Genomic DNA, 72,089 nt, shown 5'->3' on the forward strand with positions numbered 1-72,089 from the left:
ATTAATTTCAATCAATGAAATCAAGATAAACAAAGCTTTTTGCAAAGTTACTGAGTATTTTGAATGAAGATCCAACTTTGGTTGGAGAACTGAGAAACTTCTGATAGAGGTTTGACTTGGCACTGCATGACATCTTCATTAACACATTACAGAAAAATAAGTCAACATCACACACATTACATTGATGGAAAACTGTTTATCTTCATACGGAATTGTAAATAAGAGTGCATCTGCATCTTGGTTAACTATGTTTTCCATGAGATACCAGAGGGGCTATTTTTGGCTGTATGTCATTGAGACATATGTCATTACCAATGACCGGCGCAAGGGCCATAACATTTTGACTGACAAAGTTTTGTGATGACGTATAGATAACAGGACTGAAAAATTAAGAAGAGACAGATCAGTGATAAAGAGTGCCTAGGGACACCAGGTAAGCAAGCACAGACAAACAAATGATGTTTCTGTACAGTTAAATAAAGGGTCTAACATATAGGAACAAAAATGTAAGCCATAAAAACAGGAGAGAGGACTTTCCTGTGAAGTAATTGTTCTGAAGAGGGCGTGTTATAATGCTTTATTGAGATCACATGGACAAAAAAAGGCAAATGCTATCCTTAGATGTATCCACTGTACAGGAGCGGAAGGTTAAGTTGTTGATGCATTTGGCAGACAAGCAATCGCTACTGGAATAGCGTGTCCAGTTCTAGTGCTGAGAATTCATGATGAATGTGAATAATTTGGATAAGGGTCAAAGAAAAGCCATGGGAATATTAAAGACCTGGAAATTCTCCAGGAGTTCAATCTACTTAGCTTATCAACGTGATGACTCGAGGATAACTGGTCACAGTACACAAAAGCAGGACAAATAGCAAAGAGCTGTTCAGTCCAGCAGTCAGAGGTCTGACAAGCTCCTCTGTCAACAAGGTGAAGCTAAAAAGTCAAACAAAATAAAAAGCACTTTTTTTTCTTAATAATCCATGAAATTAGTAGCTAAATTCACTTGCCAGAGAAGTGTGGCATCACTGGCAGTTTTTAAATCTAGATTGGACACATCTCTAAAGACAAGTTTTAATTTTCAAGAGCACTACTTATCCTGAAGTAGAAATAACCCTGTGAAAATCTGTGGTCTCTGTCATTGATGGGATCAGACCGGATAATGATATTTGAGCCCTTCTGCCCTCCATCTATGACTATATGGCTATGTCCATTCTTCACTGTGCTCTGAGAGAGCTGGTATCTGTATCTATACGGCATGACATAGGAATGATGCCACCTTAGATCTGATAAGCAATACAGCAGTGTTGTTCTGGTGATGAGCTCAGGCTAATCAACCATGTCAAGCACAAGGGCCAGTCAATCATCTGTGGTAACATGACAATGCTGCTTCCCTTTGTGGAGCTGGCTCTACACAAACCAGGGCTGTGCACTGTGTGATGTATGTACACTTCAATATAGACATTAAGCAAGTATGTTTTCGTGTACTAAAAAACCCCGCTGCAATAATGTGCTTCTCTCTTTAATGAAGGTAAAGTCATTGCTGCAAGTTGCCTTGTGGTGTTTCAAACTGTTTTATGTATCAGTGATAGCTGAGACATTACAGGGTGTCTGGTCTCGTTAATGTATTAGCCACACTGACACACTATTCCTGGTTTTCTTCGCTATATTTTTGGGCTCTGATGTTTCTTACTTGTGACGTTATTTATGCTGAGAAGAGGAAATAGGTGACAAGAAAATTGATAACTTCTGTGAAAAACTGTGAAACAATAAAAATCTAATTGAGATCTTTTCACAGTTGTTTGTAACTATTCTATCATCTCAGTAGGCAAGTCATTACACCAGAACCTCTCTCACTTTCACTCCAAATAATTATTTGCAACATGCAAGTAATTATATGCATTATTGGATCTCACCTGGGGAATTTTCCAGACATTTTCTCTCATCCCATGATACCTGTGTGGGTTAGGGGTGTATATTATATATTCCGCCTTAAACAAGGGTTTCCTAGATATTATAGCCACTTGGAACTTTACATCTTTCTAAAAAGCTTTACCAACTGAACAACCCCAATACATCAATATGCAATGAAAACTCAGAATTAAGATTACAGCTCCCCTGCTAAATGCAAGTGTAGAAAAACTTAAATAATCTGAAAAATAAAAAGGAATTACACAGAGAGTAGAGAGGAGAGAAAGCTGAGGATATGTATAAAAACAGTGAAAGCATATGTGGGTTAAAGCAAAGCAGGCTCAGGGTGTAATCTGTATCTAAATTTTAGGTGCCTCATGAATCAGTCTTCCAAAAGTGCATGCTTCAGTCCCTGTCTACAGCAGTTTAGTTCAGAGCAGTAGGGTGGGTTTTGAAATAACGCTCTCGATTTTCTTCACTTGCTGGGATTTGGTTTGGTTCTTAGAGCAATTTCAGTGGTTTCAAAGTAGATTAGTTTTGAAAGAAACTAAATCCATCTGCATTTGAAGTGTTCTCCAGGGTCTGATGGCGATATTAATGGGTGAACCTATGGAGTCCACACCATCACATAGTGCCCAATGTATATCTAACAGACATGTGGCAGTAGAATGCCACTGAGAAATCCTGTGGCACCCCAAAGTGTTTTTTTTGCTATATTAAGGGCCATGTGCCATGGCTGCAAGGGCTGCTGTGCCTTTTAAAGCCTGAGGACCATGAGCTGCAGGATATAATCTGCATAGCAACTAGCTGCATCAGAAACTGTTTCCTCTGTCTTTTTTGTTCAAGGAAGCCTTTCTGTTGTAGTTTCAGCATCTGACTGAGCTGCCCATGTGGCAGCCCTGAGAATAGATTTCCAAGGTCCTTCCCTTCCTTGAACAGAGCTCCTTTGAATGATACTCAGTTCTGCACTCGATCCTGTCCCTCACACACAAAGAAGCTATTTCTTCAGATCCAGAACCTCCAGTCAACTGTGTTCAAAGCAGTAGCCATGACAAGAACACCAGTTGTGCTCGTCTTTTCCTTCAGAGAAAGGGAGATTCCAAAGGACAGCTCTTTAAAAGAGGCACTGCAGCCATAGGATTAAGTTTCCATCCCACCCCTATTGTGTTTCACAATCCATGTTGTCCAAACTCAGAGTGGAAAGGTTTTTGGCAGAAGGCACCACAGTATCACTTGGAAACAGCATGAACAGGAACAGAAAGAAGGGTCTGTGCAAGAAATCTTGTATATGCAATGGTGGTTGCATCAATGATGTATTTCATTTACATGAGATGATAGAACTAAGGACTGACTAGCTTAGAGGTTAGACTTCGACTTTTCCAGGACTTCTAACCTTGTCTCACATGATGTCTTCGTGAACACCTTGAAGAAGATTTATCTAAAAAGTAATCACTATAAGGTTGTCCTAAACTCACATGGTTTTAAAACCATCCTTAAAAATAGGAGCTACCTCTGTCAAGCTCATAGATCATTTCAAGTAACACCTAGCAAGGATCATTTGTGGACATGATTCTGTTCAGTACTTTTATGATTGACTTGGACTGATTATAGATAGTGTACATTTAATGAGCTGCATATGAAACAGAATGTGGAAGCACACTGGAAGATGATACTGGAATTCAAAACTGACTTGATGAATTAAGAGATCAGTAAGGTGGTCTACAGTCAAGAGTGTGAAAATTTGAAAAGGCTAATTTATGCTGCTACAAGCAGGAAAGATCAGGGGGTGGTAATGGATCAATGCGTAAAGATTATTTAACATTTTTATCATTGTAAAAAGAGAAAAAACTCATTCTGGGACATACTGAAAGGAGAGTCATATGTATGATAAATATTTTTGAGAGATCCAGTGTGAGATAACTTGGATTTTAGTATCTTTCAAAGATTGTGTAATAGTTCGTCAGTGTCTGTTGTGTGCCTGTTACAATAAAGTAAGTCACAACCTTAGGTATGTAACTTTGCAGTGGCAGCTGCAAATCTGTAATCCTGTATTACATAGAAGCTTGGTGGTGTTTTTAATGTGGTGCATATTTTAAGGAATAATTTTAAAAGCATATTGCAAAATGATGTGAAGGAACTGACATGCCTTGTCAGGTAGGGAGCCTTGAAGAGAAAATTCTTAATCGAAGTGGACATTGTGTTCCCTCCTCTTGTTTAATTACTATTAAGGAATGCATCTGCTTATCTTCATTAACTATACTTGACATCTGTATATATATGATGTGTGTTTCACAACTTCCTTCCTGCTTTTCAAGAAGCCCAGCAAAATCAAAGGTTTCTGAACAACAGAATTACTAGTTCAAGGTCACTCTAAATGCATACAATTGTTAATGGGACAAAATGGAGGAAAGTATATACATTATCACTAGTGTCACCTTACAAATAAGGTATTCTTTTGCTTCTTACTCTCCAAAAGATGCGCTAGTTCATCTTATTTAATGAGGTTATAGAAAAAAATTATTCAGAAAAACAAAATCATGAGACATCATGGCTTCATATTTACTATCCAATGAGTTAATGCAATGAGAAACACAATCATAGGGTAGACAAACCCCAGATATGCTGAGTCTACAAAAAGAAGACATGCAGACTTAAATATTTATTAAACTAAAAAGTAAACATATCTACCTAGTATTTATTATTAGCACTATACCTGACATATATTTGTCCAAAATAAAATAAAATAAAATAAAGTAAAATACTCAGTGGAACTCAACTTGTTCATCTCATAAAATCAACATGTCAACTACAGCATAGCTCTCCTATGGTACCCTTAAAAAACTACAGCCCTGAAGGGCCTTTTCTGAGAAAGTTCTGTCAGTTCTCTTACACATCAACATATTTTTGCCTGGCAAACTTCCATTGACTTCAGTTGTCCAAGTGTCCTATAGGGAAGTCAGTTTTAGCACATTGTAAGACAAGCTTTCCAAAATGTCCACTGACCCTTGTTGTAAGTACACCTATTCTTACTCAGTGCTACATATCAAAACATCAGTTCTTTGTCTATAATCTCCCGGTATCTTTTTAGTCAAAGAAAAGTGACTAACAAAAAGACTTGACCAGCACTGAAATAGGAACAGGTAAGTGAAAAAATGGGATCTCTGCTTTTTTCTAATGCAGTAAACTGTCTGTCTGATCATATGCCCGTTGTTGGACAGTGGCAGCTTTTCTACATTCGGATAGGAATTACATACTTGATAGAATGGATTACATTTGAATCACAGAATTGTTGAAATTGGCAGAGACCTTTGGAGATCATCTACTCCAGTGCCCCACTCCAAGCAGGATCACCTACAGAGGAAGGTGCTCAGGGCTGTGCTCTGTCAGGTTTTAGGTATCTCCAAGCATTGAGGCTCCACAGCCTCTCTGGGCAACCTGTTCCAGTTTTTATCAAAGAATTTTTTAATTACAAATAAAATTTCCTGTGTTTCAATTTGTGCGCACTGCCTCTTGCTTGTTCACCAGGCACCACTGAGAGGTGTCTGGCTCTGTTTTCTTTACTCCTCCCAGTCATTTATACACATTGATGAGATCCTCCCTGAGCCTTCTCTTCTTCAGACTAGGCAGTCCCGGCCCTCTAAACCTTGTCTGATCTGTCAGATGCTCCAAAAGCACATTTCAGTAATAAAGTATCTTAAACCCAATATTGATGGTTCTTCACGGATTCTTTCAAACAAATACAATCCAATACAGTTCATTACCAAGCCATCTTTTACTTCACAAACGTCACCAGTTGGAAGACTTTGTTTTCCATTGGGAATTCTGAAATTTCTAAATATAAGCAAACAAGCATTTTTTTTTTTTTAAATAAAGCAAATAAATAGCGATGATCTTGTTATACTTGTACAGTCTAATGGTTCAAACACTTAGTCTTGCCTTAGTAAGTAGTTGCACAGCACCTAGGATTCATCTGCATGGATGGAAGCAGACTGACACTAGCTCACTCCACTCAAGATTTGAGTTAAATAGAAGTTTCTAGGCTTTCTACACTCAACCTTGTAGATATGCCTAATGCCTGTTCAAAGTATTTGAGTACTATTTAATGGATTCCAGATCATAATAAATCTTTCTAACTATACAAATAAAAGATACATGAAGATTTAAAAGCCTTTTACAATACATGTTTATAAAACTTCTTAACAGAGTCAGTAAAAAAAGGAGTGATTTAGATCCACTTAACATTGAGTTGACATATACTGAAAGAAACAGAGTGTTAAGATACTGATTTTACATTTAAATTCTGCTTTTCATTCTGAAACACCCCCAAATACTCTACAAACTGACAAAGGATTTGGAAGGCTCCCATTTTCTAGCACTGAAATGCAGTCACCTCCAGTGTGAGACAGAGCAGATGTCTCCACACAAAACTGCGGAAGAGAGCAGTATGCTCTTCTAAGCTACTGCTGCAGTTGATGGGGGGAGGAAAAGAGGAAGCAGATGGTAATTATTTAAACTGGCATTTGGGCATGAGCCCATGCTTGGCAATCCTATTTTTTTGTAAGAGTACAGTGAAACGTGATTGTACTCTGGGTTTCACAACTTATTGGAAAGCCTGGAGTAATCATGGTTAGACCTTGAATAGCTGGAAAACTTTGTTATTTCTATAAAGCTATAAGCTCTTGAGTAGGTGAAAGCACAGTGGAAGTCTTAGCAAATCATATACATGAGAAATTTCTAGTATTTTTACTCCCAACTATAACTTCTCTATTTTTTTCTGTGTCTTTTATTGTGACCAGCATTCTGGCTTATGTAATATATATGCATTTGTGTCTGTATGTACACACACAGGTAAAACCACATATATGAATAGGTATGTTTATAAACAAAGTATTTTAAATGCATTTGGATTGTATATTAAATATTATAATATCAATTTATTATTTTTCAGTGAACTAAAAAATAATTTATGTTGAATTCTCTTAAATAAACTACATACATGTGTAAACAAATATCAAATGACCTCACCTATTTGTGACATACTGTTTTTCCTATGAAGACATTTGTAAGTGAAATACCTCTGCTTAAGTATGAATATTGATAAAGATCAAACGCTTCCACGATACTAAATAATGACTTGCAAATATTAAGGAGTTTGCCATATTCTTTGTCCGTTTGTTCTTTAACATGAAATTTGAGTAAACAAATTTAACGATAATTTTAGTAATTAGTCCTACAGGAAGTATCTTCCTAACCTATGGAGATGGTTGAAACAAGAGTATCAATTTCATAGTTCATTTCACATTTCACAGTCTGTTTCCATCTCCTATCAAAATATAAAGTTGTAAAGTTTTTGGGGAAAAAATGGTAATAAAATTTACAAACGTCAAAGTTATGAAATATTTAAATTACCAAATATTAAAACATCAAAATAATACAATTATTTCATCGTTTCTCTTTGGAACTTCAGGTTTGTGAATACCACTTAATAAATGCTTTTTTTCACATTTCATAGTATTGTCACTGAGCGTGAATAGTGCATGATTTGTCAGTATTTCAAACTTTTATTATTATGAACAGATGTTCAGGTCAGAAAACAACAAAAATTTCTGTCAGTGCTCAGTGGCTTTTATTATTAATGCTTATGAACACAAAATTTAAAAATGCAATAGACTAGTCAAATAGTTAGGCAGGCACTCACAGTTTACATGTGACATACATAGTTTACGTGACTCATATTATGGCATGAACCAATATAAAATTGTTTCAAAATATATTCAAAACCCCTTAAAATTCAAAATATGAGATCAAAGATAGAACACATCAAATGCATTTTTAAAGAAGACAGTGGGCTAGGTTTTGTCCAGATTGATACTTTTTTTTCAAAAATGCTTGATCTTATTGAAACATTTTCAGACAATGAAAAATATTCTGTATATCATACAATTTATATTTCATAATATGTAATACATTTTATTTGTATATATAGTTGTATAAATATATAAATACACATATATACATATCTATGTATACATATAAATATGCATCAAATGTGTATGTCTCTGGTTGCTGCAGGTGTCAGGTATTCATATACAGCAGAAGTGAACCTTTCACACTACATCTGTGCTAGCCAGTTAAGAAGACCAATGGGGCCAAATCTGTAGAACGTGCTACCTGCTGTAGGTGCATTTCAGGGAGAAGCTTCCTATACCTTTGGCAAGCTCCAGTCTAGTCCTGTGAACACCCATTAGCAATTATGATGCTTTTCTCCAGTTTAGTTTCATTAAAAAAAAAAAAAAAATCCAGTTTGCATGAATTCTGCCATCTCACTTGCAGCTCCAACTAAAACTTACCAAGTCCACCAATTTCGTTTTATTAGCTTGACACATTTCTCTCCTGCCCGTGCAAAGCAATGGCCTGTGTTGAATCCATTCTTCTTGTAAACACGTGAGCATCCTGGGGATTTGTCATTATCCTTTTTGCTGGTTCCTTCAAATGAGAGCCATTGCCTGACTCCCTCATTTTCACCACTGAGCTGGTTTTTTACAGTCATCAAACTTGTGAGCCACTAATGCGAACTTTGGGAAATTAAGGTCATGAAAAGGTAAAAGGGCAACAAATGCTCCCCCTCATCTGCTCCCCCAAGAGCAAAACAAGTAGAAGCAAATTTTGGAGAATGTGGTTTGTGAAGAAGGTATAGCTACCCTAATTCCTTACCAGTGTTTCCTTTCCGCTTTCACTGGGGTTCAGGGTTTGACTCCCACTTTTTTCTATGGCAATCTTCTAGGGTGGCTACAGAGGATGATAAGTTTAATGGCAGCACTGAAGTTACAATTGTAGATATCCACTGACAGGCATCATCTAGATATTAATGTGCTGTCTTCCACATTATTGTTCTGAAAATTTTCATGCAGTATCACATCCCATAACATACATAGCCCTCTGCTGAGCTGTATGATCTAACTAGTTACCACATCACTACAGTAAAATTCCTTCCAGATACTACCTCCCATAATCAGGACATCTTTGGCTTGTCATGGAGATTTCATGGAGGTTTAGGCTACTGATTACTAAGATAAAATATCAATTTCTGAATTTACTTTTAATTATAGTAGAATTTTCTTTCTAAGTGATAGTTTTCTTTTTTAAGCAAAGGAAAGAGGACTGAGGGGCGTTGTGGTGGGTTGACCCTGGCTGGATGCCAGATGCCCACTGAAGATGCTCTATCACTCCCCTCCTCAGCTGGACAGGGGAGAGAAAAATATAACAAAAGGCTCATGGGTCAAGATAAGGACAGGGAGATCACTCAGCATTTACCATCACGGGCAAAAAAGACTCAACTTAGGGAAATCAGTTTAACTTATTACCAATCAAATCAGAAAAGGGTAATGAGAAATAAACCCAAAACTTAAAAACACCTTCCCCCCACCCCTCCCTCTTCCCGGGCTTAACTTTATGCCCCATTTCTCTTCCCCCCAAGCAGTGCAGGGGGACAGGGAATGGGGGTTGTGGTCAATTCATGACATGTTGTCTCTGACGCTCCTTCCTCCTCACAGTCTTCCTCTGGTCCAATGCGGGGTCTCTCCCATGGAAGACAGGCCTCCACGAACTTCTGCAACGTGAGTCCTTCCCACGGGCTGCAGTTCTCCACAAACTGCTTTAGCGTAGGCCCCTTCCACAGGGTGCAGTCCCTCAGGAACAGACTGTTCCAGCATGGGCTTCCCATGGGGTCACAGCCTCCTTTGGGCATCTGGCATGGGGTCCTCCACAGTGTGCAGGCAGACATCTACTCCATTGTGGACCTCCACGGGCTCAGGGGGACAGCCTGCTTCACCATGGTCTTCACCACAGGTTGCAGGGGAATTTCTACTCTGGTGCCTGGAGGACCTCCTCCCCTCCTTCTCACTCCTGTGTCTTGCTCCAATTGCTGCTGTGCAGCAACTTTTTTCCCTTTCTTAAATACACTATCCCAGAGGTGCTACCACTGTCACTGATTGGCTCAGCCTTGATCAGTATTTGGTCTGTCTTGGAGCCAGATGGCACTGGCTCTGTCGGACATAGGGGAAGCTTCTAGCAGCTTCTCACAGAACCCACTCCTGCAGCTCCCCCGCTGCCGAAACCTTGCCACACAACCCATTACAGGGCTGTGTGCCTTTTCACTGGTGAGGGTGAGCTTTGAGACCTCCTTCACAGTTAATGAGAGTACTTAGAAAGACTGACAAGACCAAATAGATGCCCTGGTTTTATTCCATGGTAGCACTTTTAAGTTAGCAATTGCATGCCAATAAACCACGTGACTACTGTTGCTATGTAATATGGTAATCTTAGCACTGCTGACTGAGAAGAAAGACGACCAGCAGAACACAGAAGACTAATTTTGAGTCCTTTTGTCTCCTTTGATCTGATGTGGACACTCGTTCAGCAACTTGGATCAGAAATTTGAACAGAAGTGCACAGCATGTACATTGAGAACTCTTGGGCCTTCTTGAGCAGACTACAAGAACATGATGGTCTGAGCAGCAGGCTGCAGGAAGGTGCAGTAGAAAGTGAACCCCTCTATAGACCAGATCCAGCTACAGGTTGCCAGTTGGATCACCTTGCTCCAACAACACCCGAGTGCCAAATCTACCCTTCTAAGAGTGGTTAGAATGAGTCAGTGTTTGAAGAATATAAGCTACATGTATATCCATGTTGCTGTGTAAATTCTAGTATGTTTGGAAAACTGACAAGCTGCAGCTAATCCCCTAAATGAAAGAGCCAAGACTACTGTAGATAAAACTGTGGATGACACCAATAGTTAGAAAAGTGAATTATGGCAAGGGAGTAAGTTAGCTGGGCTGTGAAAACTATGATCTACCTGGAGAAAGCTGTAGGATCTCAAAAGAAATATGCAAAAAATGCTTCTTTGTAATGAGCTGTTAGTGAAGACTTCAGACCATAGCATTACTGAGGACCAAAGATGAAGGGAAAGGAAGTTAAGAGGCCATGAGAGATATTGAGTAGAATATTTACTCACAAGGAATCTGGTCTCTACAGGTGCTTCTGTTGCAGGCATTGGAAACGTGAAACCAAGTGCTAAAGGTCCTAGGACCACGAAAAAAGACAAATCTATATGGATGCAGCAGGCCACCAACTAAGCAGAAGGAAACCTAACTATCTGGAATAAAATAGAAGTAGCAGTAAACACATTTTGGGATGTACAGATACTGCAAGCATATAAAGTTTTATGTTTGACCAGCTACAGCATATTTAGTCTGATAGTGTTTTCCACTGCTTTTAAAAAAGGTAAACTGAAATATGCACAAAATTACACTGTCAGTGTACAAAGGGGTGATGGTTTTCATGAGCATCGATGTTTCCAGCATTGAGTGCATGCACTTCTAAATTAATCAACTAAAAGTTTCATGCCTTTTATTTGTGATGTTCCTAACACAGGAGGATTTGTGACTATATATGGGTGTGTAGAGAAGAGATTGCAACTGACGTTTTAAGCAAAAACAAACAGAGCAAAGATAGGCATGACTGATTGTTCCAACAAACATCAGACAGTTTTGCAATGCATATGCAAGTCCGAACTCTCTCCAGTTTTCAGCTATATAAAACTGTCCCACTCAAAAACTTTGATTTTTAGTTCTGAAATGCTTATTTCTTTTTTACATCACTGTCACTAACAATTAAGTGGGACCCCCTAGAAGAAAAAAAGTCAGCCATCTTTCTGTAATGAATCAAAATTACAAGTATTTTATTGGTAATTTAGTATGTTTACACTGTCTGAACCACAGAAGTTGCGATTTTAAGTGACCGCAGAAAATGAAATATAGAATTATTTTACACAGTTATACAGAACAACTAAAAAAATCCTTTTAATATTATTTCAATACATACAGTATTTTCTTGCTAAGACAACTGTGTGTTAAGAGCTGTTCTGGACAGTGAAATTCCACAGCTCACAGCACATGCTCCATAACCTCAAATTGTGCATTTGATTCTCTGAGGTGTAGTACCAGTGTATCAGTTCAGTCCACCCAGTCTGAAATGCCCTCTCTTAACTCCGAGTGAGTTGTGTGCAGGCAGAATTCAGAGCAGCTGGGGAAGTAAAATCTAGCTACTACCTAAAGGCCAAAACACAGAGATGTGATGTAGCTTCTTACAAGTTTATTTTTTTCATCACAAGCCATTCTGCGTCAGCTCTTCAGGCCATTGGGACAGATGACTCTTACTCCATCACACCACTCTGGGCAAGCACATTGGACTCCTATAAAGATGCATGTGACTTTCTGCAGTTCTGCTACCTGGCACCCTGTTTGAGGCTTAGAGAGCCTTAGACTGGCTGTTTTACCCCATGAGCGGACTTTACCCTCTTTTCCTAAGTTTTCTAAACAACTCCTTTGTAAAAAAAAAAAAAAAAAAAAAGAGTATTTTGCTTTTAGCTTTTTTTATTCAAGGTAGCAAAAGTCAGCAGGTTTTTTAGAGTTGTTGCTGTGCCCTAATTCTGCTCCAACTGAATTGAATGGTTAAACTTTCATTGATTTCAGTGGATGCAGGAATAGACCTGTACCGAGGAGTTTAGAAAATGCCTGTCTTCAGTACTAAGAGATTTAATCTTAGCTAGAACACAGATGCACTGGAGCTTTCCTGTGTATTCTTTTACGTGTATGAGAACAGAAGTTTTAAAAATTTTTATTACAGGAAGTGAGAGCTTCAGTAAAAATACTGCTTGAAAAATACTGCAAAAAAGATAAGAAGTGTACTAATGCGTATATATATTAACTCCAAAACGTGGGCGGTATATACGGTCTTTATTTGCAAAACCTAAATGTCTTGCCCTAGCAGAACTCAACAAAGAATTAGTCCAGGAAAAAAATGAAAAATATGTTACACATTTGCCAATACAACAGCTATATTTTAAATAAAAATAACAATAATATACATGTACAATATTGTGATGATATATCTTGATGAAAGTAACACTGATCAGTATCAAACTTAGGATTTAACTGATTATCCACCCTTAACAGATGAAATGCATTTCACAGAAATAGATGCAGGCAGGGTGAAGTGAAGCGATATTCATGGCTTACCATGAGAAAGTCACCACGGAAGTTAAAGTAAAAATGCAAAGAACAAAACTTTAAATAGATTTATATTTATAAAAGTTCAGCATTCTAGCAGTTGCGTGCATGTGCTGCAGAAAGACAGTAACAGCAACCTAATGGTAGACAACATACACACTTGCACACATCCTCAGACACTCAAACACACATGTGCCCATGCTCAAATGCATGTGCATAGGTCCTCAGCTTGATTATACAAGCATACACTTACACAAGCTTTTGATGGGGCAACACCAGAAATGGGGTTCACCTCCCCTGCTTTTAGCTGTCTGCAAGGTAGCTGTAGCTACCTAAAGTCAGATGAGATGAAACCCATCTAAGGTAACATCAGCTGAACATTTTAATGAAAACTGTTGTCATCCTGAGCATATTTAAGGCACTTTATTAAAAAAATCCGAAGTTAATAAAGACTGGGAAAAAAGGGCCTTACACGGGAAATTTGCAAATTAAAAAAAAAAATTCCTGAGTTTTGATAAATATCTTTATTATAATAAAATAACATGCCTATTGAAAACATGTCTTCTATAAAAGCATGTTATGTGACATTTTTACTTGAAAAACTCATGCCTTAGTGCACGAAATATGTTAACAAGTCTTTGGGGACATCTGTAACAAATCAATAGGAAACGAAAAGCCAAAGAATGACCTGTCATGTATGTACAAAACGTATATTGCTCCTGGCAACACACATCATGTTTACTACAGGCATCTTTTATCTTTCTGTTTTCTCACAGGGTCCTGCCCATATTTTAATACTTTATAATTAATTACACTTCACTAAACTATTTACAGAAGCAGAAACTAATCACACATCTTCTTAAGCCCATAAATACAGAACTACAGAAGTAGAACATGTTTTAAAACAGTATGAAGACAAGTGTGCTACATGGTACTGCTCTCTAGAAGTACAGTTCGTGAATTATTTCTTTTATGAAGATTTAAATCTAAATTAAAAGAGAAGTTCAAATTCTCCCTGTTTTCCTTGGTTACATTTTTTCCACCTGCTATTTCTAAAGGATTTTGTCGCAAGACAGTGTCTGGATTGCAAAAATAGTTGTGAATTGTCATAAAAGTATCTCGAGTAAAGAACCGTCAGGCTTCTGAATGCCCACTGTTTATATGGGATACAATCAATTTGTTTGCAGTTAAAAATAGCTCGTTTCCAATACTAGCCATCATTTCTAAGTTTCCAGTAGAATTAATTTTTGCTTTAGGTGTGGTTTTCTCTCCTCTGCTATCATTAAACAAAAATAACATGGAAGCAGTGAAATGGACCGTACCCAAAGGGCTGCCAAATGCTCTGAACACACAAAGTGATTGCAAAATGGTATTTATAGAGGCCTTGGGAGTTTCCTTCTAACAATAATAGGTAAAAACAATCATCAGAGTGAAATGCACTTTCGACTTGACTGCATCCTTTAGTATTTTCATTAGCTACCTCTATAACACCCCTGGTAAAAATGCTACATTTTACATTTAAACTTCTATTACAAAGTATTTCATGTTTTATTTAAAAAAAAAACACAATAGTGATGGTGGTTAATCTGCTTAATAAAAGATAATATATTGAGTTATATATAATAATGGCTTTGATCCAATTAATGTTATATTATACTGCTTAGTAATTACTGTGACTTCAGTTCCTCCAACTGTTATAGCAAATACAAATGATCGTTAATGTACAGGAAGTGAGGATCATTTGGAAGTGCTGATTCAGAAGTATTCAAGTGCTAACAATGACTTGTTCTTTCAAAGATTTTCTTCATGCTCCATAAATGACGATTTTAAAAATGTCTGTGATTTTGAATATGACACAGTTTTGGGGCAATTATTCTTTTTTTTATCTTCTTTTTTTGTGCAAATACAAAACTAGATTTTTCCAAGTGTCAACCATCTTGTTAAAAGCAATTGCCACTTCTACTTAAAAAGGCACCAGCATTAATGTAAAAGAATATACCTTTTATGCTTGTTTTATGAAGAGCTGTACTTGTTACTGGAGCGGAAATTATCATATCCATGATCATTAGCTTTGAACTTTAAACAGGACTGCCTTTCCTCCAGGGACAACAGGTCTTTGGATTGGCACCAGCAACACAAGCATGACTGTTAAAATAAAAGGAATAAACATTTTACATCATTTTGTTTTGCACATGTGGCAAAATGCACTGAAACGCTGTCCTTCTTCAGCAGTACAGTAAGAAATGTCAAGTTTGCAAACTGCCATTTTGGCATTACAGCGTAAGCAAAGTAACAAGGTTAAGCTCTGCATTGCTCAAACAGCCACTAACTTCTGGGATGCCCCATGAGCAACCAACCTGAGCACTGGAGGGCAGAAAGAATTATACTGAGTTACATATAATTATGGCCACACACATACCACTTCAAGTCTGGTCTGTAATTCTAAATGCATCTGAAAATAAAATTAGACTCCCTGTTGTCCTTTGTCTGACAATCTTTCTTGGAAAAAAATGTACGCACAGTAATCTATACTTTCTAGGCAAGTTGCTGCTATTTAATTGATTTTTTTGAGGGGGAAAATAAAAGAACTAAGTAGAAGAATGGTGAAAGCCTACATACAGTTCAATCATTTACTAGATGTACTGCAGACCTTTTGCTGATGCTACTGACTGGCCTTTGGGTGCTGGAAGTCCATCTGGGATCCTGCACACCTGCTCGTTACCACACTCAGGATGCTACAGGTCTCTTAGGTGCTCTCAGCTCCAGTGACTCTTTCAGGGAGCCGCTAATGAAAATTGGGAAGATGAGACAGACACTAAAGTACCTCCAACGTGTGCTGTCACATGATGAGGGAAATATCCCAGCAATACTAGATGTAGAGCTGACTGGCTTCTGATGGAAAGACATATCCAGTAGGGAGTTTACACAATCAGGGAACAAACCTAGCAGTGGCCAATGGTTAAACACTTGGCAACTAAAGAAAAGTCTAAGAATTTGAGGTAGACTATGTAAGAACCCCAATACAGTGTCTGAAGACAGTAAGGGGCCACAAAAAAAAGCTCTAAGGACCAAATCTGGACATTTCTCCAAGCAGACATGAAGGACTGAGGGAGGGGCTGCAATCTACGTGCAATCCAGAGCCTCAAATCCTGCGTGAACAATTAGTCCCCAGGACTATTCACTCAAACCAAGGCAAAACCACGAACAGGTCTGTCTCATAAAATGTTGGCACTGGAAACGGATGAGTGGGTACTTGCACCCTCTGCCTTACCTAACTGCCTGCTGCTTTAAGCGCTTGGCCAGGATGGGGTGAACCTGGGGTCAGTGCCCTCCCCGTTGGGTTGCAGAGGATATGGCTACGTGAATCTCTGCAGCGTGGTCCGAGTCTGCTTTGTCAGTACTCTCGAAATGGCTGGGTGCCAGCTTCAGTCAGGAAGTGATGTAGCCCTGATTAGCATGGTGCCAAGAGGGTTTATTGTACACTCCTCTCTTTTGCTTTCTCTTTTTGTCCCTATGAATCCTTAATTCCTTTCTATGTCACTTCAGCAGGGGAGGGAGAGAACACCTACCATAACCCAGATGAAATTTAAAGTAAAACTTAATGATCATTTAAAACACTTTGTGCATGTTAAGGAAGGAATTTTACATCTTTTAACCAGAGGAGCAGTTCCCAGCAGCCTCTTACCTTAAAGCAGTTTTGGAATCTTTTGCTCACCAAATACAGAGCTATCGGATTGATGCAGGAATTCAGTGAAGCCATGTTAATACCAATGTAGTCCATCACAAGAAAAAAGCTGTGTGGAAATTAAAGTAAGTGAGACACTCCTCATTTCCTTTGAAAAGGCTTAATAGAGGTTTACAGCTATGAAAACTGGACTCTGCTTCACTCAACCAAGACTAACTATTAAACGTAATAGTAAAGGGGTTTATACCAACAGGATTAACTCATGGAGGTAACAATTGTCCTCAATAATAAAGTTTGAATCAGTAGACTATTCTCATTAAAGTAATTTCAGAAGATTCAACCACCTTAAGTTGTGGGAAGAAACATTCACGAGGTTTTCTTCACAGATTTAATCCTAGCTATCCTGTTGAAAGGGAAAAACGGGGACAGAAATTCCTGCTCCGCCCTTGTAATGACACAAAACAGTAAGATGGTCCCAAAAGGGATCAGGAGGAAGACAGGGCAAACAGGGGGATTCCTCATAATTTTCTGACTCTGCTACTGGAGTGAAACCAGAGCGTCCTGGATGAACAAGCAGGGGGAACTTCAGACACATCAAGTAAGCTAGTTCATTAGGAAATCCATGCTTATGAAGAAGGCCAGCAGTGCACAGGCATTTTATTTTTGCAGTCTCACCTTAAAAGTTCACATCTGTTGGGGTCCTTCTGATCATAAATAGTGAGTTTCAATATTCTGCTTAAGTGAAGTGGGAGCCAACACAAGGCAAAAACAAGTACTAGACAGAACACAGTTTTGGCTACCTCACGTCTCTGAAAAAGAAAATTGGACAGAACAAAGTTATAATTTCTGCCTCTCTCTCCACTGTTGCTGTCTTCTGATATCCAAATCTTTAATAAACAAAATAAAAACCCTATCAAAATAAGAGTTAGGAGAACATCAAATACCTTATTTTCTTGGAATATGTACTTAATCTTTTCTATTGTTTTAGATGTCTTGCACTGATTCTTTGTATCTCTGATTTTAAAAAGTATGAGAAATAATATGAAAAATCAAGGACAGGGAAACAGTCATTTAAACTAAAATGAAGAACATATTTGTCTCCTCAATCACTTTCAAATACCAGCTTGTTTCTAATTGCATTTTCTTGTGCTTTGATCTCAGGTCTTATTTTAAATGCCCCAAGAGATTTCAATTACAGCTTTAACAAGGTGAGAGGAAAGGAGCACAAATACACATTATAGTACAAACGTACTTTAGTTCTAGTGACGTATGATGTTTGTGTCTGGTGCACTACTAACTTGGAATGTATTTTGGAATGCATTTTGTTCTGCTAACATATACTGCTAACCTCGGTATAGTTCAGCACGGAATTGCTTCAAAATAATTAACAATTTTATAGCACCAGCTTCTAGATTATGGCATGACTTCAGGTTTCACTACAAAATATCCAGCTCTCATTATCACCAAACAAGAAAAAAACAGTTTTGTGATTGTCAGTTCAAATCTTATGTTTCTGAGGGCTCTGTTATATATACATTTATATATATATGAATTCAGCAGCAGCACCACTGCTAGGAAACTTCTCCTTACTAGTAATCTTGAAGTCGTCATACAAGAACAGAATAATGATGCGGCAGTAAAGTCAGCAAAAGTATTTTTGTCATGCTCTCTACAGTCAGCAGAGCTGTCAGGCATAAATTTTTACCTGTTTTAAGTGGTCATTTAATGCAATCTGCATCCCACTTTTCTTTCGTAACATCTCACAGGTCATGAGAGTATAGAAAAATGCTGTGATAGCCAATGGCAAACAGAAGTAAAAGCTAAACAGCCACCAGTCTTTAGCTTGCTTGTAAAACTAGAAGGAAAACAAAAGCAAAACCATTGTTAGGAGATTAATGTTGAGCATTTTGGAACATACGCTATAACTAATTGGTATGTCTGTCCTGAAAAGCATCTCTATAAGGTGTACATCACAGATGAGAAAACAGGACAAGACAGTAACATGCCCAAAGCCCACAAAAATACAAAAGTTTCTGGATGCTCTTCTTTTAACTGATACACTTCATAAATTTGTCAGCAGTTCATTTGAACATTATATTCACCTACATTTCACATACTTGTGTACATTACAATCCACACAACACTGAGAAGATGCGAGGAACTGTTCCAGAGAGCTGTGATTTTCTAAACGTCAGTGTCTTACCATCATAAAGGATGTCTTCTGTGTGGGGTGAAGCAGGCAGATTCTAAGATCCTTTCCTCTGTACTCCATTGTAATCATGTCAAATGCAATAGCTTCTGGAACAGCCAATATCACTGATATAACCCAGATCAGCACAATTTCAACAGCAGTCCACTTTGGCACTCCAATTCCTTTAATGCGACTCCATGAAGCAACTGCTCGGTACCTGAAGCAACAGCATACAATCACAAATTAAAAACTTAAAAACCCCCCCACCCGGTTTAACTGGCTTAAATCATCATCTTAGTATTATTATATCAGCTGAGTAGAAAGGTGAATTTGAGCCAAAGCTGAATTGAAATATTGAAAAGAAATTAGTTTGATGAAAAAAGGGTCTTACCTATCTATACTGAGGGCACACAAACTCAGCACTGTGATGCCCACTGATGCCTTTTGAATGAAGGGTACTAATTTGCACATTTCAACACCAAAGGGCCAGTCCTCTGCAAGCAGCTGTGAACGGAAAACAACAATTAGAAATGACCCATTTTTAAAAATAATTCTCCAACCTGCAACATGGACTTTTGTCTTGACTGTTTTTCTTTTCCATCATGTCAAACTTAGTCAAGATTAACCTTTTCACAAGGGCGTCTGCAAGGTGCACGGCCTAAAAACTACTCAGTAGCTTCACAGTCACTCCCTGGCTGGGCAAGGATATGCACAAAGACTTAGTCCTGACTTCTCAACCCCTGCCAGCTCCACTCATTTTGCTTCTAACTTCACCACCCCAGTGTTTATGATGAAAAATGACTGAGCAGGTGAGGATTTCCCTTGTCTTTGTATCGGCTTTATTTGTCTTGAGTGTTCATTGCTCTTCTTGCATGTTCCAAGTAACTCTCTATTTACTAGAAATACAGAAAATTACTTGAGGCTGATCAGAACAGGGCCAAAACCAACAACCGCACATCTGGGGTGGGGTTTATTTGAAGCTTGGTGCCTAGGCTCCCTCAGCTGAGAAGTCAGGCAACACTGGAGAGCAATTTATCCCACAGTTTTTAGCTGATCATCTGATAATGAAAGAAGGGATCCACTGGATACTCAGGGAGCCTAAACAGCTTGTTTGAACTAAGTGGTTCGCAGCAGGTAAAGACAGACCAGCTAAATCCCACACTGAAGATCTTTATTGTCCAGTTTTCCAATTATTCTGTATTACAGTACCAAAAGGACGAACTGCACATTCAGCATATCTACAGGTGCTAAGGAATAAACAAAGCAGCACAACGAATTTTAGCTTGGTTCAACTGCACTTTGGGACCTACACTTTAATGAAAATCTTCTGTTACATCCCCAGTGGTACATTTTAGCTTATTTAGGGGACAAGACTTACTGGACACAAAGAGCACCTTCCTCACAGCTGATGCTATGAACTGTTTGATTGTAGCTTCAGTTTAGAAACATTTAATCTTTGCACTCTGATGTGAGCTACTCTAATGGCTCAAATACACCACAGCAGCAGCCACATCTGCCAGTTCCTTATAAAAACAAGACTCTCCAGAAGAGAGGTTATGCCAAGAAATAGTTGCAATTGTTATATACAAAAGTAAACTTTCTGGGTTTCTGTAATTAGTTACATTATCGAAGTCCATCTCTGTTTTTCCTAACTTTCTTCAAATGAGGCCTTTTGGATCTGTTGCAGATAGAGGGCTATAAAACAGAAAAGGAGAGGAAAGAAGAACAGTAACTGCCCAAAAGAGATTGTAAATTCTTTCCCTGACCTCAGGTCTCCTCAGACATCTTATTTAACAGGGATGTAGGAAAAGAAGAAATAGATCATCATATTGTATGGATTCTGCTGGGGACCAAAATGATTGTAGATAGCCACAGACTTTCCTGCTCATGCTGGTTTGGTTCAGCAAAGTCCTTAAGCACATGTACATGTGCATCTATAGATAAACAGTTACATGGTCCAAGGCAGTTTCTGAAAAGCCTCGATATAAATTAAGTACAGCTTTATTTTACACGAAGTTAAGCACATTTCATGACCATGTGCTTTTGGAAATCCCTGTGAAGAGCCCACCAGTATTTTCAGTTACCAGAATACCTTCAGAAATCTGCTTTAGTGCTGTGCTGAAATGGGATGTCTGAAAGAAGAGCGGTAGGAAAACTGTAACATATCCCAGCTTTCATCTATTTCTTAAATTATCTACTTAAGTAAGACAAAGAGGACAATGCTTCTGCAGAAATTAAGCTGAAAAACAAATTCTAAGGATTTATATTTCTTGAGAATTTTATGGTAAGTAATAAAGCAGAGGAAGTAGGGAAGAGGCTGTAATAACCATACAGTATATTTTACTTATGTGATGTGGGAAAATAACTCAGTCTGTAATTAAAGTATTTTCAGTAATGCCTCTCCCTGAGATTTCTTCTGAATTGCTCTAAGGGATTGATAGTAACAAACTCCTATTAAAATTGCAGTGTGAATAATCACAGGTGTTCTACAGCATCAGGTGACACCTGGACCAATTTAACTTATATCCATCAGGCAGTGAGCCTCCAGCCTACCACAGCTAGTTGCTAGAGAAATCAAGGATTGGGTAGCAAGTACGTTGTATACTTTTTTGTAGTATTTGTTGTATATTTTACACGTGTATAAATGAAACCAGAAATGACTCATTAAAAAAGCGCTTCAAAATTAAAATATTTTGTTCTTCATTGAACTCAAATTCAGAACCTTGATCAAATTCCTGTTGGAAGATTCTGTTGAGACTTTAGCTACAACTAGTGTATGTGCAAGCCACTCCCTGTCTCTCTTCTCTGAAATCACAACTGCTCAGCCACACATTGGAGAGTTCCCTGAACTAATGCTTATCTCTCAGGTGTAGACAGTCACACCTGTGCTCCAAGCTGACTGGATTTGAGCCAGCTCCACTTTGGGAGCCATATGGCTGGATTATAATGGGGCCGCACACAAGTGAATGCAGTCTACTGAGAGAAAGGGTGCATTAGCTTGGGTTTAGCCTAACATCAAAATATTACTTGCATTCAGCCAGCTTAAATCAGGGGCAGAATGGACACACAGCTGTCTGAATTGGATTGGAAAAACATGTCCTTTATCTCTTGCAGCTGATGTATTGTGAAATTTGAGCATTTTAATGCATGAGTCATAAGTTTCTCTATCATAGTGTTGCAAGTGGTTAATGATATACTCTGCAGCAAAAGCTTGAAAACATTAAAAAAGTAAAAGGAAAAAAAGTAGAAAGTGTTAATTGCTGAACTACGCTTCCTTGTTGTTTCTGATTGTCCTCTGTATTGCCATCACCTCAAAACGCTGCCTTAAAGTACAGTGAAAATCCACTGTAAAGTATTCAGGAGCATCATATTTGTGGACAAGAGCAATGATTATTCTTACTGAAGTACAGATGTAGTCTAAGGCAATTCTGTATCGGTAAAACAATTTTCTTATGATTCATAATAGGGTATCTGTACAAAGACTGTCATTTTACAAATGATAAATGAATTAAGAGATACTGCCAAGTGGCAGCAAAGACAAAAATAATGTTGTGTTTTCAGCAGTAAAATGCCAAGAGAAGTCTATCACCAGCTGTATTCCGAGTGACATTTTCCAATGATTTATAGTCACTTATTTTCATGGGCAAACTTGTAACTGCTAAGCCACAGAAATGTGTTGAAGATGAAATGAAATTAAATAGAATGAAAGGAAACACAGTGCAGAATGAAGTGAAATAAATCATACTTAAAAGTACCAATACATCTGATGCACTCCTAGCCAACACTTTTCTCAGACCTGGCACAGATCTGAGCCTAAACTGATGTGAAAGCTGCACAGCTATGAAAGTAGCCCCAAGAGATGTTGTGACTCAGAAACACACCTGTGAATTGCAATTCCTGCCCTGCTTCCTCTTGGTTGTGTAGGAACAGAAAGATGTTTGTAATCTGCTGCTGGAATACGCCAGCATGCAAGCACAATACGAAGCTCTTGATGGCTCAGCAGCTGTGGCCACCAGCCAGAAGGCTGATGCCATGGCTCCAACCACTACTGTCAACTTCCTCCAGTTGGGCATGAAGAAGTAGCAAAGTGTGCACTTATTCACGTCAGTGTCCTAGTCCTGAGCAATGAATGCACACAGAAATGCAGAGCAGGAATATGTACTTCCTGCTAGCTGTGCATTCACAGCAGTCTAGTTCAGAGGACGACAGGACTGGATTTTCATCATGGTGAGTTACACGGGAAAACAGACACACAATTCACAAGCAACATTTTTGCAATACATCTGTGAAATGACTGGCAGAGATGGGGATATCAGGCAGATAAAGTATTTTTCAGTATTTCATAGGAGGAAGCATTTTTCAAAACAGGAAATTTGCCCAGGAAATTAAGCTTATGGTCAGGGATGTCAGACAACATTACAAAACTTATTAATATTTAACAATAATTATGATGTCAAGGTGGGGATCTTCCCTCTAGACAAGAAAATCTATTTCTCGCTTCTTAGTTAAGCCAAGTGTTTACTGCTTTACTGATCTGTCCAATAAACAGTGTAAATCACAATATGAGGCATGCAATTAGTGTCTTCTCCTGTGTCTTTAACTGTAACTTCTGCTTAGAAACTTCCTTTTTAAAAAAACCCACTTAATTAAGATCAAGTAATACCATACAGACATCTTGAAAATGACAGAAACCTCAGAGTCTTGTCAAGTCAAAAGTTTCTGCAGTCTCAGAATACCAGGGAAAGGACTGAGTCAAAATGAACTGTTAAAGCCATGCAGCTGTCACATTGGGAAGCATAAACACAGGGCAGAAGCAAAACAACAAATGAGAAGGTAAAAACTTGCTTTGATATCTGTCACATGCATCTTTTGAGTGAATGAATATTTAATAAATGTAAACATAATGAAAAAACTACATTTACAAATCTATACGGACGTTACCTATTTCAGTTTGGAGATACATCGTGAAAACTAGATGATGTGTACTTTGAACAACGTACAGACATTTCCACTACCCCATATGTTGGACTTCAGAATAGATTGCTCCCATCTAACAACAGAGCAAAGTCACCTCCCATTGCCTGTAGAGTCTAGACAGGTTCCTCCACTGGACAACACGGATCTTTCCTAAGTGCCTATAAGCTACATTTGTTGACCATAAAGGGCTCCTAAGCAAACTAGACTTCTAGCTTAATATGGTCAGAGATCAACAAACTTTGGATAAGAAATTCTGAGATGAACTTTGGAAGAACTCAAGTAAATGGTTCAAATGTTGAAAGCAAGCAAATAATGCCTTTCTCCCAATAAAATGGCTGTCATCTTTAACATCGGAAGGACCAGTGGCCAAGAGTTGTAATATGGAATAGTTACGATGTTTTCTAAAGACAAGCACCTTGACTTTTCTTGAAAGTTAGGAAAAGATTGGCTTTATCATGATGCATGCCCTGTAGCTACTTGCATTACAAGAGTTTACAGTAAGGTCATCACAAAGACATTTCCATGGAAATCCGGCCTTTTTCAGAGCAGGCTGGATTAACAAAGGGGCCTGTTTGCATCTGCATGGGCTATGCAGTCCCTAATCTGGTCTTTCTTAGCTTTCCAGTGCTTGACAATGCTGTATAATTTTAACTGTATTTTTTTATGCAATCTGTAAAATACATATTGAAAAAAAAGCTGACTTTGGCCTTTGGTCATTGACTTGGATAAAGACCAGTTTTTGTTCCTTCCCTGAAAATTTTTTTTCTCCACTCTTCCATTGAGCTCAGAGATAAAGGAACCTGTGATAGTATTTCCAGGTAGATCTTCATGTACAGTCATTTGTGTCACAGCAAATTGAGAGTCAAGAGTTCAAAAAGCCACACAAGAGTATGCAGAGGATAGGTTGTTCCTGCTCTTAAAAATCCATCGGAACATGACAATAAACTGGATTTAATGTAGGAGAATAAATATTATAAAATGAGGGATGTTGTCTATATATCAGAAGAGAAAGCATGTTATTATATTACCTCATTACAGCTCTTTTAAGTCTATGTTCCTATCACACTACACGTATGTGCATGAGAGGCAGAGCTAACTTAAGTTTGGAATTTCCAATCCTGATTTTGCGTTGGCGTCTTACATGTGGGAGTTACCACCTTTATCCATTTGGGAAACAGAGCATAACCCTTCCAGAATTGCAGATCCGTACTGTCAGGCGTACAAGCTGCCACGGTCTTGTCTTCCAAAGATTAAGTGCATGGGACATAAGAAGCTCACTGATCACCTACTCTATCCTTCTGCTCCTTATGTTCACACCTTTAATTGCTGTTTGGAGCCTCAAATTAACAAAGACATGCTTACTTAGTCTGTTTAGTGAAGCAGTTGATCAGGCATAGGACCACCTTCACATCCAATTAGTAGGAATTTTGCTAAGTATCTACATGCCACAACATTACGTACTGCAGAATGATTGTCTCAGACTTTCCTCTATGACCCATTCTGCAGTTCTGGGGGTATGGCCAAAGCCAGACTGTTTACCAGGACCCTGAACACCAAAAACATCTTCCAGGTACTGCATGCTGGAACTGAACACCTCTCGAGCCCTCATTTCATACCCAGTGTCCTGGCTGTGTGACAGACTCCAATACTTTCCATTTTCTACTGAACATATTGATCGATATTCAGATTTATCAAGTGCAATGGACTAATTACCATCTTACACATTGGACTGCATTTGCCTCATAATCTAGGTAACACCTCCTTTTCTTTAGATATCCTCAATTTAAGAGATGTAAATTTTCATTTGTGTATTTTTTCAGCTTCTTACGTATTCACTTATCTTAGATAGTCAGAGGAAACACCTTTTGCAGCTATCACTTTTAATACCTAACAAAAAGCTGCTCCTGGTGCGAATTCTGCATTCTCTCTTATGGGTCTGTCTGGAAAGCATTCGCAGACACTTTCACACTTTCTACTGCAAGCGTTGTCGAGTAAACTGCTGGCATTTTATTAACATGGGAAATTCTCTTACATTCTTTTTCGTGCAGCTGTCTAAATAAGGATCTGGTAGCAATTCTGAAGATCTGTTTCATCCAGTTTAAAATTATTTCAAATAGCAAGTTACAACTGTTAAGTACACTTGATTTACGAACCAAGCCTTTGGTAGCCTTTGTTTTTCCCATACTGCTGGGTTACTATAGCTAGCTTTTGACTGCATTGCTGTATTCTCCCTCATAACATTGCTCTGCCAGTGGAATTAAATGGGATGTAGAGCTGACAAAAAGTTATCACCAACTCAAACTCTTAATTTTGATTAAATAAACACAATGTCTAAGGTTTGTTGTTTGTTTTTTTTTTTTCCTTAAAAAAACACATTTATTCAAAAGTCCTGTTTCAAAACAGCAAATATCTCATTATTGTAAGAGATAATGTAAATTTATTATGGGCTCTTCATTAAGATGTGTATCAGGGTGGGACATCTAGCACCTGAGAGCTATTGCTTAGCTCCTAGCATTATCAATAGCACCATAAAAATCCTAACTTGCAGCTGGTATAATATTTATCGGATTGCAATCTGACCTTTTATTCCTCCCACTCTAGCCTACTCTTAATGATATACTTGATGACATCTAATCAAGGTAAGGACTTCTATATATGTGTGTGTATATATATATATATGTATATAAGGACATGCAGTATATTATTGCATGTTATTATTTATTTAACTTTGAAATAGTGTCATTAGGATTGCAAAGTCTTGTACTCAGCAGCTCTTATTGATTTAATCTTTTTTATTTTTTCTGAGAACAGATAAAATATACAAAAATACTTTTTTCAAAACAGCGTATTTTGTTTCATAAATTCCACTCTTACTCAGAAGAGTACATGCCTCTCATAAGAACTACAATAAATGTATAATATGAAAAATACAGAAACTCGTGTAATCCATATTATCTGGCTCATGAATTTAACACAGTTATGATGTTCCCTGCTTTGTAATACTTAAATACTTTAAAAGGATACCGATACATGGTTCTCCCATTTCAGCAGCTTCTGGGAGTAATCACTATGGATACTGATGACTAAACTCAAAACCTGTCTGCCCCTTCAGTGTCGTTTTCCAAAGCTAAAAGTTACAAACCCTAGAGTTTACAAACATGCATAGGAAGTGAGAAGAAGGAATAGATGGAGGCTCCCATGTTCACTTCATGCAGTAACTGACCACTACTCAGGAACCCAGACTGTAAACTCTCAAGGCAGAAGATGCCTTGTTATTTCCAGCATCCCTCCCAAGAGTGCTGCTCGAAATTAAGAGGCTGGATTCGACTGCCCAACGAATTCCTAAGGACAAACGGACTGTGCAAGCTGGGGTAGAGAAGGCAGAGGTTGTACTCTTTCCACGGCAAGTTTTATCACGTCAAAGGGCAGAATAAAGAAGGTGTAAGAGCAGCAGGTGGGGCTCATTCCCTGTCGGCTGCCCATCCTGCAACACTGGCCGAAAGGGTTCACTGCTCAGAAGGGCATCATGCCTCACAACCACTGGACGTATAAAACTCATCCAAATCGCTCCGTTTGAGTGAGCGTGGTTCTTCCTGACAAGTCCCCATACCACCAGTGACTACACAGACCCAAGGGAAGTACGTGACTAAGCCTGTCCTAGCAGCACAGGAGGGACCGAGTGGTATCCACCCCATAGGAAAGGGTCTTCTGTGCCTCCCCCTGGGTGGAAAGGAGGGAAGCCATGGACCCACTGCCCATTTATTTATTGCATTTATTTCCTTTATCCCTAGGACAGCACCTGTTTCCAGGCGACTTTCAGAGCCTGGCTGCCTCCAGCCGCACATTTCTGTCCCATTCCCAGCCCAGACCGCTGAAAGGGTTGGGGCTGAGGCACAGAGGGGGTGCCATGTAGGACAATAAGGACAACATCTGACCAGAATACCACCTTCCGGCAGGTTTTTGGCATGAGGTCCAGCCCCCGCGTGTCTCCCAGCCAGAAGGAGGGCACCTTTCCCCCCCAGCAGCCACGGGTATCCGCCGGGCACCGGCGAGGAGCCCCGAGGTGAGCCCGCCGCATCCCCGCGCCCGCTCCCGGACCCATCCCCGGCTCCCCCTCACCTTGTAGACGTTGATGGGGATGTCGATGATGATGTGAAGCAGGTCGCCCAGGGCCAGGCTGGCGATGAGGATGTTGGGGCCGTTCCTCATGCACTTGTTCTTGTAGATGATCCGCAGCAGCGTGGAGTTGCCGATGATGCCCAGGACGAAGACGAGGCAGGACACCACCGTGTTGATGTACTTGAACGTCTCCTTGATCTCCGTTTGCCCCGTGCACATGGGGGGCGAAGCCGAGCGCGGCCGCCCGCCAGCCGCCCCCCCGCCTTTGGGCAGCGCGGCCGGGCGGGAGGCGTTGGGCTCGGCGCCCCGCAGCGCGGGGGTCCCGGCCGTCAGGGGAACGGCGTCGGCCGCCGCCGGCGGGCCCTGCCTGCCCAGCCCCGGCGGGCGCAGGGAGCCGTCGCCCTCGGCGGCGGCGCGGCAGCTGAGGAGCAGGAGGAGGAGGGCGGGCAGCCGCCGTGGTAGGGTGGCGGGCATGGCGCTGCGGTACGGCCGATCCCCGCCGGGCGCCCGCCGCCGTCAGCGCCGACCTGCGCGGAGAGAGGGGACAGGGCGTCAGCTGCAGGGACACCGCGCCCCGCCGGGCGCCGCCGCCGCTCCCGCCGCCCGGGGACGGAGCCGGGGCGCTGCCTGCCACCGGCTGGGGCCGGGCGGCGGTGCCGGCGGCGCAGGCGGCAGAGCAGCGCCGGGGTGAAAACCTGCGCGGCGGCTGCGGAGAGAAGTCCCCTCCGCCCTGGACCTGCTCGGCGTCGCCCCGCTCCGCCCGCCCCGGCTCTTCTCACCCCTCACCTCGCCGAGCGGAGCCGAGCCAATCCCCCCCCCGCCTGCCGCCTGCGGGGCTCTGCCTGCCGAGCGAGGGAAACGCGCTCCGCCGGTTGCCGCGCTCGGCGCCCCGGCTGGCTGTCCCCGCCCGGGGCCGGCTGCCGCCGCTCGCCGGCGATGGGCCGCGGAGGCGAGAGGGACGGGCGCTTGCGGCAGGACTCGGCGGCCGTCAGCCGCGCACCAAACCCCGTGCCTAAAGCCGCGCCAGCGGGGCAGGCCCCCCCTCCTTTTCTAAAATATTCAACCGCATCTGGCCCATCAGTCACGGCCAGACCCCACCCGCGCCCTCCTCCCAACCCGGCCCGGCCCAGCCCCTCCGCCCGCCGGCCCTCCGGTGCCTCCCCCCAGCCGCGGTCGGGGCTGCCCCTCCCGGGGCCGCAGCGCTCCGTGCCTGGGTACCGACGGGGCGATCTGCCCTGCGACCCGCCCCTTTGGCAGTCCGCCCGCCTTGTCCAGTACCGGGTTCGCTGTGGCAGCCTAAAGAGGCAATGCTGGGGGTTTTGAAACAGTTTTCAGATCAGAAGGGTTGTTATAAGGGGCTTGAGCGTTGTTAGAGGGCGCCTGCGGGGAGGAACAGGGCTTTTCCCCGCTGTCCTCTCCGAGACTCATTCCCGCTAGCTAGGTACGGGGTCCTCCCTCCGCGTTTTGTCCCCCTCTGCAGACAGACCCCTTACACCTCCAGAGCCGTACACATGCTGGAGAAGCTGCTTGTGCAACGCCTTCGAGATTAGTGCCATGTCTTAAAGTACCGGGGTACTTTGTGTACTCTTTTTGTATCAAAAATAGTATTTTGACTGTTCTGAAGCTGCAGTGGTCCAGTTTGGTTGTCTGATTGCCGCTGTGGGCAGCCTTAGCAGTGCACCTGATCTCGGCGAGCTCGTTCCAGTGAAGTGTAAGGAAAGGAGCAATGAGATCTATACAGGATTATGTGAAGACTAAGAACAGCCTTCTGAAGGTTGGAAACAATTGCATGTCTAACTAAAAAGACTTGAATATAAAGCCGTTTTCCAGCCTCTCTATGTACATCTCCCTGATTTTTTTTTTTTTTTTTTTTTTTTAATCATGCTGGAAGCTAAATCATATGCAGAACATGAATGTATAAATTCTTCATTACAGAACTGATCCACTCACCTACATTACTGACATACCTCTAGGGGAAAACACTGAAAACCAAATGGTTCTTCCAAACCTCTCCCCAAATTTGCTGGTCTGATCTATCTAATCTTTCCAGCACCTCCTGCTAATATCTTCTTGAGCTACTGTAGCAGACAGCCTTTTCTTGCTTTCATTTAGCTTCCTTTACATATCTCCATCTTTTTTAAAAGTCTTCCGTATCAAGCATCTTTCCCATTTAATCATTCTTGATTCATTTCCTAATTTAGTCAGCATGCTCATTTTTCTTCTTCATTTTATATTGCAGTATTTGTGAAATAAAGGCACCAGAGTCACTTCTAAACTGTATGAGGGTAGCTGGAGGTTGATTGCACTCCGGCCAGAAGACTGATCTTTTCAGGTTCAGGCTTTTCAGATTGTGTTTTGCAGCAGGGTTCATTTTGCAGCACCAGGGCGATTCCTCTCCCAATGACGAAAGTGTGAACACTGAATCAACCCTATAGTACTCCGAGCCCTGGGGACTTAAACGGAGTCTTTTCAGTTTTCACTTCTGCATTCTCTTGATTTCCAGTTCAGCGATTGTAAGTGAACAATGTTTTGCTAAATGCAATATTGATTTTTATTAGAAACTTTTGCCAATTAACATGGGATTAACTTTTATCTTGAAATGCCTCTTAACTTGTAAGGTTCTTGCTAAGTGTCAAAGGCTTCTATGCTGATCCTGACCATCAAGAAATAGATGTGACAATACTGAGATATTTGCTAACATTTTTGTTAGAGCAACTCCACAAGTTATGTTTGCTACTGTTTGGCAGCAACACCATTGCTGCCAGTTATGTCAACCTCAGAAGATTTAGTAATAGCAACTTAGTTTCAGCAATTTTTAGTAACAGCAGTAGTATATACACAACTCTGGGCAGCTGCTGATACCTGAAGCACATTACTCTCTAGTATTGCACAAAATGGGTCTATGTGACAAAACATTTAAGCTTTTCTGGCTGTTTAAACATTTAAGTTTGTCTGGACCAGCTCTTTTCATAGGTGCTGTTGGTTATGATGAAAAATCAATAATGAAAAAATTGGCTATTCATCAGAAATGATGGTATAGTCCAGGAAATACAAATAGCTGTTTACCACCCTTTTTGTTTCTACTTTCTTTTCAGATATTAGAATGTTTCAGAAATTAAAAAGAGAATATGCTGTGGTACAAATCTGCTTTAATTAATGAAAAAGTAAAGAAAAAACACAGTTTCATGGAAATTTATGTGATGATTAAGATAACACTGTATTAAACACTGAGAGCATAGTGGATATCTTGGCAAATTAACTGTAGCTTAAATGAAGAAGCAACTAACAAGGTTAATCTAGATTGCAACAAGAGAAAACCATCTGTAAATATAATAGACTGGTGCCCCTTAAGTGGCCTCGGCTAATTAAGCTACAAAATAAATTCCTTACTGAACTGTATGGAATTCATTTTATAAGATTATGCAAACTGCTGCTAGTGTATCTGTCCTTTTTTTTTTTTTTTTCCCTAGAAATCAGAAAAAGTCCTTGTCCTACAGAAAGTTCAATTTTGTACAAAACAGGTAAAGCTGGACCACCATCTAAAAGAGCCTCCAGACTGTCTGATGCTCATATTACTGTACTCTGTGCTTCCACTGCATTCCAACCCACTGGCTACTAACAATTATATGAATTACAGCCAGGCACTTTTTAAATTACAAGTTAGATGCAACATTTCCATCAATGACTGATAATGCTCTGACTTTTTTTTTTTTTTTTTTTTTTTAATTTCACAGAGAAAGTAAGTAGACTGGAAAACCTGTAATCACCACCAGAATGATTTTTAACAACAGAAGGACTTTAAGATTATTCTGTTACATTAGTATAAATCATGAGAAGTGGCCATGATTGTGGCACCAGAAAACCCTTTCATTAACAAGCTTGTGAGACACACCGCAGGATTGTATGCATTAATTCATGCTATATTCATTGAATCAATGGGATTTTTGTCATGAGCTTGCAGGTACTTTTGCAAATTCATTTATTTTCTGTTTATGTTGTTCAGTAACTAAGTAGCCTCAGATATCTGCCCCGTCAGGCCTGCTTTTCTTTTATTGAGTCTGGGATGAATAGAGAGAATAGCTGTCTCAGCGTGCGCATTAAATGCATGAGGTGAACTGAAGTCAGAAAATAGTTTTCTGTGTTTCAGAAGCCACCACAGAAACATTACCAATGGCAGTTCTAAAGGAATAAACATAGTTTGAGAAATTGATAAATTATGATATTGCAGTTTTGTAATATATATGTTTATATACTGGACAGATGATACAGAAGAATGACATTATGTGTCTCATTCTTTTCCCTTAGTCTAAATTTATGCAAAAATATGAAGTACGTTTTAGTGTGATGTGTAGCTATGCTTTGTCTCTTCTTCTACAAAGCTAAGCAACTTCTATAAATTATAGTGTTGGCTGTCAGCTGCAGTGAATTGATGTTAGACCTGATTCTTGAAACAGTGGACAATATTTATTTCATCACAAAAACTTATAATATGCCCCATCCCTGGAAACATTCAATGTCAGGTTGGACTGGGCTCTGAGCAACCTGATCTAGTTGAAGACATCCCTGCTCACTGCACAGGGGAGTTGGACCAGATGAACTTTAAAGGTCCCTTCCAACCCAAACTATTCTATGATTCTGTGATTCTATGATAATAAAACAATCGCTGTAGATAACACAAATGAAACATGAAGTTTGCATGCAGATACCTGTTTTAATGTAGATTACATTGTAAATGATTCCATATTTTACCTTAAAATAGCAAGATGCAATAGCAAGTGAAAGACAATCAAATTTGAACTAAAAAGATGATATTTGTCTGTCTCCTATGGTCCTTATTTAGATGATTTCAAGGATTTTTATATGGAATAAAATTCAGGCCTTTAAGTCAGACTGGTTGCTAGCTGAAATTTTATTTTTCCATCTAACTCTGAGATTAAAAATAATACGCCACTTAGCAAAACTTATGCTTCTCATCCTTCCTGTTCAGCATCAGCCAAGGAAATCACAAGGTAAATTAAAGTTCTAGAATTAATACAGTAGCATGTAATTAACTTGAGGTACAAAATACGCTGAGTTGCTGCCTATTAAGGGAAAAGCTACCAAAATAGGTTTGGAAACTTAGCTGCAGTTTTGAATGAGCAGCATTTCTGAATTTTATGGAAATGATTTAAACATACTTTTTTGCATGCTACTTCAATAGAATAAAGGTGACCAAGTTTACTTTCAAATTCCAGTTGTAGTAGGAGTTCGGATCAGAATCTCCCAGGAAGCCTAGATAAGATCAGGCTGTTAAAAAAAAAAGGGCATTTTTCAGCTGCTGGGAAATATATGTGTTTGTACAAAGGAGGTGATAACTGACCATACATTGTTTATGTTGTTGCACAGAAATCACTCCAGGCGAGCCTTTCAAGTCTGGATTAAATTCATTTCCAGACAAAATGTCTGACCCCAACAGGAGATGCAGTGATTCACTCATCCATGCTTTTCTGCAAGTGTGGCCATGTAATACAAACACAGCATTTATCCGGATAGAATGAACCCGCCACCATGTACTGACTCTAAATTGTACTGATAAGCTGCACACCAATACAACCATTCAGTTAAAAATCGCTAGAATAAAGAAATCCATGCTGTGAAATAATAAAGGGCCCAGGAGAGATCTCAGGTGCTAGACAGCTGTCTGTCCACAGGCTCCTTGTTTGCTTCATGCTTGGCTCTGTTCAGGATGGTTCCAACTAGCTCCAAATCAAATCTATTACTGTGGGTTCTGCCCTAAGCAGTGGTGATGAACGCCAGTTCTTGCAATGAGGCAGTGAGGCTCCTGGATACTAACATGGCTGCACTTCCTAACAACTAAAATAATCCCTGGGATCCTCTGCTTGGGTTGAAGAGGGAAACACTTCCATTTCTAAGGCAAGAGTTATTCCCTTGAGGGGAACAATGATCTTAAGGGTCTTTTCCAACCTAAATGATTCTATGACTTTCATCAAACTACTGACAGAATGTAGTAATTATTTACCCAGGGAAATAAGCAAGAGATAGTGTTTAGATGCTGTATGCCCCAAGAGGTAGGAGTACTGTTTATGTAGATGACTGGAAGCTATTCAAATGCTTATAGATACCTAGAAAAGTCATTCTACAGATTTACATCATGTCCTCAGGCTCATAAGTTTTTCTGTTATAAGATGTAAAAAGATCTAATATCTGCAAATAGGTCCTGGCTGAATAGACCTTTGAAGAAGCTCTTTACTTTTGTTTCAAACAAATGTTGTATTGTGGATGAAAATCAGTGCTTGGCCAAATCTCAGTTTTGGATGTTGGCCATGGAAATAGCTGGGTCGCTCATCAGCTCCCAGTGCAGAGAAGATCAGAGCACTCTCTTCTGTAGGTCAGCAGAGACTGAAGCTGGTTGATACCTTTTAGGACTCTCCTAACACTACTAGTCATACTGGACATCACATATTTGGTAGCAGGTATTTTGGAGGCCCAGACTTAATGAACTGAAACAATACTTTTTCAAATCAGTGCAGCCACTTGCTGAGATGGCTACATTAATTACATTTCTCAAGGTACTGCTGAAGGATTTGTATTCTACATAGACACTCTGTAGTTACTATAGATGCATGTCTTCTCAGGGCCTCATTAAATACAGTCCTTAGTATATTGAAAACAGTGATGTGTTACTGTTATCTTGTACATTTTGCAGCAAAATCTAGCCTCCAACTGTTAAAAAAATGTGGTATTACCAGGGAGTAACATGACTTCTCCCTTTGTGTGGTTAAGGCTTAAATTGTGAATGTCAGTTTTATATACATATATATTTAGAGCTGGAGGATCGTACGCTGTTAGCCAAGAGAAAACAAGAATTCTGTCTTCAGACGCTGTTTTGTTTATAGAAGGTGGCCTCTGGAAGAGGCCTCAAAATCTGACTTTGTTACTGACATTATCAAGATGATTCTGGCTTCAAAATCTTTCCTTTCATTCCAGACGTGTTTTACATTACTTTGACACACTGGGGAATGTGGACTTAAAGGCCAAAGTGGGTTCTTTTGCTCAGGTGCATGGCCACTATTAAAATAATCCTTTAACATAACTCATACAGGTATTGACTTGCAACGTCCAAGTCCTCCATAAAGATAGACCACTATGTTGCTACACAAATGGCTCCTCTTTAGTTTGCTGCCCATTCTTCTCCCAAGCGCATTGGAGTTGTTTCGTTTTTCTGCAATCCATTTTGGTTTCTAAATGCTGTGATTTTGAGTGAAATCATCTCCCACTGCCTCTGGTCCTTCAGTTGAGTAGGTTTGGTAGCCACAGGTACTATCACCACTACTTTTTACAGAATCACATAATGTTTGAGGTTGGAAGGGACTTCTGGAGGTCATCTGGTCCACCCCCCCACTCAAGCAAGGCCACCTACAGCTGTTTGGCCAGAACTGTGTCCAAATGGCTTTTGAATATCTCCAAGGATAGAGACTCCACAACCTCTGTGGGCAACCTGTGCCAGTGCGCAGAACACCTCCTGTGTTTCAGTTTGTGCCCATTGCCTCTTGTCCTGTCACTGGACACCACTGAAAAGAGCCTGGCTTCATCTTCTTTTCACTCTCCCTGCAGGTATTCATATACATTAATAAGCTCCTCCCAAGCCTTCTCTTTGATAGGATAAACAGTTCCAGCACTCTCAACCTGTCCTCATAGGAAAGGTGCTCCAACCTCTTAATCATCTTTGTGGCCCTTTTCTAGAATCTCTTCAGTAGCTCTGTATCTCTTTTGTACTGAGGAGCCCAGAACTCTTGTACCCATCTTGCACAGACCTGTGCTCTGTGACACTCACTCCACTTGCAGCCATTAACAGAACATCACCTTGTTTGTTTCTGAGTCTACAGATCCGCAATAAGCCTCTGTAGATGCTCTAGTAAGCCTGGTTACCTATTCATTCTCAGATCTTCAGCCACCATTCTCTGAAGTGGACCTCCTTGCTCCTAACAGCAATCTATTTTTTATCTCCAGGAAATTGAGTATTCTTGTTTCAAGAGGAACTCTCCAAAGCTACTTCCTGCTTAAAAATACATTTTGATTTCTCCAGGGAAAAGCTCTCCCTAACTTGTTTTTGGCTCTCTCCCCATCCTTGACCTTTAGGTATCATTTTTCCATGACCTCCCCTTCATGACCCTTCCTTCTTTCTCTGCTTTGCTAGAGAAGAATACCTACATCTCTCTCTTTTAAACTTCCAGGCCAGAAAAATCATATTCTCCTCAATATCAGTCAGAAATGAACACCATATGACTCCTCCCACCACTATTTTCTGCTACTGGCATTCGTTTTTTCCATGTAAGCTTCCCTATTATGGTGCTATCTCAGTGCAAACTTCATTTTTCTCTGGTTTGCATGGGGTACAAATGTAGTTTTCTAGGTTCTACTCTATCTCCTTTCCTTTGTTAACTGTTCTCTAAGCTACTTTCTTCACTTTTCCCTGATCCTTTTGGCTTTTTCATCCAGGCATTGAAATCCTGCTTCTGGCATATCTTTTCCTGTAATATCTCATGTACTTTCTGTAGCCTTGACCTCATCTATTGAAATCTTTCCATAGAAGAACTTGAAGTTTACTGGAAGCCACAGCCACAGAATGCTTCTTCTTCTGAGAGCTACCCTCTGGTTTCTTCTCCAACTGTCCTGTTTCAAAACTTCTGGATATGATGTGAAAGTATTACAAGGCCCAGAGACCTCCATATTCACAGATTCGCAGGCTAACAGCATGACCCAGATATCTGTTCTGACAAAACTGATATTCAAACATTGCTGCTATCCTCTCACCTACCCTTCATAGATTAAATTTGCTGACCTTTCTTCTGCTGTTTCATTTTTTATCTCTAGAAACTTGATCTTGCTCCTTTTGTGTTTGCAGAGGCTTATACTTCCTCTGAGTCCTTCATAAAGCCAGTATCTTCTTATGGACATATTTACAGTCTTTTCATCATAATTGAGTAAGGGCTGTAGTAAGTGGGCAGAATACAGTGTCTTTAATTCTGTGCTAAAATTTCAGCTTTAGTTTCCAGAAAGAGTACATGAACAGGTGAGGAAGTCTTAGAAAGCTTGTTCCAAACTTAGCTGCAGCCCAGAAAGCCAACCATATCCTGGGCTGCATCAAGAGAATTGTGGCCAGCAGATTGAGGGGGGTGATTCTGCCCCTCTACTCTGCCCTTGTGAGACCCCCCACCTGGAATACTGCATCCAGCTCTGGAGCCCCCAACACAAGAAAGACAGAGGAGGGCTTCCAAGATGGTCAGAGGGTTGGAACACCTTTCCTACAAGGACAGGCTGAGAGAGTTGGGCTTGTTCAGCCTGGAAAAGAGAAGGTTCCGAGGAGACCTTATAGCAGCCTTCCAGTACCTGAAGTGGACCTACAAGAAGGCTGGGGAGAGACTTTTTACAAGGGCCTGCAGTGATGAGGGGTAATGGTTGGAAGCTGGGAGAGGGCTGGTTTAGACTAGATACAAGAAAGAAGTTCTTCACCCTGAGGGTGGTGAAACACTGGAACAGGTTGCCTAGGGAAGCTGTGGATGCTCCATCCCTGGAAGTGTTCAAGACCAGGTTGGATGGAGCCTTGAGCAACCTGGTCTAATGGGAGGTGTCCCTGCCATGGCAGGGAATTGGAATCAGATGACCTTTGAGGTCCCTTCCAGCGCAAACCATTCTATGCTTCTATGATTCTATGACCTTGCTAAAGACTCTTTGTAAGCAGGGAATAAATTCTCTAGTGTTTTTCATCTGCAGATATTGAGAATGTTCTTAAAATTCATAAATATTCAGCATCTTGAAAAGCAACAAGTAGATGTTGTGGTTTTCAAGATTCTTCTGCCTTGTATCGTTTTCATTTTTTTTTTTTTTTTTCAGTTAGTATTGCTCATTTCTCATTCTTCACCATGCAGTTTCCTGGTGGCCTACAAACCCAACTCTAGCACACCTTTGTCTTCCTGCGTTTATTAATCTGCACAGCGGATCAAATGGTTCATGAATTTACTCATGTGCCTCATGTCCCTCTTCTCTGGTATGTTTGACATTCATATGCAATTGTATTTTAGAACAGGACCATGTAAAATGTTCAAAGTAACTTAAAGATCAGAAATTCACAGCACTGTACCTGATGTTACCTGGAGCGTGCATTCAGTTTGGGTTAGCAAATGCAGCTCTGGGTACTTTTTGGAAGCATCTTCAACCCACTGAAAACTCAGTCTATGGCCATTTCTACACTTTTTTTTTTTTTTTTTTAATTTCTAGCCAGGACTGAAATTGTACAATAACTGTCTTTCACTTGGTTCCTCATCACTTATGTTTCTGCTTAGCATTAGAGGAAGAAAATGAAATGATAATGAAGAAAAGCAAGTGTAAATATTGCAGCTTCCAAAAGGGTCATTCTAATTTGGGTGACATGTCAGAGAGGGTTTCATTATATCTGAGCCATTTCCCCTATTTCTGTTCATTGTCAGCAGAATGAACTTGCTCCTATTATGTTAAAAATAAAGTACCAAGGCTGTATTTTTAGGTTAAACATAAGAGAATGATAACCCATTCGCCCATGTCCTCACTACAGATTCCTTGCCTGCCTACTTGAATGACGTGAATGAGGATCACTCCTTCCTCTATTTTAGACACAGAATGCCCTTGCAAACAAGACACTTTATTTTAGTACGAATTTCCTGGTTAAATAGAGGTGACATCCCTCAGACATGATTCCTGTGCATTTAGATTGATGCAATCCTTCCTTTGAATTGCTTGACTGAAATGCACATTTCTTTAACAGTTGTGTTATGCCAGAAGACCAGATGTAAAGAGCAAAAAGCCATGAGAATTAGGGCAAAGAAGATAAGGTGCCATAACATTTAAGAATGCAATTGTAATTTTCACTGCTCTATGACAGTTTTTGTAGTAACATCCAATTTCCCAAAACTATCTTGCCAGTACAAATATAGCCATGTTAAAATTAATTCCTACTAAATTTAAACGCCTTTTATGGGCTCGTAAGTGCAGAAGGGCAGATTTACTTCTCCTTATTGATGGTCTAAGGCAGTTTGGGTTAGTTAATGCAGTTATATTTCAGACCAGCAATAAGTCTGCCCATGTATCTCTATGCTCACCCTCACTGTTAAAAAAAGATCGTCCACTCCCTTTCTCATCGTTCCTTTTGCAGTTGCTATTTTAAGCAACCCCTTTGCCCCTTTCAACGTTTTAAACCCCAACAGGCTCAATAAGTGAAACATGAAACTAATATATATGTTTCTTACATCTGGAATAGAACTGAAGGGAACAACTGGAGAAACAGATTCCTTCCCTAACTTTTCCACGTTAGCTGCAAATGTGTAATCAGTGGTTCCTACCACATAACAGCAGCTGAGTAATGAATATGTTCTTACGAGTGTAAGTCAACCGTAATCTCTGAGGGCTTCATGTCCCACTGATTGCCTCCCCCTTGGCGGGTGATTTGCTTCAAGAGCGTGCCAGTCTGTTAAGCACCATGAACAGTTATGGATCAAAACATTATTGTGCAAGAGCAAGATTTGGCAAACAGGAAAGAGTAATTCCATGTATTTCTTATTAACTGATGGATGGGTTAAATTCACTGTTCTTCAGAGAACCTCCACACAGCAGTATGGTTATGTCTGTGCCAGCTAGCACTGGGTTAGATAATGCCTGGGTGTGTTATGGGGATAATGCATGATAGAGACTGTTCCAGTAAGAAATCTGGACACAGCCACTTTGTTTTGGTGTGTATGGGGTGGGGGCGGGCGAAGAGGGTTTAGATGTGTGCAAGTAAGTTGTGCCATGCTGCTGATCCTTGGGTCCCTGGCTAGTACTGTTTACTGATGTAGACATATCCTGGAAGTTTCAGTGAAGCCTTGAAGACAGGGTTACAGCAAACCTTGGAGCTGCCTTCTGCATAGGGAGGAATGTTATAGTTAGTTAGTGAGCCACTCACCTCAAATGTAGGCAGACAGAGCACTTGCAGAAGCAGAGCTGGATCCACTTGTAGTGCGGATAGTGGAGAAGATGAGCAGCTGATGGAAAAGGGTCATCTGGCAAAACAATGGAGCATTTCAGCTTGAACTGTAAGGGAATTGACAGCTGTGGAACAAGGAAGGAAAAAACACCATCCCTTTTTAAAACTAGATGCTATCTAAATATTTTAATGAGTCTCTGCAGATGGGCCATAGGATGTCTTCGGAGCGCTGTGTTGTGTCTCAAAGAGTATGATGCAAATGAGACTTCCAGCAATGACTAGGCAATGGTGGGTGGATTCTGGCTAAATTGAGCTCTGTTTTTCTTGATCTCCTTGTTTACCCATGAAAAGTGTGCTGGAGGCTGTACTCTGCATAAGAGTAATTCTGAGCTAGGCATCTACATGATAGATGCTAAACCTGAAGTAGCTTTTATAAGTTTTCTTTGCATGAATTAAATCAATTGTCTCTGAAGGTGATTAATTGCATCTGGACATTAGGTCTCAGATGGATTTGTCTCTTCTGTGTAATCTACTATTCTCTCTCCTTTAAGTTTGGTGAGAGTATAGTGACTAGCTGAGATTTAATTTTCGAGATTCTAGATGTTTAAAACTAGATGAGATGAAGCCCAGTGTCTGAGTTTTAGCTGAAAGAAGGGTTATGATACGATAATTAAGTTTAAAAGAGAAGCTTTTTGCTACATCTGTTTGTCGTATTTCTTGAGATTTGTCATTTTTCTCTGTGCCTTGTCACAGAAATTTTATATCCACTGAAGGGCAGCTGATGTCATGTTGCCTCTTTTATCATTTATTCCTCTTCTTAACATCTGTTTCCTAACTAGCTAATTCTCCCTGTGTAACTTTAGTCACCACTGAAGCGACCAGTATATTCAGATCACTTTTTCTAGACAATGGCTTGTTGCATGTTCCATACAGTTTCCGTTTCTAAAATGACAGTCAGAGTTTAACACATACTTTGATTCAAATAGGTTAATATTCATGATCAAGAGGAAACATTTCCTTTATCTCTATTTTTGGTGTAAGAGACTAGCCAAAATTTCAGACCAAAACAAACTTTTTCTTGGCATTGATTCAGATAATTTGGGCCCAATCCTACTCTTCTGGAAATCAGTAATAGCACTCCCATTGGGCTTCTGGAGGGACAGAACAGGGCCTTTCATAATAAATAACTTTGGTGAATTCAGTTATCTTAAAGTTAAATACAGTGATACCAAAAGAAATAAATTAGAACCAGTGGTACATTTTTCTAGACAAAATCCAGGTTTAATAAATATATCATGAGTAAAGGACACAGGATACCTTACATTACTGAAAACACTTTGACAGTTTAACATTTTTTTACTCAAAATTAAAAGGCAATGTTCTTTGACAAATGGAAATTTTCTATATGGAGCATCAAAATTATTAAAACTACTCAGAATATATGAAATTACTCTGCAAAAAGTAAGTTGAATTGATTTGATGGCCTAGGCTGACTTTGTTTGGTATGCACAAATAACACTGAAACAGGTTTTGACCTGAGAACTTCAAATTATCACACAAGTAATTTGATAAATATGAGTGGCAACATTTGGACTGGTTTAGTTCCAACTAATGTACAAACTTAACTGAGTCACTTCTATTTACAGTTTATTTTTTCCAGAACCCCTAGATTCAAAGGGAAAAGATCAACATATACAGAGTGAGATTTGGGCTGTATGAAGTCTGAAGGACCTATCTCTTCCATTGACAAGAAAGGAAACTTAGAGCAATAATGCTCTTAATTTAGATGTCTCTTTCATCATATGTTATTAGAAAACTAAGCAGTATGAAAGCGTGAGCTCATGCATTATTCTGCAGCTGTCAGTATTGAGTTGTTAGAGTAGTCCCTGACATGGTTTGACTAGCAATAGCTATCTATATGATGTCACAACATTTGAAGAGTACCCTCAGGGGTTTGTTCCCAAGAGGTACTATGAATGATGCCACCCTTCTTTGGAAGGTGAAAACATTTATCTGTAGAGACTCTAACTAGGCCAGCTGGCCTCAGAGCTGAAGAGCTGGACCAACCCTAGTAGGACATGTAGGCCCTAATAGTGAAGTTAAATGTATAGAATTTATCTGAGGCAAATGATTTATGTCCTCTCCCTGTCCTGTCCTGTCCTGTCCTGTCCTGTCCTGTCCTGTCCTGTCCTCTCCTCTCCTCTCCTCTCCTCTCCTCTCCTCTCCTCTCCGCTCCTCTATTTCCTTGCTATGCATGAAAGCATTTCAGATATGATCACTTAGGACCAAGGTCTCCAAATTCTGTAGAAGCACTATATGCTAGGAGTTTGCAATGTTTATTGTTTCATTCCTTTGTTGTCCTTTTTGCCTAGCATCGACTTAGATGCCCAGAGACAATTGATGACAACAGAGTCAGTGCTTGAAGTGCTTGCTGTTAAAATCAGTCCAGCCTCCAGAAAACTGGCTGAAAACTGGACTTCGTTCCAAGTGAAATACGTTGTTGGCTTAGAGTTGGTGTCTGCTGGAGCTTTGTCAATATAATAAATTCACATTGCTATTTGTCTGCATTTGACACAGTGGGCAAGGGGTTTGGAAGTACAACATAAAACAACAGGGCATTGAAGGCACGCATTGAAAAAGCTCTTCTTATAATGATGGACAAACACGTTAAATTCCAAAGGTTTGGTTTGGGTAATCACTCAGCTTCTCCTGAGTTCACAATGGATGCTGCAAGTTTTGGGAGATGAAATTATGTTACAAGATTTCCAAAATGTCCCAATCTTGGGTGCACTGGAAAACACAGGTCTTCACAATCCTTAGTACATTTGGGCCTAGGTTTGGCCTGTTTCACAAACCAGATCTTTTCTTACTTCTCATTCTAAAAGGTTCCTACCCTTGCTGCTCCACCCAATATTTTTATTTTCTCTTTGAAACAGGATAACCTCATGCACTCTCACTCATCTGTAGCCATAGATGTGCACTTCTTGTAGTCATTGACTCCTATATTTTTTCCAGAATGAATCCATAGTTCTGGACTTATCAACATATTCTGACCATTGGCATACTCATCTGCACAGGCATGCAAACATAATCCTTGTTTTGCATCCGAGTCTGAAATGCTTAGGAAAGATGGGTGTCTGGCCAGATCTGAGAAACAATGGCCCCAAGTCATAACAAGAGCCTCTTTTCTGGGCCATGCATAAAGAAGACACAAACAGAAGTCAATTCTCCAATTGGGTTAAGGAAAATATTGAAACCCCAAATAAATATTCCTTACAATGTTGAAAAAGTTACACCTGGAGAAACTACAAAGTGAGATCTGTCCACATGCATACCCCACATGTGCAGCTCCTTCTGTCTTCTAGGCTGCTCAGCACCTTTCTGAAGAAGCTCCTCAGACAGACTGAGGAAAACTGAGGAAACAGAAGACTTACACATCCTTCTTGGTCCTAGACTGAGGAAGACAAGTGGAAACATGCCCAACTGTTCTATTTTGAGGACAGTTTTGTGAAAACACGGTTACTTCTAAAACATGTTCTTGCTATATCAGTATGGTGGGAAAAAAGAAGCTCATAGGAATCTATGCTTTTTCTGAAGCACATGAGGGAGAAAGGGTAGAAGAAAGGAAAACAGAAGACTTCAGTCTTTGTTGTTTCTACATTCTCACTGCAGAGACTGTTTCAGATGAGGCAGAAAGTTAGCACTTCTTACTGTCCCAAGAACATCTGGCTATGCCTATATAAGTAAACTAGACATTCCCAGGGAACATCCCAGGCACAGGAATTTGGAGGTCCATGCTGTTAAAGTGTGCTATAGTCCATGGCACAGGTCTAGCAGCCAGCTATCACCCTCCCAAACAATACCTGGGCATGCTTCTGGAGTCAGCAGGGGCAAGAACTATTCCCAACAAGCAGTTAAGAGTTCAGCTATTTTGTCTTGAAAACTGAAAGATGTGGACTGTCCCATGCCATTCAGCTGTAGTTCCAGGGAATAGCTCAAGCCTACTTATCGCTGTGGCCTCAGCCCAGGAATAAAATTGAAAAGATCCTTCCATAATTTGTCTCACCTATACAGATTAAGTAAGATTGCAACAAGAAACTGCTGCTGCCATTCTACCATCTAACTGACACTAGCATTTGGCCATTCCCCTTTAAATGGTCAGCTATAATTTTTTTGACCAAATGGAAATACCAAAGAATTGGATGTCAAGATATATAACATCTAAACGCAGACCAAATGACTGCTGATACTGTGCTGCTTTATTTCTCTTAAGGACTTCAGAGTTTCTTGAAATAGAATATATAGAATACTCATGATCACAGATAGGTTATGGAGAGGCACTGCAGAGCCTGAGTCCATTGCCCTTGTGCCCTTCTGTCCCTGTGTGACTGCTTCTTCATTTATGTTTCCAAGAATTTCTTTTGAATGACAGTCTTGAGGAGGAACCAGACCACATTTGAGAGGGCATTGGGATTGCAGGACCTTGAAGGCTGGCTGACTTTTCCTGACATTATTTTGGCAAACTCATTTGTCCATCGCTTCCTTACCCGCACCACGCTTGGCTCCACCAGGGTTCTCAGTCACCCATTTGCATGGGCAACAGGATTTCACACCAATCAAAGAAGGTTCTATATGTGTATAATGTGATTTAACATATAATGACATTAATGCAGTCCTTTCTAAACAAAACCAGATGTTTTCAGAGGGAAAGGAATGCTATAGCTTGATGGAAGTTTAGCAGCAGCTCTGTCTGGGCCAGGGTAGATTTTTAGCAAACGCTGAGACATAATTACCCACTGGTATTAGCAAGAATAGGGGATAAGCATATCACTTAAGGTTTTGCCGTCATCAGTTCACTTTAACTGTGTAGTGGCAGGAGGGAGGGAAAGATACTGGGAAGGAAATGATGAATTGGTGTTTTTGCAAAGCTTGACACATCACCGCTTTGGACTGGATGAAAAGTTTAAAAAAATATTATGATTATCACAGTACAGTGTGGTTATTTTTTAATAAAAAGAATCTGTGGGACATTTTTCACTTTTCCACTACAGTTTCTGCCATCACATAGTTCGTTGTTTACCTTGATTTATTACATGTCTCTCTCTCTCTGTACTTTTCTCAAAAAAATAAAAAAGGAAAAAGATTTTTTTTTCAATTATACATCAGTGTTTGTGAATGACCCCAAATATGATAACCTTAGGCATATGTTGTAGGTTTTCATCTCGAGCAGCCGATTCCCAAAGTACAATGACAGGAATTCAAGTTAGTAAGTAACAGGGCCTTTATTTCCCCAGAGATACAAATGTGGAAGTCAAGGGAAATACAATGACGTTGTTAATGTTGTATTTATAACTGTTAGTAGTCCCACCCTCGGCTTCATTGTCTGAAGTGCTACTGTTATTTTCATAAAAAGCACAGCAGGCAATTTCTATTTTATACAAATGATTTATTTCTACACATGTGAGAAAAAAACATTTTTATTGGCTGGTTGAGCTCTATTAAAAGAATCTTGTCACAATGTTTTATGCTTTAAAACCCTTTGATTAGATAAGCTAGTTCATAATTAGACAGCCTTTTAAAAGTGTAAGATTCTGGGCATTAATTTTCATCTCACAAAAGAAAATCTAACTTTAACCATTTCTTCTGTGCTGAAAAACATTATTATTAATGATGGAAAAACTAATGCAAAGGCATTAATGACCATCATGGGAGTTTGCTTTTAATGCACCTAATTGGCTCCTGATTCCTAAAGTAATTGCAGACATTTGAATCATGTCCTTCCAAATTTTTTTTTTTAATTTTTTTCTTTTTTCTCTTTCCATCTTTATTCTTTTCTTGTTCCTTTGTCTTAATTTCTTTCTTCTACCATTCTTTTTGTTGTGTTCAACTATAATGCAAAGAGGACATACAATTACCATAAAAACTTTTGTAAACAAGTTATAATGTCTTACTTTAACAAAACTGATTGACAGTTGCTCATTATAATTCTCAATACATTTATGAAATAACTTGCTTTGTAAAAAAGAAGTGAGATTATAGGAAACAGTTAGACCCATCATTCTTAACACCTACTGAATTGAATTAAAATCCTTTCCAAAATCAAACCAATCAAATCTGGTTAACTTTGTTTTTAAATGGTTACAGGGCATTATTTGATGCTGGATTCGATACATGGCTGTCAGTAAATTATAAGAAGTTACTATTTTAATGTATTTTTGGCACAGTCAAAGATAGGAAGTATTTGAGAGGAATTCATGCCATGAGGTTGTCATGAAACACAACTTGATTGAGTTCAAATGACCTTTAAATAATCATTTGGACATCTGTTGGTTTACACAAGCTTTCCAAAGTTTGCCCATGATTTTCTGTATGAAAACACTTCATTAAGTACTTAGCTAGTTCCCAAGTCTGAAGTGAATGTGACCTGACAGAAACATTGCAAATCTATGTAATGTGGTTTTAAATATCCAACCAAAGAAATGTTAAGTGAATTCACAGCAAATTGTGTGATTCAACTGCTAATCAACTAAATTGTTATTTGGGAAAATAACAGAAAAGGATTTTTGCTTTTAAGGTGTTTCGTAGATCAGGCAAGATATTTCCTTTACAAGACTGCTGAAAATAAAGTCAATCTTCTGGTTCAATCTCAAAGGACTCCTGTGAACTCCAATGAGATGAGCTCACGCCAGTGTTACGAAATATGGCTGACCCCTGAACTGATGTGTAAATGAAGTCTTGGAAGACTTCTTTGAGTGATATCAGAAGATGAGTACTTAAGGAGTAACTAGAAGTTGAAAAAAAGTGTCTAAGGTATTTTCGATTATGCAGATAGAGACTTCAGACAAATATTCAGGACTGAACACAGGATGATCCTGTCTGAAAGGCAGCTGAAGAAATACCTTAATAAAAGAGCTTATTGAAAGCTGTGGACCAAAAAGGAGGATAGTATGCTATAGGGTGAAGAATACTTTGGACTTTTCCTTTTCACTTGAAGCACTAATCAATCCAGAAGGCAGGAGAATTTGGCTTTACCAGAGAATGAAGTTATTAAGAAGAAGATGGAATCTGAAACAGCTGCTGCGTCTGACATCAATAGGTAAATCTCACTGCTACGGAGACCTGGAGTGGCCACTTTTCAGATATCTTTGTGTGTATGCTCTTAGTGGCTTTGGGAAGGTTTCCAGGCTGTTTATTAGGGACCAAATCACAAAGATAGAAATGTAACAGAAATGTGGCAGGTATTTCATGTTTGATGTGAGTTTTGTTCTGGATTATCGCGCAGGAGTCCAAGTGGCCTGTGTTCTGCTGTGCCTTCCCTCACTCTCAATTATCAGAAATAACATGTGAAAATGGCTCAATTTTAGCAGGCTCATGTAGCAAAATACATGGTGAATAGGGTAAGCTGAAGAGCTATAATAAGATGTAGCTTGAGATATCTTTTCATGCTCAATATTTGAACTTAAACAAATACCCTATTCTGTCCCAGATTTTTTTTTAATATTTACCTAGTTCCTTATCATCCTTCCTCTGACAGTCTTACCTCATAAGGCTTCATTTTTTTGGCATTGAAGATCACACAATTGCAGAGTGACAGAAAGGCTCAAGTTGGAAGGGACCTCTGGAGGTCATCTGGTCCTCCCCCACTACTAAGCAGAGCCACCTACAGCCAGTTGTCCAGGACCATGTGCAGACAGCTTTCAAATATCTCCAAGGATCAAGACTCCACAACCTCCCTGAGCAACCTGTGCCAGTGCTCAGTCACCTTCATAGCAAAAGTGTTTCCTGATGTTCAGATGGAACAGGTGTACCTTCAGGGAATAGCCTAGATTTAACTCTTGCAATGTTTGGAGGCTGTTAAGGAGAAGCCTAAATGACATGATGCAGTCCTATCATATGCGGTTGTGCCTTGAGAATAAGGCTTCACTAAAAGATTTCTACCCTACAAAGGGGCTAGAAAATGAAAGGCTATTTTAGGCGATTCAGCAGTATGAAATTACTGTCTGACCTAGCATTAGGATTAAGCTCTTAATATGTGCAGTTGTGCGACAGAGTGTAATAGATGGAAATTCTATTATATATTTATATAAAATACATTTATGCCATCACTGCAGAGGTCCTTTTCAACACATGGTGCAGGGTGTGTGTAGCAGTAATCGATTTGCTGTCAGAGGAAAAGTCATATAGTAACAAGTGGCAAATTTGGAAGATTTGATAGATGTTTTCTGTGCCCACTGCTTTTTACCTAATACATTCACGGAAACCTTTGCTACCACCAGCAATAATGCCAGCATTCCCTTACTTTTTTACTGCTAAAATCATGCTAAAAGTGAACAATAGCTGCCTAAATAAATCTAAGGGACTTGATCACCCTCTATATTACTGATGATCTTTTAAGTATACAGTTTTATAGGTTCATTTATTATGAAAGACACCATGTGTCAGTATGTTTCTTTCTGTTTTCCCTTCTGAACTTCTAAACATATTTGATTCAATCATGCATTCTTTTTGGACTAAGTTTTTTTTTTTTGCCTTGGCCATGGCTGAAATGCAGAAAACAGCGAAATAATTATGAGCCCAAAATGTTAATAATTTCTGAGGCAAGAAGAGCATGTTAGGACATGTTCTAAGTAAAATGCTGGTGATGCCACATGCTGCACCCTTTATCCTTCAAAAGTGACTTGGGTTCTTTGTGAGACACCCAGGGTCTCAGACAACCTTTCTTTCCCTGTGATTAACCTTAACAGTTTGTTCTTCTGTTTCTCCAGTTACACAGGAAAGTACTGCCTTTATCTTCCCATAGAAAATCCTGAACGCTTGCTTCTTCCAAATGTGTAATGTACACAATAACTTTAAAGGTTTCACACAAATTTTTTCTTTCATCGAAGTCCCATACAGGTGGATTTGTTCTGCCAATATGCTGATCACTCTTCCTGACACAGTAATACAATTAAACAAATACTCTGATGGATTCCTGTCTGAACTTCCCTGGACTAAGGACAGCGTGCAGGACTAAGTCCTTAGTTAATTTATACCAATGAGCCCATCTCAAGGCATATAAACAAGTGATGCTCTCTTATCCAAAGAACAACTTTGAGACAAACATAAGAACAAATGAATAGCTCATAATCTGATCCAAAATGACCCTCATCAGTGTAAAACCCTAAGTACCCTAGTGTTTTTAATCATATAACACTTACTGGTTTACTGTTTTGAATAAACAAACTCCAAAAGATAGTGATAATCTAAAACCAGACCACAGAAGTATTTGCAGCAATTTTTGTGACAAGCTGTAATTTGTTCCAGGACAGAAAATATAATAATAATTAATTCTTAATTTGATTTGGTTTTATTTGTCTCTCTTAATATCATTCCTTTTAAGATGCTAAAGAATAATTCTGTCTATTTTTTTTCTGTCCATGCCAGTCTCTCTTCCAAGAGACCACTAAAAGAGAGTGAGACTTCTCTAAGGGATTAATTGTCTGGTGAGAGTCAAGACCACGTCATGACTGGAGAACAAAACAATGATGTTTTTATCCAACTTTCTTTCAAGGCTGTAAAGAAGAATTGATAGGAATTTGCCAGGACAATCCTGAGGCAAACTGTATGAGGTTTTTATACTTCAGCCTGTCATGCATATTGCTTGTGTTATTGAACTGAAGGAGCAAAGCTTACTGGCTATTGACCCCTCATAAAACAGTACAAAACAGACAAATCTGGGGCTTGCTGAAACTCATTTTGAATTGCTTTTCTGTCTGCAGTGTTTCCCAAGAAGGTACGGCCAACTAGTATGTCATGATCTGACTCTAAAGAGATTCATGTCCTGCTCATGGGTAGAAGTAGTTAGACATTTCTCAGGAAAGTGATTTTTATTAGAAAACTGTAGTTGAAACCAAAATCCTTTGGAGAAAAGTGCTGCGTTAGAATAAGTTTTTATAAGAAAAGATTTCTCAAACCTAAGATATGACAACTTTTGGCATGGATTTTAGCATGCAGCATGACTGATTCTCTTTTGCCCAAGATATTTAAACAAGGTCAGTTCGTCTGCAGTTATCTTTCTCCTTTGAAATTACTACTTTGAAAAGAACTCCTGTCTTTGGGAGGCTGAGTCAGAGTAGCTGTTTTCCTGGTGCTCTGTGACCAGTTGTATCCTCATTTTGTAAGTATCTGCCATAAAAAGAAATGAAGCAAGGAAAAAGGAGGAAAAAAGCTGGTGTAGTTACAATAAGAACTAGATCACATCTCAGGAATTACATGTTGTATAAATTTAAATACTCAAATGCTGTAGAAAATTCACTCTGTGACTTCCATGTTTCCAACTATGCTCAGGTTTACTGTTTTTAACAGAGCTGAGCATCTGACTGAGCCTAACTGAATGGCAATCTGGAAAGTGAATATTCCTTTGCCTATGTTCCCTGATAGGCCTGATACAATTCTGGGCATGTTTAATATATGCTGATGGGTTTTGCTGCCACTTTCCTGAAAAAGACAGCCCATGGCTTTGTGATGATGCTTTTTACACAACAGCTCGATGGGCTTTGTCACTAGCTACCAGGACTTTTGCTGTGTTTAGTTTTATCCAGGCACCGAGTAAACTGGGAACAGGATTGGGAAATTTAATCTCTTTTCCTGACACTGTTTCTGACCATCATTCTTGTTGGGATGCTTTTCTTTTCTGGCTTAAAGATTTGGCTGCACTTAGAAGTATTTTTTTACATATCACTTTTCTTGTAGAAGTGCAGATAGCAGAAGGAAAGATTTCAACAGAAGGAGCAGCATTCTGAATGCACAGAGGCTTAATGGCAGAGTAAGTGCCTTGATTCATTCTCTGCTCTGTTGACTAGCTTAGAGCTCATTTTAATAAGGACTAAAATACAAAATTGGCATGATAATTCCAGAATGTATTTTCTCTGCCTAAAGCTGAATTGTAACTCCCTGTCCAAAGCAGAGGGCAACCAACTGCCAAATAGTATCTAACTTTTAATAATACTAAGGGGTTTTAAACAGTACTTTCATAAGAAATATAATATTTCTTTTTAAATAGGTTTTTGAAATCTTCTGAATTGTAATAATGAACTTAAGATATGTTAGAAATTGTTTTAACCTGTCAGCTTAAGGTAATTACTCTTTTTAAATGTAACCAAGTACAAGGATAAAAATTTGAAAATAGTCACAGAAAATAAATGTTTTGCACCTATCAATTCCTCTGATTGTTTGATTTTGTTGTTGTGTTTTTTTTTCTATTTCATTTTGTATCTTTCATTCCAAGTTTTCTCACAGATTGCCAGGTCTTGCATCAAGGTGAACTACAGCTGTTATTACTGTGATTACTCTTCCAAACAAGCCTGGACTCTACAGAGAAAACAAATTTGGACCTAAGTAGCTTTTCCTTTTGGGTGTCCTGCAACTTGACAGCCTTGTGAGTTTGAAAGTGTTCTCACCAAAAGTATTTTAAAAAGGTATTTGATTTTTATTTTTTTTTTTTGTATAAAGGAAGATGAGATGTGGAGAGAGGGAAGGAATGAGAAAGTGAAAAAGGGAGAGAGGAGGAGAGAGGTGAAAGTCCCAAGGGAATGAGGGAGTACAATATGGAGTCCCACAGGAGACATGCTCACTTGTGATGTGAAAGTCTATGAAGAAACATCTCAAAGCTCTGCAGTGTGATGTCAGGTTTAAGTGAGAACTCTTGTAGATACTGGATCATAGAATTGTATTTCAAATACGTACCGAATTAAATAATTTTTAAAAGGAGTGTTCCCATTCAAATTCTGTTCTCAGTCACATGTGCAGAAGATGCAATTGTACAGATCTTGAGGATGGTGCAGTGGAGGGCCACTAGGATGCTCAAGGGGGCTGGCACACTTGCCCTTAGAGAAAAGACCAAGGGGTGTGGGCTTGTTCAGCCTGGAGAGGAGAGGGCTTTGGGGGGACCTAACAGAAGCCTCCTGGTACAGGGCAGTCATCAGATGATGAAGCCAGGCTCTTTAAGGAGGTGCATGGCAGGAGAACAAGAGACAACAGTTCTTTGGAACAGAAAAACTACCAAGTGGTACAAAGCAAAAAAACATCAACAAAAACCAATACCTTGAGGGCAGTGAAGCATTGGAGCAGGCTGCCCAGAGAGGTTGTGTTATCTCTGTTAGGTTTTCAAACCCCACTGTACACAACCTGAGCAATCTGATCTGACCTCAGATCTACCCCTGCGTTGAGCAGCAGCTTGGACTAGTGACCTGCTGAGGTCCCTTCCCACCTGAATTATCTTGTGATCCTGTTATCCTATGCCTACTTCCCAAATACCAACATCATGGTTACAGGTGAAATATAAGGTATGTATTTCAGAAAGTTCTGTGAGACTTTGTCTAACTATTGATCTAAATGGAAACTGAGATACTGAGTCACGTATGATTTCCAGGATTTACTTCCCCATTTTCTTAGGAGGTGTTTAATTTTCAAACTTGCAAACAGACATATCCAGTGGCTGGATTTTACACATTGCAGATTACACCTTCTCCTATAATAAGTCTTCAGAAGACCACAGACGAAGGAAATTACTGCACCACCTGACCTGAGTGCTATTCCTGGCTATTTTATGATCTAGTATAGGTATAGCCTCTGGGCATAAGCATTCACTGCATGGTAGCACGCTCAGGGCATGGGCAGGCATCGGTGGACTCTTGACCCACGTGGCAGCCATATGAACATAAGGTATTCTGAAAATGAAGCGCTTTCGTATGCTGCTTTTAAGATGTTTGTATCAAAGACAGATAGCTCCAGCCATAGCACCAAAGGTTTTCTTAAGAGCTGAAATATATGACAGCAATTAATTAGCTTTGTAAATATCAGGCAAAAATACAGGCTTATAGGGAAAAATGTGACCACATCCTTGGACCTTTGTGAAATCAGGCCACTAAATTATACCAACCTCTACATCACTAATTTACTATAGAATTATAGAATCATAGAATCATTTAGGTTGGAAAAGACCTTTAAGATCATTGAGTCCAACCGTTAACCCAGCACTGCCAAGTCCACCACTAAACCATGTCCCCAAACACCACATCTACACGTCTTTTAAACACCTCCAGGGATGGTGACTCCACCACTTCCCTGGGCAGCCTTTCCAGTGCTTGACAAAGCATATACTGCTAAGTTAGCACTGTGAAATACCTATAAGCTGCATCCCGCGTGGAAGAAGAGCAGAAGAATATACACAAAATAAATCTGTAATGCTCAAAATTTTTGACAAACAGGGCCCCTTTATGGCCTCATTTGTGTCTATGTAACCTTTGGTTGCCTAGCTAGCTTTAATTGCTGGCTGTATTTGAAGCCCTGCTGGGCTGAAGAGTTAAGTGATAAATGTGATAACTTGCTCCCAGTATAAATATTCTCTGTCCTGCCCTAGATTACTTGAGTTTCTGCTGAATATAGGTTGGCATATTGTATTTGTATTGGTTTTCCTGAGAATTTTCTTTTTTATATAAGTAGCTAATTCGACCCACTTATTTATTTAAAGCAACTAAAGCTGTTACCCATGGTTTGAGAAAAACAGAATTAGATTGTTGCTCTTTCCTATCACATTAAGCAAAACAATGTAAGTCCCATAGTTTTAAAAGCCACGTGTTTATAAGCCATTCGCTGGTCACAGGAGCACTCAGATCATCATGGTGCCTCATGGACCACTGGTATACTCTCATGGTTTTCCTTGGAATAGAATGACATACAAAAGAAAGAAGACTTTTTTAATAACAGCAGCATCCTTGTCAAGTGTAATGGATGAGCAATTGCCATTTCATTTAGTTTGACTATGGAACTGGGCATAGTTACTCAGGAATGTGGTGTTAAAGAAACTTTTATGTGCTTCCATGTCTTGCTAAAGAAAGACATTTTGTCTCTTTAGGTTCACCAGCTGCTGCCTTTGCATCTTCTACGTGGTTTTTTTTTCCCTGCTGCAGATCTGACTTTTAACTTTGGCTTAATAGTGCAGCTTTATCTTCCTGACTGTCGCTTATGTACTTCTGGTTTTCCTCTTGATAAAACAACATTAAAATGTAGATGTGGCATATTTCAAAATAAAAGAAAAGTAAGAAGGTGAAGAAATAAACCTCTTAGAAAATTTTTGAGAAATTTTTTCCTTCACTACAATTATGATTTAATTAATTTCCCAAAATACATTTATAAAACAAAAAAAGAAATTGAAGTATTGAATACTGGTGAATTTCTTTCAGGAATAGTATGCTTGTATCTAGTAAATATACTCTAGTAAACTCTGTTTAACTAGTCAGCTGAGCTGGGCTTGTACTGCTTTGCCCAAACTGTGCCAAGCAGCCAGGACTTCACAGAGAATTGGGCCATATACACTCTAGAAAATCAGTAAATATGGTGTAACTCTCTTCCCTAGGTATCTTGGAATGTTATTACTTGGCACGGCTTAAAAATACCACTTGAAAAAGAAAAAAAGAATTGTGATTTAGGACCAGATTCACTGACACATTCCAGTTGCTTTGTGCTTGTCTGGTGATAGAAAACAGCAGTAAACTAACAAGCTAAAGTGGATTTATGATTGCTTTGCATATCTGACATGGCACAGGGCTATTAGAGCATACCAGAGGGAGTATTCTCTTCTTTAGTGATGGGCTGGAGATAAAGGCAAAGGGTGTTTGTTCTTACTTATAATAGAAATTCTGGTGGTACAAAATAAAATCATAAATCCAGTTTAGTCATATATTCATGGTATTTTATCATTGATTAAATTGTCTACCCCTGCTAATTATCAACGGGTGTTAAGACAGCAGAAATGTCCCTTGGAAACTAAAATGGCAATGAAGTAGAATAGCAGCCCACAGATAGAAGAAATATTTTCAAGTTTTTTTAAGCAAAGACTGTGTGTGTATCACATGGTAAACTGTACTCAGTGTGGGCTTCATAACCTTCCTGCTCACATAACTTTAACTGATCCAGCCTAAATGAAAGTCCATTGCTATCAAGAAGGAATGCCACCAATGTCATGCAGAGCAGATACATTCGAGTATGTCTGTCTGACATGTGGTGTAAAAAGTTTCACTGAGCCACAGCAGCGTGAATTGCACAGTGAAGGGCCTTTGTCATCTCAGCTGAGGAATGCCTTAGACCTTCAATTGGCCTTGGCATCTCTGACATGATGATAAGTGTGCACAAATATTTCACCAAGCACCAATTATTTAGAAAATTATGTGCTTGTACGTTTTTCCAGGCAATGAGTTTCTCATGGCTAGCTTCAGTGTGCATGCATCAACAACTGCTGTCAGAATTCCCCCATTAAGGCTTTTCTTCACTGCATTTGGAGTGTTTACCTTGTGATGGTGTCACTGCTAATTGAGAAGCATAGATTTATGTATTAAGAGCCTCATACTCTGAAGTATGGCTTTTGTGTGGCACTTGTATGGTCCCCTAGGAAACAATCAAGTACTAGGACTTTGTCCAGATATGGAGAGCTATTCTTCTGGCAGCTGGATGAACTGAATCTTCCAGCTGGGAATGCATTACATTGAAACGTTTCTCAAAGTAGAGGGGACTGGAAACACGGACAAAGTCATTCTGTGAGGGAAGAAACTGAACTTGTGATATATATGAGTGCTGTACTTACCCAGGAAATGTGTAAGTATGAATGATACTTGCTGTATAAGAACTGTTATCAAAGCAAGGAGAAAGTGGTGTGACTACATGCTCAGCTGTATTCACTTGGGTCACTCAGCTCCTTTTGTGTCTGTATGCTGGCAGACACAAGTATGTATTTCTGACATTAGTGCTAGTCAAATCATTCCTGGCTGGACGGCATGCCCAGATGTTCCCGTGAATGTCCTGTTTGAGTAAGGGCTATGTACATGCGTAGATATCTCCAGATAAAATGCAGAGGAGTTGTTACTAGTCTCCACTAGTAACTAAAATCAGACCAATTTTAAACCCTGAGACTCTAATTTGAGCGTAGCTGCTCTTAATAAGATCTCAGTTGTTAGATTACAGTTTTTCTGGCACCTTACAAGGAAGTCTAATTCAACATTTAAAAAGATAATTGTCAGATTGTTTCATGAAAACTGAGCAAACTTTAGTTAACAAGTATTATTTAATCAACAGTTCTTGGGGGCAAAAATAAATATCTCTTATCTCTGAAGAAAATACAAATAAAAATATCTCCAGGCTGATGCATTGTGTAATAGCTGAATGGTATGATGTACATAAACATCCACGGCATTTTTTGGCCTGTTTTTCAAGACCTTCTCTGTCTTGTCAGAATATTTAGGATGATGTATCAGCAGTCTAAATGAGAATAGAGAGCTGTTGCAGATCATAAAACTTAATCATGGAAGAACTTTAATCTCAGATAAACTTGAATGTCTCTGATGGGAAAATAAGTGACCACCAAAGCAGTCTGGCCACCCAAGCCAGGGCTTATGTGGTTTCAGATACTGTGTTAAAGGCCAGATGTAATGAAATAAATTTTTAATTCTCCTTGTATCAGATGAAAAATGTTTGTTGTGAAAAATATTTTCAGACTCAGATATTCAGCAGAAATTCTATACATTTTCCAGACACGCAATCTGTTGTGGGCTCTTTTTTCAGCTTCCTCACTCCTTCTTCTTGTAAACACAGGCATCTTCGTGGAGTTTCCATCATTTACACATCAGTCTTCCCTCTCCTGGTCACTGAATTGCCACCATATCAACTTTGGCACTTTGCCCACTATATCTAGTGGACAACTGACTACAAAAGAGCTACTTAAGTTTATTTTGTTGGCCAATAGTATAGTTCTGCCTGTAAGTGTAGCATGTGTTGGCTTTTATGAGAAACACGTTCCATTACTTGGAAGTTTTGTCATTTGCATTTATGCTGCATATTAACAAGCTACAAACAAAATAGGATTGCAGCCCAAAGCTATGGCTATTTCAAATTTGCTCCTGATTCTGAGAAATCATGTATTGCCTTCTTCCCATTAAGCACATGATATTTCATTTGTAGTAGAAAAGTAAAGGACAAATTGCTGTCTGGATCTTCAGAGGAAGAGTGACTAAGTGGGTCATGAAAGTGGTTAATCTTTGCATGTGAAAAAGTGGGTGGAACAGTTTTGAGATTCAAAGGAAGTGTAAATATAATGTGCAATTCTGACACAAGTACTTGAACGAGCCATTGCCTTAAATTAAGAAGCATAGATGTTCAATAGTGAATGGGGCCAAACCATGCATAAATGAGTTTTCGAGGTGAGATAGATTCAGAATATGGAAGAAAAGGGGCCAGTCATATCTATCTATCTCCTCTGAAGTGAATAATCCTGACTATTTAACTGGGGCTGTTCATGTGTATGAGGATTACTGGCAAGAATAAAGGCTTCTGGGATCATGCCCGACTGGTTTCAAGGCAGCAGAGATATTGACCATGCTGCATATTTTGATTGACAAGCCAACCACCTTTTTGCTGGAGCAAAATGACTTTAACATGTTGTGCTGGGTTTTGAACATTTATAAACCATAAATTATGACTTGTGAGACTGACTAGAATTCACAGCAGTAAAGCAAACAAAAACGTTTTATTTATTGTAATTCTGCATTTTGCATGTCTGCTTTATGTTGAGTTTAGAGCACAACCAAAACACCACACTTTTCTAAGTTTCCTTTTTGCGAGAGAAGGGCTAAGCTTTTCCTTGAGAATATCACCACGAGGCATGCTACGATGCTATGTACATATAAACTAGCTCTTTATGAACAAGATTGGGTTCTAGAAGCTTAATATACCTGTAGCATTCTATGCAGCCTAATGTACCTTTTTTCACCTTTGTCTCAGTAATGTTTTTGTATCAAAATGCAGTCACTGATTTGTAGCTAAGGTACTTATATATTGAAGGGATGGTGTTGCAAATTATGGCCTGAGTAAAGTGAGAGAGAAGCACAGGGGAAGCACACATGCCTTGGAAAGGGAAGGGTAGACTGCAGGACCAGGCTTCCTTCTTCCTGCCTCTCAGTGTAAGGCACTGGCATGGGTCTGCCACTTGGTCAGTCAGTATGTTCCAGGCCACAGATATAAGGCAGTTTACTCAAACTCTCATTGAGTAAACCACATCATTCTGGGAGCCTTTTTGTTTCCCTGAACCTCTCAGTGCTCAGCCTGGGGCAAAGTAACTCACACCACGCATAGTGTAGAGCTGCGCTTAATCGCACAATTGAGACCATGGAGGAAGGGAACACAGGAAACCTTTATTTTTTTACAGAACTGATACAGTGCAGGCAAAGTCTGCACAATAATGCTTCATTTACTGCCATTCTCCTGTTATTTACCTCTTGGTGACCTAGCAGAAGCAGAGGTCACTTAGCTGCATGGTAGCTCTGAGTTCTGAAGCAACTGTAGGAGACTGCCAATTATTCATTGTTTTCCCACAGTTTATCATGGCTCTGCAATGTGAATCTCTGTAGTGTTCTGAGAGAGGGAGAGATTGTCTAGGGGAACTGCTGTTCCCCTCCCTCATCATCACACAGACCAGCTCTTTTCACATCTGTAGCTACATAACATTCCTGTAGCAACCGCTATGGAAGTATTAAGTGTATTTCTTGCTGTCTGGTAATGCGGTTTAGCAATGGGAAATGATGAGGAAGAGCCAGCTGGGTAACTTTATATGAACCACCAGAAAGAGGGACTTTCCTTGCACAGTCTTTCCTTTACAGTACATAGAACTACTGTATTGTATCTAACAGCCAGAAAGATTTTTATTTCAGCAAGCTTCTCATTTCTTGCAAAAAGATAAGAATGACTCATTCCTGATTCCTGCTGGGATGCACTGCAGTAAGGCATATAGGAAAGACAGAGCTGATAAGCAAGTCCTCCAGGACAGATTGCCACCATGCAAAATGGTTGCAGAGTTTCTGCTTATCTCAAAATCACCTTAAAACTGAATGATTAATGCTGATCAGAAGATTGTCATGATACTTGTGGGATGTGCTGGTTCAGAACATTTATATTTCATATCATTCTCTGGAAAGTATACATCAGGAAATTTTAAAAAAGTTTTCCTCTGTAAAAACTTCTGTAGGGAGAGACTATCTTTTGTGGGTTTTCTGAAGGAGCGGATGATTAAGTCAATGTGACTAAGAAATTATCTTCATATTTCAGTTTTCTTTCATGCTAACGTGTGTTCAGACTGAATGTTATCTCTAGATGACATATACTGTGCATTATCAGCCATCTGTATTTGTTCTGGCTGTTCCTCAAAGGCATCTGATGAGTCAGACTTTTTTTTTATGGTGGGACCTTCACCTGCTAGAGAAGAGGATGTTAATCCTTCCGGTGGGGGGAAAACCACAGAACACCGGGCAAAGTAAACCCTATACATATTTATTTTTGTCATTATGTATTTTATTTTACTTTTGTAACTTTTCCATTTTGATTCCTGCTTCAGAGCACACCTTTATGCTTTGCAGTCCATTTTTTCCAATAAATAGCTACCACAGTCTTAAACATGACCAAAGTTAAGTTTACATTGGCAAGAAAGTAACTTCTCAAGTCACCCCTGGTCTTGGCCCCAAGACTGAGTATGTGCTTCTGTTTAGTGTGAACTAAGGAAGTCTCTTGGTCTAAGACCTCAGTGTAGTCTGGGAGATACTTCGCCCCAGGAGTTGTTTTCTGTGTGAAGGTGCCATGCCTGGCTCCTTCCACACCACACATTCTCACATATTCCCCAGGAATCCCCCAGCTCAAGAATTCTTGAAAGACTCATGCACTCTAGGACATGTAACATACACCCTCAGTTCCCTGTTACTGAATGGTAATTGTGGTGGGCTGCAATTCCAGCACTTGGAATGAAAGAATGGCAAAAGATAGCAATTGTTAGAATCTTATGAAGGTGAATTCTGTAAAATACAGTGATTTATTTTAATTTACTGTTTGCGTAGCCATTGGTTTTGCACTGAGATCTGCTGACTGTATACTCTAGTCCCATGCCACTGAAATGATTAGGCCCTAAGTAGCCCCATTCATTATACTCTTATTAATGAAAGTCCTTTTCCAAGTTGACATGAAAACATCTGGTCCTCTTGTGGCTGACATGAAAACATCTGGTCCTCTGCATGGTTGGGCACTGAATTTGGCTGTAGCCTTTAACAGAGCTCCACTGATTTAAACTTACATATGACTTGAAATCACCTTGGAATAATTTTGGATCCTTTTATTGGGACTGCCATGTAAGTTCACAGAATCACAGAATCAGAGAATGGTTGGAGTTGGAAAGGACCTCTGGAGATCATCTAGTCCAACCCCCCCGCTAAAGGAAGTTTGTCTAGAGCAGGTTACACAGGACTGCATCCAGGCGGGTTTTGAATATGTCCAGGGAAGGAGACTCCACAACCTCCTTGGGCAGCCTGTTCCAGTGATCTGTCACCCTCAATATAAAGAAGTTTTTCCTCATGTTGAGGAAGAATTTCCTGTGCTCCAGTTTGTGCCCATTGTCCCTTGTCCTGTCACTGGACACACAGAAAAGAGTCTGGCCCCATCCTCTTGACTCCCACCCTTTAGATATTTTTAAGTGTTGATAAGGTCCCTTCTCAGTCTTGTCTTCTCCAGGCTAAAGAGCCCCAGGTCTCTCAGCCTTTCCTTGTAGGAGAGATGCTCCAGTCCCCTAATCATCTTCATAGCCCTCCACTGGACTCTCCCCAGTAGTTCCCTGTCCCTCTTGAACAGGAGGACCCAGAACTGGACACAGGACTCCAGATGTGGCCTCACCAGGGCAGAGTAGAGGGGGAGAATAAGCTCCCTCGACCTGCTGGCCACACTCTTCTTAGTGCACCCCAGGATACCATTAGCCTTCTTGGCCACAAGGGCACATTGCTGGCTCATGGTTAACTTTCTGTCCATCAGAACAGAAAATTCTTGTTGTCTAGTCTTTACAACCTCACTTGAAGTGTAATTCTTTTGGGAATGTATGTTTCTTAGATCTGACCCCTGCTCATTTTAAATACACTGAGCTTGATTCACCTCTCAGTGATATAAATATACCATTAATGTAAATACATTGCCTTCAGTAGTCCTTTTTTAGATGCATTCTGGCACAAATGAGTGCAAAAGCTGACCTTTTGGTGATTAATTCTATCGTATTTAATTTTTCAATCTCTAGCTTCTAAAAATGAAGAAATAATAATAATTAAAAATGACTTACAGTGCCAGCTGTGTTTCAGGTGAAAAATGACTCCATGTTCAAATCCTCTTGGTTAAAGCCCTAAATGTTAATTAAGCCATTTATTTTTATTTGGCAGAAAGACAGAGGTAGGATAGTTCAGTCTTCCAAGGTTTAGGCTGTGTTACATGAGTATACAACATATGAAAAATTGTGTAGACTAGTTATTTGCAACAGACCAAACATTTATTTGTCTCTCATGTAAGTGTTTGTCTGGTTTCCAGGGTAGAAATGTAAGACCAAATCTGTGATCTTGCATTATATTAAGAAAAAGTGAAGTCCCTACCTAAGAATATTAAACTTATCTGTTCAGTTTCCAGTTCTTAAATTTGTTTGTTTTAAGCTGCGTCATTTAATGAACACATTAGATGGAATAAATGAGGGGTAAAAACTATTCATGATGTGAAAGAAATCCAAATAATTTTCACATTTGCACTTCGCAACTTGTACTCAATGCAACAAGGGCTCAAGGCTGTTTCTGGTGGGTTTTTTTTACATGTCACATAAAGCTAATTTTTTCAGTACCACTGCCCATGATTATAAAGCAGAGTGGGTTCCAAATAAGTGTCATTGTATAGGGACATTAAAATGTATGGCTTTTGCATCATGGTTTAGAGGTAAAATGGAGTTACAGGAAGACTAAGGATGTCCTCTAGCATCAGTATTGGCTGGTATAAAGTTTGACTTCCAAGTTACATGGCATTGTAGTGGTGATACTCCTGTCCAGTCTTCCATCAACAATTCAGATGCACTGGCATCTCTCATACTAGTTAATGAATTGGTTTCATTTCAACTCCAGATTCAGTCACTCAAATATATGTGCCTCCAGGATAAAAATCCACACGCAAAACAAGCTCCCACTGTAACCAATGAAGTCCATACAGGCAGTATTGAGTTTTTCAGCTCATCTAACATAGATATATAGCTTGTTGCTTGCTGATAGGTGATCCGTGTAATTTTAGACTCAGAGAGGTATCCAGCTGCCGCTGCTTCAGAAGAGCACAAGTCTCTCATAGGTGTTCACATACCTTGCCTGACTTGCACAGGTTTCTCAACTACCCAAAGGAGTCTCAAATGTCATAACTATCTTCAGCTAAATGAATCTCCCCTCAGGATATCTACTCTAGGTTGAATCTAGTAGCTCTCCAGACTACATCTGGCATGAAGTAGTTGCTTAAATATCTATATTCAGTGCCATTTCAGACTCCCTACAGTCTCCCATGTGGTCTCCAGCTGCTTTTGTGGAAAATCACAGGTCTCCCATTGGTCTTCAATCACATTCATCAGATATGTACGGATATTTTAGCATCCTTGGAATCTCAAATGGCACTTGATGCTTATATTCATGGAAGTGTATTATGACTGTGTATTGGCCAAGACCTTGACATTGTTGTCCAGGTTATTCTACTTGTCCTTTTTTTTGCTTCTTAGAAGGTTCCAAATGCCATGTAGGATGCGTCTTATATCTGTCAGCCCTCTTTGGGATCTTAGCCACCATTGGATGTTACATCTGTGTTTAGGCAATTGAATTGAACACCATGTCTGTAATGTGAGATTAGATTCATAGCTCACAGATGCACTGTGATACACACCTGATTTTAAGTGCTTGAATATGAAAGTAAATCCTACCCACAGACGTGTTCATATCAATTGTATGATGCTGAGAACTGCACAAACAGCAGTTAATCTTCTAACCCATAGCAACGATTATGCCTTCTGTGTATATCTTTATTGAGGTTTAGCCAAGGTGTTCTTAGTAAAGAATACTTAAGCTTGTGTTGTATATAATGTTTGTAACAGTATTGGGTATATCTTTATTGAGGTTTAGCCAAGGTGTTCTTGGTAAAGAATACTTAAGATTGTGTTGTATATAATGTTTGTAACAGTATTGCTAAGCACTTCTTAGCTTCTTTCTGGTATTAACTGGTGGAGAAGATAGGAGATTAATTATTAGAACGTTTAATGTTTCGTCACCCTGCTTTTCAATGAGTCATCTCAGGATGCATTATTTCCTGCATTTTGCCTCGTGGTTCTTTAGCTCTGCTGTTTGTTCTGTTTCAACTTGACCATTTGCAAGAAACACTGTCCCTAAGACAAGTAGAGTAATAGGATGCATTGCTCACTCTAAAATGTTTTATAAAAGAAAAAGTAATGAATCCAAATATTTATATAATGTGGTTTGCATGACGCTAACTCGTTGAACATCTGGTTGCACCTGAAGAACAAGTTTTTTTAATATGATATGATTACAAATCTTAAGCCAAACCCTCTTCTCTGGTACATGAGAACAGGTCCTAATGAAACCAGTGGGAGTTATATATATGTATCCAAGTGTAAAATCCGGCTCCGGAATTTGGCAATTAGCTCCTCATTTTAATGACATGTCTGGAAATTTGGTTCCATCATGGCAGTGGTGGCAGCTTTGGCTCCTCATTTTACTTTTCTTTTGCATCCCCTTTATGCAGTTTCTTACATTTGTATTGTAGAAAATATACTGAATATACTGGTCAGTGATTGCTAAGGAAACTGAGTCTACAGGTTTGCATTGAGAAAGAAGAGTTTGGAGAAAACAGATTATATCAATTAAGAAACATGTAGGCAAAAAGAAAATAGTTAGAACCATAGACTGGACACCAGACATAAATAAGACTTTATGTCATTGTTGCTGGGTTAAAATCTCATGTTTTCTCTTACTCCTGTGTGGCATTACTCATATTTTGTGCTATTACTGGTCTTGAGATTAAATGTCTGAATTATTAAATACTCTTAAGTACATGTGTAACTTTATGCAACTGAAACATATTGGAAAGGAAAGACTCTATGGTACACTGCTTAACCCTAGCCTAAAACCTTTAGCTTATTAGTTATATAAGATGATTTTTTTTTTTTTTTTAAAGAACATTCTTCTACTGAAGCATCCAGGAATGTATTTTTGTGTGCTCCAGTATATCTGTAGTAATTTAGGTTTGTAAATCAGTTAGGATGTACAGATTCTGTAGTTTGAGTTTATATGCATACAAACACACATCCACTCACATTCCCCCATGTGTTTACACATATAGACATGTACAAAGACTATATATACACTAATTATAATACGTTTATTATGTATATTGTGTATTGGAATCATCATATATGTGATTTGACTTGATGTTGTCTGTTTCGAGCTGTACTGAAATTAAGCATCTAATCTAAGATGGGCATCTAGGCTTCTTGTATAGTCAGTGGAAAAGTTCTTTTCAGAGGGTTTGTCCAAAATTATTTGCAAAAATTGTCTTTTAGATGTTCTCTATTGATGACAGAGGGAGCTTGCTTTGTATGTAACATCTGTCTTTTACCTCATTAAAATAAGCTGAGAAGGATCCTGTTCAAATACACTTAATCGAAAAAATCAAAACCAGTCTTAAAACAGATTACTGCAGTTGTCTGGTGCTCGGCCTGAGTGAGCTTCTTATTTCTTCATAAGAAGAAGGATTAGTGGACATACTGGTGGGAACTGCAGAAGCTGCCAGAGCTTGTCTCCATTAGATCAGTCACTGCTGCAGTTGAGTTAGTATTGGCTCTAGTATGATTTTTTTTAGAATTCTTTGGTTCAGACACAGGCCAGATGAACAACAATGCTAGAGTTAAAAATAAAAATAAAAATTATCTTCATTACACTGTGTGATTTTTAAGAGATTGACACTGACATGGATAATTTTGACCTTTTATAAACGTCTCTTATAAAATGGAGTTGGCACAGGTGTCCATACACTCTTCTATGCTTCTGAAATAATATAAGAGGATTAATGTAAAGGAGAAGCCAGATAATTCCCTCACCTTCCCAGACTAAAAGCAGAGACACAACAACCCATGCTTTGTTATGAAGTATCCTTGTAGAAGTGTGTTTAAGAGTTCTATTAGCATCCTGCACAGACACTACTGAAAGTGTAAACTATTAAAATAGTGTTTTTACTTGACATCAAAAATCAGTAATTTAAGATCTGCAACATGATACTTTTCTGAGTCACCATCTTTCCCAAAAACATAGTGAATTTATGCAACTCTGATTAGTAATTGTTTCAAAGGAGGAATAATATGTGTTGTGAACATGCTATTTTCCCAATATCCAGTGAACTTCTCACTCTTCATTGTGGTCCCTTTAAAACATTTTTCTAAACAGATTGGGTTATTACTCTTCATAAAGCAGGAACAGAAGAAATTAAAGTTTTCTAGTCTGTTTTGATTTCACACTTGGATTAATAGAGCAACAAATCACAGTTCATTTATTTTTTTCCTGTTTCTGTCAGAACTATTGCTCGGTTATTTTAAATTGTCTGTGTTCTAGTCCACACTTCAAAGCATGGTGATAATTTCTTATACTTATGAATGCATAAGCTTAAAAAAGCTGCTAACTTCTTTTGAGATATATATCTATCTTTACATTTCCTTTCAGCAAATAAATATTGAGCCTCAAACTAATGGCTTCGTTGTCTAAATTAAAGAAAAATCATTTTAGTGCACACGGTTCCTGCTAAAAAAAATGATGTGTGGATTTTTTCTTTTTGGTCTTCACTAACATTTGAACTTTCAAATAGTTTCTCATTTTGATTTGTGACGTGTAAGGTTCTGTGCTAAAGTTTTTACTAACCAGCATGCTTATATTTTTCAGATTCCAAGCAGAACATTTTATTATATATGACTTGTCAGAGCAGAGGTTAGAGACATCTTGAAATCCTTCCAATATCCTCTGCTAGGTTTCTAAATGTGGAGGAAAAATTGTCAATGTTTGAAGGGTAGATATATAATGAGATCAAAATGATAATGTATGCAGGTAGCTCTGATCAGAGTGAACCTTTCCCACCATCCTCTTCTTTCATCATCTTGTTAGGCCTATTTTCAGGTAAAGCATTGATGGTCAACATGAAGGAAGCAATCATTAATGCTATGTATATGTTACTCATCTAAACATACACATACAATCTGCAAATATGTTTGCTTATATGTGTATGTGTGTGTATCAGGTTCGAGACCATCTAAGGACCTGCAGGTGCACAAGTCCATGGGACCTGATGTGGTGCATCCGTGGGCTGTGAGGGAATGGGCAGATGAAGTGGCTAAGCCACTATTCATCATATTTGAGAAGTTGTGGCACTCCAGTGAAGTTCCCACTGGCTGGAAAAGGGGAAACCTAATCCTCATTTTCAAAAAGGGAAAAAAAGTAAGACCCGGGGGACTACAAGCCAGTCAGTCTCAACTCGGTGCCCAGAAAGATGATGGAAGGGATTGCCCTGGAAACTATGCTAGGGTATATGGAAAATAAGGAGGTGATTGGTGACAGCCAACATGGCTTCACTAAGAGCAAATCATGCCTGACAAATTTGGTGGCCTTCTACGATGGGGTTACAACAATGGTGGATAAAGGAAAGGCAATCGATGCATCTATCTGAAATTGTGCAAAGCATTTGACACTGTCCTGCACAACATTCTTGTCTCTAAATTGGAGAGACATGGATTTGACAGATGGGCAACTCGACAGATCAGGAATTGGCTGGACAGTCACACTCAGAAGAGTTGTGGTCAACAGCTCGATGTCCGAGTGGAAACCAGTGATGAGTGGCATTCCTCAGGGGTTGGTATTGGGACTGGTGCTGTTTAACATCTTTGTCAGTGAAGTGGAAAGTGTGATTAAGTGCACCCTCAGCAAGTTTGCCAATGACACCGAGCTGCCTGGTGCAATCTACACACTGAAGGGAAGAGAGGCCATCCAGAGGCACCTTGACAGACTGGAGAGATGGATCTGTGCAAACTTCATGAAGTTCAACAAAGCCAAGTGCAAGGTCCTGCACCTGGGTCGGGATAATCCCAAACACAAATACAGGCTGGGCAATGAGTGGATTGAGAGCAGCCCTGAGGAGAAGGACTTGGGAGTGCTGGTGGATGAAAACCTGAATATGAGCCAGAAATGTGCACTCACAGCCCAGAAAGACAATTGCATCCTGGGCTGCATCAAAAGAAGAGTGGCCAGCAGGTTGAGGGAGGTGATTCTCCCCCTCTACTCTGCTCTGGTGAAACCCCATCTGGAGTACTGCATCCAGCTCTGGGGGCCCCCAGCACAAGAAAGACAAGGACCTGCTTGAGCAGGTCCAGAGGAGGGCCACGGAGATAATCAGGGGGCTGGAGCACCTCCCCTATAAGGACAGGCTGAGAGTGTTGGGATTGTTTGTTCAGCCTGGAGAAGAGAAGGCTCCAGAGAGACCTATAGGAACCTTCCAGTACTTCAAGGGGGCCTACAGGAAAGATGGGAAGGGACTATTTACCAGGGAGTGTGGTGATAGGTCAGAATCACAGAATCACAGGAGAGTAGGGGTTGGAAAGGACCTCTGGAGACCATCTAGTCCAACCCCCCCGCTAAAGGAAGTTTGTCTAGAGCAGGTTACACAGGACTGCATCCAGGCGGGTTTTGAATATGTCCAGGGAAGGAGACTCCACAACCTCCTTGGGCAGCCTGTTCCAGTGCTCTGTCACCCTCAATATAAAGAAGTTTTTCCTCATGTTGAGGAAGAATTTCCTGTGCTCCAGTTTGTGCCCATTGTCCCTTGTCCTGTCACTGGACACACAGAAAAGAGTCTGGCCCCATCCTCTTGACTCCCACCCTTTAGATATTTTTAAGTGTTGATAAGGTCCCTTCTCAGTCTTGTCTTCTCCAGGCTAAAGAGCCCCAGGTCTCTCAGCCTTTCCTTGTAGAAGAGATGCTCCAGTCCCCTAATCATCTTCATAGCCCTCCACTGGACTCTCCCCAGTAGTTCCCTGTCCCTCTTGAACAGGAGGACCCAGAACTGGACACAGGACTCCAGATGTGGCCTCACCAGGGCAGAGTAGAGGGGGAGAATAAGCTCCCTCGACCTGCTGGCCACACTCTTCTTAGTGCACCCCAGGATACCATTAGCCTTCTTGGCCACAAGGGCACATTGCTGGCTCATGGTTAACCTCTTGTCCACCAGAATCCCAGGTCCTTCTCGGCAGAGCTGAGAGACCTCAACCCCCAGCCTGTACTGGTGCATGAGGTTATTTGTCCTCAAGTGCAAGACCCTAAACTTGCCCTTATTGAAGCTCATTATGTTCCTCTCTGACCAGCTCTCCAGGCTGTCCAGGTCTAGCTGAATGGCAGCACAGTCCTCTGGCATGTCAGTCGCTCCTCCCAGTTCTGTGTCACCAGCAAACTTGCTGAGGGTGCACTCTGTCCCTTCATCCAGGTCTTTGATGAATATGTTGAATAAGACTAGAGCCAGTACTGACCCCTCGGGAACACCGCTAGTCACAGGCCTCCAACTAGACTCAGCGCTGCTGATCACAACCCTCTGAGCTCTGTCCTTCAGCCAGTTCTCAATCCACTTCACTGTCCACTCATCTGTACCGCACTTCCTAAGCTTACCTGTGAGGATGTGGTGGGAGACAGTGTCAAAAGCTTTGCTAAAGTCGAGGTAGTCAACATCCACTGCTTTCCCCTTGTCCACCCAGCCAGGCATGCCATCACAGGTTATCAGTTTGGTCAGGCATGATTTCCCCTTCATGAATTCATGCTGACTACTCCTGATAATCTTTTTTTCTTCCACCTGTTCAGAGATAACAGCCAGAATGAGCTGTGCCATCACTTTTCCAGGCATGGAGGTGAGGCTGACTGGCCTGTAATTTCCTGGATCCTCCTTCTTGACCTTTTTGAAGATTGGAGTGACATTGGCTTTCTTCCAGTCCTCAGACACCTCTCCTGTCTTCCATGACTTGACAAAGATGATGGAGAGTGGCTTAGTTCCCTCAGCACTCATGGGTGCACCCATTGGGGCCCATGGATTTGTGAGTGTCCAGTTTGGCTAAGAGATCCCTAACACAATCCTCCTTGACCAAGGGGCAATCTTCCTTCCTCTAGACTTCCTCTCCTACCTCCAGGGTCTGGGATTCCTGAGGACCAACAAAGTATCTTCAGACTGATAGTAGCATTTACAAGTAAAAGCTGTGTCATATTATGCAATTTTTGTTATTACTATATAATTTTATTATAATTTTTCTTTAATAATGTTACATCACATTATAATGCTATCATAATACAATACGATATGATCATGAAGTGCTGCATTTTATACAAAGTATTTCAGAGACCATTTTTAGTAAATCTAGTAAAAAAATTAGATTATATCTAGAATCTAGTAAAGGAGATTCCTGAAGGCTGTTAGAGAAGGGGGCTGGGAAACTCATTGAAGCACTCATGAAGGGAAGAGTAAGTCTTCACCAAATGCTGGTTCTTTATTTAGCCTAGGATACCTTTGTGTTCTTAAATGCAGTTTAAGATCTCAGTGTGAAAAGTGTGATTGCCATAGTGCATTACTACTAATACCCTTAGATTTAGATACCTACATTTGAATCAGGTCAGTATTTAGCTGTGATTCAGCAGAAAAATGGTTGGAATATCATTAGAAAACCCATGAATCAGTAGGAAAAGGAGGGAGGAAATATGAAATTTAAATATAATAGCTATTTTAGCAGAAGAGAGACACACATTTGTGCAGGAGTCTGGGGGTTGTTTTTTTACAAAATATGTGGGTATTTTAATAGCAGGCTATGAAATATGTGCCTACTCTAATTTAAAATCACATGTTGGAATTGATACCTCTGTGGAATATGTTGGAATATCTGTCATTAGGAAATAGTGGAAAAATGTTTGCTGTGAAATGCAAATCTAGTTTATGAGGAGCATGTTGGCAACTAAACACCTTAAAAGATGTGCTGCTACTTTGTTATGAAATATATGTAAAACTTAAACCAATACATGCCTGGACCTAAAAAAAAACCAGGTGGAAATTTCAGTGCTGCTGACCATTTGGGGTATGTCTAGACCACATGACCATCACACAGGGATTTCTGATTTGGTTCTGAATGTGTTGGTAGGTGTCCCTGACAGCTCAGTTCAAAAGAGAGCTGGTAGCTTAGGTCTTCGAAGCAGTTTGCATGACATTGTCCCCGGGCTAGCCAAAGCTGTGAACTCTGCGGTCAATTATCTCATGCAGATCATCTTGCTGACATAGCCTGTGGTGTTTCCAGACCTGACACTTCTTGGTCAGAGTTCGCACAATATAAAACTCTCCTTCGAGAATTTTTATTATCATTGCTATTTTTGTTAGTAAGAGAATCTGGAGCTCTGAATTGTGGACTTTTTGTGCTAAGTATTGTACAACTGTGTAGAACTCTGTGGGCTTTAAAATAATGTATGTGAATTCTTTAACAAAACTTAGAATCTTTTTTCCTTTTTTTTTTTTTTTTTTTAGCATCTCTGTGTAGCATGACAACAATGATTTATTTCTTTATAGCTCTTATTCTGACAGGGTTGAGGAAACTAGTGAAACTGGGTCCAGAAATATGACTGATATTTTTTTTTATGATGTGATGAATTAAGCTTGTATGATGTTTTACTTTTTCTTTCATATTTTCAGTGTTTCAAGATAGTACTTTTGCCAAGTTATCTGATAAGAACTTAGATTATTTAGTGGCTGAAGGAATTTATAAAAATGTGATCTATAGATAAAACCATTTCAAATTCCTTTTTTTCCCCCTACACTTGCTTCTACAAAGGGAACACGAATGAAAAAAACCCCTGAATTGTAAAATGTTTTCTTGTTTGTCCTTGCATTGCCACCACTTGAATGAAGGTTGTGTGGTCAGCGGTACAAGTAAAGGCCGTAGACCAAATGAACACTCTGGCAAGAGACTATGGAAAAGGAAATGCCAAGATAGCGTCAGCACAGAAGATAGCGTCAGCACAGAAGATAGCGTCAGCACAGAAAAAAGTGACAGGAGAATAGATATGTTTTCCTGAATTACTAGCAGGTTTAGTGGTGGGTTGGAAGATATCAAAACACAGGAAGAAGAACCTGTATAAACAAGTATGGAGTCAATTATTTAGACCATGACAGGAGTCTGAGATGAAAGGACAGATCCTGATGAGCCACCAGGATTTAAACATTTACTTAAAATTTAAATATTTAAGAACCTATTAATTTTAAATTTAATGGATTTCCATTCAGGAAGGTCCAGGAATCACAGAGGATACTTACACAAACAGATTTAGCTAGCTAGCAAGACAGTTTGTGATAGAAGTATGCAGACTTGACAGATGTGTAGTGCTTTTTACTAGTTTGGATGTATTTTTGCTGTAGATAAAGCTATCTTGCATTTTAACAGTTTATTTCCAAAAAGGAAAAATAGAATATAGTCAAGAAGCCAGTTGTTTCACAGGAAAAAATACAACACATCAAATTCTGAAAGCGAATGCAAAACAACTGTAGATCGTATCTAGTTGGCTTAAATACAGCTGGAGTACACAGGTGCCTGATACCTATCACAGCTATAGTCAACAGTTTTCAAAGACTGCTTAACTCTTTACATGACAGGTTTCATTTGGTGCCTCCCTGCTAAGCTGGAATATCTCTATGATGCTTAAAGGAAGTAAATGATGACTGCTTAAAAGTTCAGGTATGCCCTTTAAACCCTGCCAATGAATGGATTATGATCCACGATATAGGTATACAGGTACCTGAACTCTAAAAATGTTCTAAAATGCTTGCACAGTTTTTTGGAAATAATGTGTAATAGGTAAGAAATCTGAAGAGTAGTAAAGGAACTAAAGGAATTAGGTAAACTTTAACTTGATTTACTTGACTTAGTCTGAGCAGGGTATTGAATCCTCAACTCCAAAATGTTGGAGACTGTCTTGATTAACAGGCCATAGGGTATAGCAGGTGACCTTTTCTTGAAGTTGCATCATGTCACTTCAGTAAATATGCTTTGTTATTTGGTAACTTAGTGCTGAGTGCTTATCCACAGTTGTTCGCCCATGGTTTGGGCACTGGCTTAGAACATAGGGAATGTACAGGCTTAATCTTCCTCCATCTCCTGTCCCTAGGTAGACTTTAAGCCATATTGACCAGCCC

At 39.7% G+C, this 72,089-nt stretch overlaps 1 protein-coding gene across 1 annotated transcript; it reads right to left on the reverse strand.

The window, feature by feature from the left end:
• Nucleotides 1-14,990: 14,990 nt before the first annotated feature.
• On the reverse strand, nucleotides 14,991-28,423 carry EDNRB (endothelin receptor type B). The gene is made up of 7 exons (XM_009949988.2): nucleotides 27,950-28,423; nucleotides 19,245-19,357; nucleotides 18,866-19,070; nucleotides 18,368-18,517; nucleotides 17,338-17,471; nucleotides 16,663-16,771; nucleotides 14,991-15,122 (listed from the first exon to the last, which is right to left on the reverse strand). Exons 1-7 carry the CDS (start codon nucleotides 28,421-28,423, stop codon nucleotides 14,991-14,993), a joined length of 1,317 nt encoding a protein of 438 aa, XP_009948290.2.
• Nucleotides 28,424-72,089: the final 43,666 nt, after the last annotated feature.

Source organism: Leptosomus discolor, chromosome 1 (assembly GCF_034619465.1).
Source record: "Leptosomus discolor isolate bLepDis1 chromosome 1, bLepDis1.hap2, whole genome shotgun sequence".
Classification (NCBI taxonomy): Eukaryota; Metazoa; Chordata; class Aves; order Leptosomiformes; family Leptosomidae; genus Leptosomus; species Leptosomus discolor.

Coding starts and splice junctions, on each gene's coding strand:
- EDNRB (XM_009949988.2), bottom strand. CDS start 28,423: ATGCCCGCCACCCTACCACGGCGGCTGCCCGCCCTCCTCCTCCTGCTC. Junction 18,518..18,865: donor AGAAGACATCCTTTATGATG/GTAAGACACTGA, acceptor TTTTCCTTCTAG/TTTTACAAGCAAGCTAAAGA. Junction 16,772..17,337: donor AACAGATGTGAACTTTTAAG/GTGAGACTGCAA, acceptor ATTTCCACACAG/CTTTTTTCTTGTGATGGACT.